Source organism: Takifugu rubripes, chromosome 6 (genome assembly GCF_901000725.2).
Source record: "Takifugu rubripes chromosome 6, fTakRub1.2, whole genome shotgun sequence".
Lineage (NCBI taxonomy): Eukaryota > Metazoa > Chordata > Actinopteri > Tetraodontiformes > Tetraodontidae > Takifugu > Takifugu rubripes.
Genome location: NC_042290.1, coordinates 11,253,412 through 11,313,679, shown reverse-complemented (window position 1 = coordinate 11,313,679; position 60,268 = coordinate 11,253,412). Strand labels below are relative to the sequence as shown.

At 49.1% G+C, this 60,268-nt stretch overlaps 3 protein-coding genes, 1 long non-coding RNA gene and 2 other non-coding genes across 8 annotated transcripts; 4 read left to right on the top strand and 2 right to left on the bottom strand.

Moving 5' to 3' along the window:
• Window positions 1-334: 334 nt before the first annotated feature.
• slc5a1 (solute carrier family 5 member 1) lies at window positions 335-5,863 on the bottom strand. Its single transcript, XM_003965567.3, has 15 exons — window positions 5,725-5,863; window positions 4,906-4,977; window positions 4,473-4,577; window positions 4,313-4,372; window positions 4,109-4,213; window positions 3,916-4,021; window positions 2,717-2,797; window positions 2,426-2,634; window positions 2,041-2,176; window positions 1,845-1,952; window positions 1,618-1,768; window positions 1,389-1,557; window positions 818-1,033; window positions 628-733; window positions 335-549 (listed from the first exon to the last, which is right to left on the bottom strand). Exons 1-15 carry the CDS (start codon window positions 5,851-5,853, stop codon window positions 335-337), a joined length of 1,968 nt encoding a protein of 655 aa, XP_003965616.1. The 5' UTR covers window positions 5,854-5,863.
• Window positions 5,864-8,412: 2,549 nt separating this feature from the next.
• Window positions 8,413-31,798, top strand: LOC115250157 (uncharacterized). 2 transcript variants are annotated; one of them, XR_003888724.1, is made up of 7 exons: window positions 8,413-8,468; window positions 8,726-8,795; window positions 9,194-9,300; window positions 14,118-14,248; window positions 20,427-20,481; window positions 30,993-31,195; window positions 31,354-31,798. It is a non-coding gene; the product is annotated as an uncharacterized lncRNA (long non-coding RNA). The 2 variants fall into 2 exon arrangements; XR_003888725.1 differs by lacking the exons at window positions 30,993-31,195; window positions 31,354-31,798 and adding an exon at window positions 26,086-26,421.
• On the bottom strand, window positions 13,265-33,245 carry gnaz (guanine nucleotide binding protein (G protein), alpha z polypeptide). 2 transcript variants are annotated; one of them, XM_003965568.3, is made up of 3 exons: window positions 32,855-33,245; window positions 21,649-22,872; window positions 13,265-15,207 (listed from the first exon to the last, which is right to left on the bottom strand). In XM_003965568.3, exons 2-3 carry the CDS (start codon window positions 22,369-22,371, stop codon window positions 14,863-14,865), a joined length of 1,068 nt encoding a protein of 355 aa, XP_003965617.1. In that variant the 5' UTR covers window positions 22,372-22,872; window positions 32,855-33,245; the 3' UTR covers window positions 13,265-14,862. The 2 variants fall into 2 exon arrangements, with proteins under 2 accessions (XP_003965617.1, XP_029693347.1); XM_029837487.1 differs by lacking the exon at window positions 32,855-33,245 and adding an exon at window positions 31,805-32,190.
• Window positions 33,246-37,843: 4,598 nt separating this feature from the next.
• On the top strand, window positions 37,844-50,764 carry sppl3 (signal peptide peptidase 3). The gene is made up of 11 exons (XM_029837483.1): window positions 37,844-38,649; window positions 44,645-44,722; window positions 45,325-45,416; window positions 45,492-45,611; window positions 45,760-45,838; window positions 46,641-46,753; window positions 46,833-46,939; window positions 47,449-47,612; window positions 48,104-48,294; window positions 48,381-48,490; window positions 48,564-50,764. Exons 1-11 carry the CDS (start codon window positions 38,624-38,626, stop codon window positions 48,633-48,635), a joined length of 1,152 nt encoding a protein of 383 aa, XP_029693343.1. The 5' UTR covers window positions 37,844-38,623; the 3' UTR covers window positions 48,636-50,764.
• Window positions 50,765-59,403: 8,639 nt separating this feature from the next.
• Window positions 59,404-59,482, top strand: mir130 (microRNA mir-130). Its single transcript, NR_105327.1, has one exon. It is a non-coding gene; the product is annotated as a microRNA mir-130 (primary transcript).
• Window positions 59,483-59,653: 171 nt separating this feature from the next.
• mir301 (microRNA mir-301) lies at window positions 59,654-59,721 on the top strand. Its single transcript, NR_105326.1, has one exon. It is a non-coding gene; the product is annotated as a microRNA mir-301 (primary transcript).
• Window positions 59,722-60,268: the final 547 nt, after the last annotated feature.

Below are 60,268 nucleotides of genomic sequence, written 5' to 3'. Positions count from 1 at the left end.
CCTCGCAAATAATTTACATAGCAACTCTGGCCCTGCAATTAGAGGAAAACCAGGATGAAACGTTCCCTCCATGGTCAAGACAAGAAGCGTTAAAGTGTATTTGATTATAGCATTCAGCATTATATCACTTCAATTGTTCCTGCTGGAGACGCTCAACTACAAAAACATATGTCAGGTCAAAAGACGACACACACAACTGTACAGCAGACAGAGCGTACGGAGATCTAGGCGGCATTTTCAAAGCTGGCAACAGCACCGGTTACACGTATTTTTCAGCGCCCATCAAATCAACCTCAACATAAGTTAGAGCATCCACGAGTTCCGCCGAGGGTCTTTACGCGAAAAAGCCGTGGCAGAAGAAAGCGACAGCCAGGAGGATGAGGGCGTTGACGTTGACCACGTTCCTCCACAGCGGCTTCTCCGAGGTGTCCGTGAGCTTCCGCTTCATCTCGGCTTCTTCTTCCGGGGTCAGTTTGACCGTTTGGTTCTGTTCCAGCCCGCAGAAGCACATCACCGCCTTCTTGCACAGACCCGGTTGTTCTTGGGGTTCTGTGAAGGAAGAGTTGAAAGTGATGAAGGTGCAGGTGTAGCCAATGTATCTATGTTTGCCAGGACTCTGCATGTTACCGTCTATGTCGAAAGAGTTGGAATCTTGGTTATCAATCCAACTGTCCTTTTCAAGGTCCTCCCTCTCCTCTGTACGATGCCTCAGGCTCCAAACCAGTCGATATAACTGGAAAATGAAAGCACACAAGGGATTTTTCGCCGTTACTCATGACGCCGAGCGTGGCAGCGTCAGTGATGTATCCTGACGTACGTTCTTGTCAGGGATGGGGGAGGTCATGAGGGAGATACTCAGGATGACGATGCAGGAGACAGTGAACAGGATGATGCTGAAGTAAAGGTAGTGGACGCCACAGATGATGGTTGGACAGTTACTGGGATTAGCGCAGCTGCCGGTTCCGTAAACAAACTCGGTGATCATCCTGGACAGACCGATGGCCAGCCCGATCATGAGGCCGTAAAATGCACCCTGAAGGAAAGGAAGGAAGAGCGGAAACAGACAAGAGGTCAACTGTTTGACAAGTAAGCGGTGGGCAGCTGCTCAGTCAGACGCCGTAAAGCTTTTATGGTGTGGCGCAAAGCACCGGAAACGATGGCGCAACGGCCATGTTGGGTACGACAGCACCACAAAAGCTTGCTTTGAGTTGCAGGAAACGCCGGTGGGGCAACGTGCTCACACGATCGAAGCTAACTTGCCACTTTTTGAGCATTCCTTTCGTAAAACAAGCGATGACAACAGGTCTTTGCTGGGAATTTGGCTTGAATAACAGCCGACCGTTTGAGCCCTTTTCCATTTTCGCGTCTCGTGGCGGGTGAAAACTCACTTGCTCGTTGACACGTTTGCAGAAGATAGCGAGGATGAAGACGGCCGCGATCGGCGGAGTGAGGTAACTGGTGATGGACTGGATGTAGTCGAAGAGCTGGCCGCTCTGGGCAGACTGCACGATGGGGATCCACGCTATGCTCACCCCGATGAGGACCAGGATAAAGACTCTGCAGGCAGACGGGAGTGAATATGCAGGCGGTCGGATCAATGCTACGAAAATGCTTTACCTGCCAGCGATCATCAGCTCCTTCTCACTGGCCCTTTTACGAACTTTTGTGTAGATGTCCATGGTGAACAGCGTACTGGCGCTGTTGAAGATGGAGGTGAGCGAGCTCATCAGAGAGGCCAGCATCACTGACAGCATCAGTCCTCGCAGCCCTGCGGAATCATGCAAGATTCAAGCAAAAGATGGTTCATCCTGTGAAACAATCATCATGGATCACAAGCTCCCCACCGTTGGGCATGAGGTCCACCACCAGTTTGGGATACGCAATGTTGCTGCAGCCCACAGCGGTCCCACAAAACCTTTCACAGTCTGCCGGGTCTACACAAGCCACCACATCTGGATCGAAACAGAGAAGATCAGCTCGATGGCATGACCAACAAAAATGGACTGATTCCAGCTGTGGATGCTAGACGTGCCAACCCACCAGTGTAGAGGATCCTGCTGATCATCCCTGGGAACACCATGAGGAACATGGGCAGAAGCTTCAGGTAGCCACATAAGATACAGCCGGCCTTAACGTGGGACAGGTTCTTGGCAGACAGGCAACGCTGGACAATCACCTGCAGCAAAGGGACACAGATGATCCAGGAAGGTCTAATCCAGGGATGGGAAACTCCGGTCCTCCAGGGTTGGAGTCATTCCGGGTTTTCTAGCCTACAGGTAGACAACACTTTCACCTGGGGTTTCAATTCTCTTGGTGAAAGCGGTTTCTGCCTGGTAGGACTCAAAACCTGGCTTGAGTCTGGTCCACCAGGACTGGAGTTCCCATCCCTTGGATTACTCGGAACAGATGTTTGCGTCTGACTGACCTGATCGGTGCACCAGTACCACACGGCCTGGATGGTGAGTCCAAAAACGAGGCCCGGCCACGGCAGATCCCCTGTGATCGCATCCCTGAACAGGTTAAAGGAATCGGGCCGAGGCTCGTAGCACTTCGGCTCGAATCCGATTGTGTTGTTCGGGATGGCGGCCATGTAGCGCTCCTGGAAGTTCTCGAAGCTGCCCATTTCAGCAAACGCTGGAGATCGGTGCTAAGTTAGACCACATGCAGCAACAAAAAACGAGTGAAGTTTAAAGATGGTGTGAAAACACGGTGTTACCAAAGCCCATGAGGATGAAGGATCCCACAATCATGATGATGGTCTGTAAGGTGTCCGTGTAGATCACAGCAGCCAGCCCACCTGACACCAAACACCATCAATACGTTTCACACTCTGCTCTGCAGGAGCTAACGCGTTGCAGTCAAGGCAATAACTCACACCAGTTTACACCAGTCAGGCATGACAGTATGGCCATGATCAAAGGAGGAACAGTAGTGAACCTGTAGGAGGGTCCGTGGTGGCCCAGGGTGATATCGTCACAGACCGGTCAGGGGCCGATACTGACCGGAGAACTGGACCACAGAACGGAAGAAAGGGGTCTCCTCTGATCAACCATGTTTACTTCTACTTTGGGCGCCTGGGTTTACCCGGAGAACACAGGGGACCAGGATGCATTATGGGACGAAGGCAGTGCGATGCTTTAGGTGATGTTCTCCTGGAAAACCTTGGATCCTGACCTCCATGTGGATGATGAGGGATGGTTACTTTTCCATCTACCACCTACGGTACTTCAGCTTTGTGGCAGACTGTGAACACCTTTTCATGGAAATCAAATTCCAGGATAGTTGAGGCCTTGGATGGTGAGGACCACAAAGCAACAATGGTTTACCAAACAGAGCGCCTTTTGGGACATGGTGCATATACAGGATTCACTGATGCTCTGTCTAGCTATTGACAGTCTATAAAGCAGGGGGGTCCAAATCCACTCCTTGGGGGCTATAGTCCAGCCAGGTTTTCCATCCTACCAGACAGAAAGCACTTTCTCCAGGGAAAGTGGGATCTCAGGTGAAAGCGGGACAGAAATCCCGGCTGGGGTCCGATCCCCGAGGGCTGGATTTGGCACTCCTGTTTTAAAGCAAGTACTGTCAGACTCCACGCGCAGCTCTTAAGGTCCAGATGAGTCCACGTCAGATGAGTCAGGGCTGTTTAGGCAGCCAGACACAGGACCAGCCAGGAAGTCATAATGCTATGGCTGATCAGTTCTAGGAAAACACTTTCCTGCTTATCGGAACACACGGCTGATTAAGCATAACAACACACCTCCCAGATAAACAAAGCAGGTGATGAGTGTGTTTAAATGGTGGCTGAGAAGACTTTACCCCCAGTAATGGTGCTGTTCATTCAGAATGGAAGATAAGACTTCTGCCTGTTTGAGACCGATCCATTGTTTTCCTGCTAACGGCCTCGAGTAGACGAACCTGTGACGGTGTACAGCGCAGTGATCAGCAGAAGAGCGATGACAGCCAGGTAGATGTTCAGCCCCAGAGCTTGGTTGATGAAAATGGCCCCAGAGAACATGTCCGCCTGTGAAGAGCGGAGAAGAAACACTGCCACAAACACTGTTGAGGAGGCTCCGCGAGCTGACCGACCTGAGGGGTTGCTGAGACTTACCGAGATCTTGGTAACCACGTACAAGAAGAGGGAGAGCACGGAGAGATAGATACGAATGCGCTGTCCTCCAAACCTCTTTGTCAGGTACTCGGGCATGGTGACCACCTAAGGGCAGGACATTTTGTGTGATTGATGGAATGGTGAGACAGTCACGCTTGCAGCGGGTCTTTGGGTGGGTCGGGGGGTGTCGTGGCGCATGTTTACCCCAGCTTTGATGTAGATGGGCACAAAGAGCCAGCCCAGAAACACCACAACGATCAGGGCCTGAAACACACCACAACAGGGGTTGAGGATTCCCAAACACTTTCCCTCCATCTTCTTAGGTTTTATCAGCCAATATTTGTAAGCAGTGGTGATCACTCACGTTCCATTCGAACCCTCCGATGGCCAGTCCCGCGGCCGCCGCCGTGCCTGCGACGCCCACGAAGTGGCCACTTCCAATGTTGCTGGCAAAGAGCGACGCTCCGATCTATAAAGGACACAAGTGGCTGATGAATTACGCCCCTGCACGCCGGTTGATTCTGCCCTGGCCCCCAGCAGCCATCACGGGCTCAACCACAAGTGCCGCTATCTGCACCATCACCATTCGATGGTGAGTTAAGGTGAACTAATCTACCCCCGGAGGCTGGCGCTGCATGAATTGCTTTTACGATGGCAGCAGTTATCAAACATGGGCGGATAATTAAAAAGGGAACGAGACTCTGAATGCTCACGCGCTCGAGGACAAGCTGCAGAAGGCGCCTTGGTTTGGACACCTAACAGTAAGCAGGGATGGAGACACAGACGAAGACACTTACGGGCCACCACACCATGCTCCTCCCAGCAAGGAAGAAGCCGCCCACGGTCCCTCGGTTGGTGCGCACCATAGCCTGGAACATTGAAGCACATGCACAGAAGCTGTTGGTAGCTGAGGGAGAACACGTGCAGGGTTTTAGCTTCACCAGGCTTCAGCTCAGCGGACTGAAAATGATCTTAAAATGAAACAAACTCTTTGTTTTGGGGTCATATTTTGATAGGATTTGTCAATAATTTTATTTGAATTCAGTATTTCCTGCATTCTCTTCTGTTTAATCACTTGGCAGTGCTGAAAAAGCAAAAAGACCTTTGACCCCTGACAGCAGCAATTAATGCACAATAACATGATCAGGAACTCTGTCCGACCAGGTAAAATGAAATGAATGTTACAAAAACATTGAAAAATTGTAGATTCTTAAACAAATGTTTGAGACTGTGTGTCTCTGTCAACCTCAGTCCTACACAATAAACGTATTTCCATATGTATGAACACACGTCCATGTCTGTGAATGTTTATAAAATATTAGACATATTTTATCTCCAACATTGACTGAAATAGGAGTAAAATAAATTAATGGTAAAAGCACCACAAAATATCTGCTGCTATGAAGTTGAGTCACGAAGCCTTTCAAAGCTAAACTTTTCTGCTAAATCCATAAAGATTTCAAACAATCCACCATTTGATTTCAATTCTCTGTATTTTATGTTCTCAAATGATAGTAAAACAAACTGTGATGCAACGTTGGAGAAGCTAAATATTCAACTCTTCACGGAAGGGAAAAAGGTTGGAAAAGTGATCAGAGGAAAAACAAACCACTCACCCATATTCCTACGCCGAGGACAACCAGAAAATAAACCACAATAACTGAGATGTCAGCAGGGTTGTTGACTTTGTGGGTGCTGGGGTCCATGCCCCTTACGGACGAAAATCCACGATATTCCCAAGTCATGGTGCTCAGAGCGACACGGACGAGGAGAGAATTCACACAAACACCTGTGAGGGTTGGGTGCTCTTATATATGTGTGTGTGTGTGTGCGTGTGTGTGTGTGTGTGTGCGTGTGTGTGTGTGTGTGTGTGTGTGTTGTTCAGATCTGATGTTATGGGGAATGCGCGTCAGGAAGAGTCCTCGAAAGAATGGAAAGGTTACTTATGAAGTGTTACCACTGCCGCTGGGGTGTTTATTAAATTCTTACCAGAACATTAACATGTTACATGGAATTATATTAAACCAGCCACCGTCCGTTAAAATAAGGTTATAGCAGCAGACAGTCACTTGTCTGAGTGTCGGGAAGCGTATCCAAATGAACCGACAAGCGTTGCTCCGAGGTGGTTGCTGTGTCCATTGTAATGTGTTAAAATGTGTAACCTTTTAGCAAATAATATTGTTAATTATCAACCCTCAAGGAAATACCACCAAGCAGAGCGAGTGGAGCCGCTGGAGCCTGCAGGTTTACTCAGAGCAGTTACATTCGCCCAACTCGTTAATCATCAGGAACAGATTCACCCCATTGGGACATTTGTGGAGTGAAGAGGTAAAGTGACACATTCGGGTTTGTGCAGCTATAAAACTGCTTTTAAAGGCCTCCATTTACTCTGAAACGAAAAAAAAAAGAAAAGTATTTTGGTAACTGTAAACAACATCAGCTCCACCCAAACTGATGACTAAATATTTTCCCTGTCGTTTTAATCTGTCAATCATTAGTCTGACAGACAGATAAATAGACAGATAAATAAATTCCCATTCGGTTTAAAACTCCCCATGAAGACCAGCCGGCCGGGGCGACAGTTCAAGAGTGTTTGAACTACAATCTCCAGGATGGACCCCAAGTAAACGTCCCTGGGGGCCTTTCAGCATCTCATCAAACATCATTACATTCGAACATTACGGTTGTTTAAGTGGTCAAAGACCAACTGCACGTGTTTTGATCACAATCCAAAACTTTGGACCAGCCAGTAAGAATCTAATCTGCCAAACACCTTCCGAGTTGTACAGTTGTACCTATTCTTTTTTTAAAATTTTAATCAGAAACTGTGGTGTGATTGAGGCATCTCTTCCTTGTGACCATCAAAGTGGTAAAAAATGCGTGGCTCATTCCATTTTAGACATTTTCTGGTTCTGATCATTAGAGAAAAGAATAAACTGATTCAAATCTTACCAAAGACTCAGTGTAGAGACGATTATCTACAGATATCTGCCGGTTGTGTTACAAATAGCTGCTTGACAGATCTGAATGAGGCTAATCGATAATAATACACGACAGAAAATCAATCACGGGAATGAGGCCACCGCCATGTGGGGAATGAGGCCCAGTCACGACCTCCCAACCTGGGAATATTTTTATGTATTGTGACGGCTCTGTCGTGCCTCACTGTTGTCCGGGCTGGCTCGAGGCGCAATTCCCTGGCTGACCTGCAGGGGGAGTGCCAGGCGTTTCCAGTCGACCCAGCATGTTCACCTGCTCACCTGTGACCTCTCTGCTGGGATTGGCTGCCTGACGGGTTCAGGTATAAAGACCTGCGTCTGAGGAGGAGCCTCTCGTCCTATCTGGAGTGCTGCAGTGGAGTTCGTCAGCTGAGCCCTGAGCTTGTCACGTTCCGTAGCCCAACGACCGCAGGGGTTTGGAGTTTTCCCTCTTTGTGATTACTTGGACTTTTCCTTTTTTTTAATTCCACTTGTTTGTTTAATAAATATTATTTTGGGTTGGAAATCCTCATCTTTGGTCTTCCCATTTTATGTCATGGCTACCTTGAGCCAAGTATTCGTGACAGTATTCTTAAAAATGTGCTGGCGCGTGGAAGCCAGAGGAAACCTCTGGTGAGGATTGTTACTATCATCTTACAAAGACGGATTTCCAGGCGTCAGTTAGTCCAGGAAGTTCCCAGTTAGAGCAGGAAGTTCCCAGTTAGTGCAGGAAGTTCTCATGCAGCCCAGCAGCATCTACCCGTCGCTCCCAACCACCACAGGTGAGAGTAAACATGTTAGAGCAGCTGCTGAGCCCCATCATAACATCCTTCACCTGTGATCTACATGTAGACGAGGACTTTAATAAGAGCAACCATGACAGACACTGAGGATATTGTTGTATTCACCACAGGGCATCAGATGAGGGTGAAAAGATAACTTCATTGTGATTAATTATAAAGTCTTGGGGCTAATTTTGTGGGTGAGGGTGTCAAGTATATCATGACCACAATGCCCGATCACATGAAAAATGAAGCGAGGGTTCCTCTGCAGCTGCAGTAAACACAAAAGTACTCTGTGCTTTGATCTTTGAAAATCTGTCTCTTAAGAAAATTTCACTGTCCAACCGGCAAAGCAATGTGGGGAAAAACACCAGACAACTGGAGCATAAAAAGGAAAAAAATGTTTCATGCATGAGCGAATAAAAACAATACAAATGCGCTTTACACTACAATTTTTACAAGTAATAATAAGTAATAAAACACGAAGACATAGCTGCTCTTTTAACGACAATATAAATATTAACCACAAGGTGGCGCAGTGACACAGCTGTATGAAAACGGCGCATCATTAAACGAGAAGAAGGAGAAAAACCTTTGACGGTAAACAATTGCAAAAATATTTGTGTTTATCTGTTTACGAGAAGTTATTGAAGCCATATAAGTACAATAATAATCACGAAAATAATGTATAATTAGCAAAGTTTGTCTAAAAGCGGCGAGTTCCTCCGAAATATTTGCTATCTTTGCAAGCATGCTATTCCTAATAGAGTTATATCAGATAATCTAATTATACTCAGTAAATCAAGATAAAAAGATATTTTTGTTCTTTTACGACAAAATTAAAAACTACTTTTTAGGACGATTAATGCTGATTTTTAAGAAGACAACTACGGGCAACAACATGGAAAACCGAGGCTCCATTCAAAAGTGAGTAACTTTTTAATTAAACTGTTCAAGCAAACAAAACTTCTCTTTAATGTGAACACAGAAGTTACAACATGTGGAGCTAAATGCTCCCGGGAAATGGTTTTCAAATGATTTTTTATTTATAGACAATAAAAGGACATTTTATTGAGTTTTTGCATGCCCACAGTTTATGACTATTTAATCATTTAAACCGTTTAAACCTCTGCTTCACACACACACACACGCACACACACACACACACACACACACACACTAAATGTCCCATTTTTACCTCATTATGAGCTGGTAGATGCACCTCATACTAGCAGAAACAGTCACATTTACTTTACTCAGATTGAGGAGACCTCAGGAAGAGTGAATATTCTTCTTCTTTCCTTCTAAATTCTTCATTTCCACAGAATCTTGGTACATTTGTCATAACTGAATGACATTTTAATGGAGAGCCCAGGATGTCGATGATTCCATGTCTACTAAGGTCATGATGTTGTTCCTCATCGCAGCAGCTGTAAGTATCATCCTTGTCCCGTCGCTGAACGCCCCCCCCCCACAAACTGTGTCCTCCTCTCAGAGAGGAACGGCCGCTAGCACCACTGCTAGTTATTACAGCTACAATCCTGAGCATAAAAAAACAATTAGTCCATGTAAATCCCTGTTTGTGGCACAGGAGCTCTGTCCTTCCACGTATGTTGTTCCTACACACCCATCAGCGGGAACAGCCGCCTTTACATGGCGGCTTAATTGGAATTTTTCTGGACCTCTAGAATCCAATTCCTTGCTTTAATCAATATGTCCGGAACCAGATTCCCATGTAGCAATTTGAGTGTGGCAATTTAATTAAATACACAATTGCTTTGGAAAATGCAGCACGTGAGGACACAAGATGAATTACGCAACCTAACGATGCAGAAGGCTTTTTTCCATGTCGGGATTTTTGGGGTTTTGGGACACCAGAAGTCCGTTCAGCAGTTTGTGTAGTGATTCAAAGGTTATTGGTTCAAGCCCCGGTCCTTGAGGCCACGCATTGAAATGACGAACAGAACGCACCAGTAGATGGCGCTAACGCAGTAAGACCATTTAGACTATTTATAACAACCACTGTTTTTTTTTGTTTTTTATATGTATTTTTTGGTTTTCGTCTCCCACATTTTCGAGAGAAACCAACAGCAACAGAAGGTTGATGAGTTTATATGTGGAAAAACTCTCACTGATACTACAAATGAATAAACCAGGAGCGAGAAGGATCAATAGGGCTCTGTTAAACCGTGCAAGTGATGAAACAGAGACGTTTCAGAACAGTGTAATAAAGTACGGCGGGACGGCACACTGCCCAGAGTTTGGGAGCCTGGAAGCCTGGAAGCCCATCAATTATAGGTGGATTTCATCTGTGAAATAATATCTTTGTGTTCTTTGTGAAGTCATGGAACGTAAGGAGGTGGGGAAATTAATCACGCCTTCGATTTGGTCATAAAACACAAGGTCAGCGGGGTAAAGTCGGGGATCAGCTTCAACGGCATTCCGAGATTTCAGTGAAGATCAGGTTCAGATAAAAAGGAAATCAATTCACCGCATCATTTATTCCATTTATCCTGGAGAACGTATCAGGGTTGGTCATTTTCTGGAAGGAGTCACCATTTTTGACCATGTTTGGATTCAAGTGATTGATGCCTTCACCTTTACTTTGGCCGGGATCATCTTGGGATTCAGGAAATCTGCTGCAGTGGGTGAATAAGGGCAGAAAGGGCAGAAACACTAGGCCAGGACCCTGAAAATGAAAAGGCCCTGAGGTAATGCTGCAGTACAGAGCTACTCAGAGCAGTTTTCTGGAGAATAATGTTGTGTAGAAACAAAAATAGAGATGATTTATGCATGTTTAACAGAACTGAGATTGTTTCAGTTGAAATTACAGAGTGAACATGCTGATATAAAGTTAAATGTTCCATTTATGCAACGGAACGCGAGCTTTTAAACACAAATGCATCATGGAGAGGTTTACATACACACTCTGTGACTCAAATTTGGCCATAGGCGTGAAAGTTGATTGGGTTACATGTGAATAAAGGAGTAATTATAGTTCCCTTCTCCCTCCACATTAAACTTCGAGTCTGCTGATCATCAACAGCTGTAAAATGACAATAATCGTCATCATTGTGGAAAAGAACAACGGTGAAAGAAAATGATTATTTTTATGGGCTGCAATAAATAGCTAATTATCCAGTGGGGCACTCGTGTAACACATGACGGGGAAATGCGGAGCGATACATTAACCCTGTTACCAAATCAGAATTCAGTGGATATCATTTGGAACCCAGACCCGGCTCCCAGTCTCAGCAGCTAAATTAGCCGCACAATTCTGGCCGCCGAGCTGCTTCTGCTCCCCTGTTAGCATCGCTCCGATTTGCTGCACGTTAGCATCGGTATCTCAGCATCTGCTTCAGGTCAGCACGGGGAAGCCTTCACCTTAGCAGAGGAATGCGGACTCATATCTTACCTAACGGCCCACAAGCTGAGTGGAAATGGGCCTGATCTGAGGTCAGGTGCCGGCGGCGGCCTTGGAGGAAGACCTGCGTCTTTGTTAAATCCAGCTGACAACATTAAAATGAAAGGAATGTGGCTTTGCCGTCATGTGTGGAGGTCCTAAGGGAGAACCGCCGATGACAGGAGCCGGTCACTGTCACATGTGAAGGTTCTGCCCGCCGCCTCCTGGCAACAAAACTGGAACAGGGCTGGCAGAAACGGGCCCCGGGTCGCTGCGGACACAAAGAACAGCTACTGGACCCTTATTTCATTGGTTCGTCCTCAATAGTTTGTGGCTGTTGTTCCCACGCTGGAACCTCCATCGCCCCCTGTTGGCTGAACGTGTAATTGCAACCCCAGTCCAGAGGTGCAGGTGAATGTTGACGTGGCTGCTAATCTGTGGGGCGTCATGTATATTTTTAACAGGTTTGATTTTAGTCAGCAGATTGTGATTGTGGTGTGGGACTAAATAAAACAAAGAGATAAAACCTGTAAAGCTCAGAGTAGATTTTTGCAAGGAACAAAGTGTCCCCAACAGACAGATGGTTTGCAGCCAGATGTGAGGGAGGGGTTGATGATATCGGTCAGGAAATGGAGATCAACGAGGGGGGGCTGTGGGGGGGAGGGGGGTTGCAAGAAGCTAAGTCCGCTCATGGGACCTTTTCGGACTTCGTTAAGGCTCGGTCATGTCACCGAGGTCACAGATGACTACAGGGTAGCTGATGGAGGGGAGGGAGGGGTAGTGTGGGAGGAAACCGGGTGATTCTGTGGTCAAGATGGTTGATTCAGGGGGTTCCACCAGGCTGCTGGTCGGACTGGTCAGAGGCTACAGGCACCAGTAGAGATGCTGTGCAGCTTTGGCCAGGTGAAGAGGATGGATCCCGCCCGTGCACGCCTGCTACTGGTCCAAAGCCAAAAGCACCTCAGACATAAAACCAAACACCCTGAATTTATAAATAACGATGTAGATTCTATTTAATGGTCCGGGGGAGATCTGTGGCTCGGTTCATCTGTCCTCCTAGTTTTTCCTCATTTATGCGTATTTTGGACTGATCGGCTCCTTCACATGACAGTCACAAGACCTGGTTTGAGCGGCGCTCCGGTCTTCAGACGAGCCAGTTTTAATACGTGTTCATCGTTGTCGAGCAGCTGTTGCCCAATACTCCGCGAGAGACGGACACCACATGACCCTCCGTCACGCTGCGACAGTCCTAAAAACCATCAGCAGTCCTTCAACGTGAAGACTCATCTATTATTAAATAACATCTGGAGATAAAGAAGCAACATAACCTAACAGGAAGTGCTGCCACAGCTACATCAAACCAGCAGCCAGCTCCTTGTTTATGGTTTTTATCCCTGATATTTATGGATTTAATACTTCTGCTGTTGGCTCCAGATGTTTGCAGTGAGTCGGGAAACGACGCTGCAACGTTCTGTGGGAGCGTCGCGTGTCTGTCGTCTGGCCGTCCGGTGAGCAGCACATTTCTCTGGGAGAAAATAAAGAAGAGGCGGATCTCTGCTGCAGGGGCGGGATTATGTCCTCAGCACATCTGGAGACGCGTCCTCGCAGCTGTTTGCAGATGTCCGATTCAAGTTTGCCAACATCTATAACACACACACACACACACATAGCTTCCACTAGCGGTGTGACACTGAATTTGCTCCTTTTTGAGGGGTGAGGGGCGCTGACAGACCCCGTCAAGACACTAATCAGAGGGATTTGTGTGCGGCACCGTGTGCCGTCACCCCGTCACACGGGCCAGGTTCGTTCACGGGTAATCGAATCGCATATTTCATGTCAGGATTATTTTCGCCCCGGTAGCTGCATTGTACGCCGAGCGCAAACGGTTTATGTCATCGTTCGGGAGACGGGTTCTGGACGGCGTGTTCTGCTGGTTTCGGCCGGCTGGCGGCGCGGAGGCCCCGCCCACCAAAAACACATTTACTACACCGTGAAAATTTGCATAAGTCATTTTATTCATAGTTATTGTCCTTTTTATACTCTTTAAATGGTTTTGTCTTTTGCTGAGGTGGACGTCCTGTAAAGTCAAGCTTGAAGCCCTTAACTGAGTTTGCACATCATCTCCTGCACCGATGACGAACGTCGGAGAGGAGGAGAGGAGCGGGTCTCCCCCCCCCTCCCTCCCTCCCTCGCTCCCTCTCCCTCACATCCGGCCTCCCCACTCAATCTTTATTTTCATTTAGTTTGAACAGAGTGTAGCTTACAGCATATTTACACACCACACTGACTGGCTGCTTCACAAGATCCACTTATAATGCACGGAAGATTCAACTTTGAACATCTTCATTCTCATGTTTTTTTCTACAGCCTCGTCCTCCGGTGACCCCAACACTGTCACATCACCATCTTCATCATCATCGTCATCATCATCATCATCATCATCATCACATAGCTCTTGATATAGCTCTTTCCAATATATTCCTCTCTGACTGTACAACCGTACACAGTGTTGGACTTTTATATATATATTTTTGGGAATATATTATTTAAACCTATAGGAAAAGGGGGGGAACACATTCCCAAAGAAAATATATTAGTATCCCAAAGTAAGAAAATCATGCATGTTTTTAATGTATCTGTCCATAAACCAAAAACAAACAAAACCAGAAAAAAAGGAACAAAATGGATGGGATCAGGTTTTATTTACAATCTGATCTTGGCACTGTTTTTTGTCGTCTCTTTAAAACTGGAATAATGGCAAAGAATACTTTTAACTTTGTGGAGTGGAACATTCTTCTGGTAATATACTTCAGGTTTGAGAGACATTTTCCTTTTTTCTCTTGAAGCACAAGAAAGAGAGAGGTGAAATGGGAAAAGAACAACGTCGGCGCGTCGGCGAGAGGCGGAACAGAAAGGGCTGTGAAGGGAAAACGGACGTCACTGCAGCTTCACGCTGGCAGTTTCCCCTCTCGGGCAGGTACGCTGTAACATCGTCTTTGCTAACTTTTGATTTTTTTTTAAAACACAAACACAGACTCCGCCCGGGCGGGCGGGCGGGCGGTCACCTCGGGCACGCTCATCGGCTACCTTGGTTTGGGTGAAAGTCCAACAGAAAACTTGGACTCTGTCAGAATTTGTCTCTTAAAGCAGCATTAAATTGACTCTTGCAAATAAAAGTAAATAGACAAATGTAACCAAAATGACAAGACATCAAAAAAAAGAGAGTGCTCCCGCTCGCTCAGGGCTGGCAGGCAGGTGGGAGTAGCTGTCTGAGACTTCCAGTGTTGGCCCCGTCAAACAAGCGCTCCACTGTTGATCTCGGGTGTGAGCAAACATGAGGATGTGTGTGTGTGTGTGAGTGTGTGTGTGTGGGTGTCTCTGCATACTCATATTCAGTGCAAACGCGTTGGGTACAAATCCCTCCTCGGCTCTGGTCCATCCGCCGCAACACTAAAATTGCAACCACCTCTCTTCCTCTGCGGTTCTTGGTTGCGCCTCTTCGAAGAGGCCGAGCCAACCGACGCGCCGTTTCCCCGTCCAGTCCAATGTCGGGCCGACCCCCACCCGTCCCGGCACACCGGGCCTCGGGTCCTAGCACAGCCCGATGTACTTGAGATTGTTCTGGATGATCACGTCCGTGACAGCGTCGAACACAAACTGGATGTTGCTGGTGTCAGTGGCACAGGTGAAGTGGGAATAGATCTCCTTGGTCTCCTTGTTGCGGTTGAGGTCCTCGAACTGCCGCTGCACGTAGACGGCGGCCTCCTCGTAGGTGTTCTGACCCTTGTAGTCGGGGAAGCACACCGTCAGAGGGATGCGCTTGATCTTCTCCGCCAACAGGTCCTTCTTGTTGAGGAAGAGGATGAGCGACGTGTTGGTGAACCAGTTGTTGTTGCAGATGGAGTCAAAGAGGCGCAAACTCTCCGCCATGCGGCTCTGCGGGGAAAGACAGGGAGGCGGTTAAAAACCGGAGCTCGGGTGGTTCGACCCTGCGGTAACCTCCACAACAACGCTGTCCTCGTCACATGACTGTCACAAACCAATATGTCGCTGGTATGCTATTTTCTTTGACAAAGAGATTTCGGAATGATTTGAAGATGAGAATGATGAAGGTAAGAGGCGCCAGTCGGAGATAACTGTTCTCTGTTACGCCGACAGAGATTTGGGACTGGGGCGGATAACGACCCACGTTTGAACTCTCGTATGCGTGTATTTGAGGGGAGATGCCTGACGTCATGGAGGACAGATGACGTGAGAAAGGGCGCCATACTGCCGCCTGCTGCCAGGGGGCGCTGAAGATGCTTTCACGTTATGCAGACTTTCCACATCTGGCCAGGAAGGACAGATCCTCATTGCTCATTACACATTTGCCCTTCTGTCCACCTGATTACGAGATAGTTTAATTCACTTTGATCCCTTACGTAACGCAGCCCCCCCCCCGCGTGCTTCGACGGCATCGTCAGGTCTTGCTCCATATGATAAGTGCACATGTGACATGGATGCAGTGGACAAACAAAGGGGGTTGATCTGGATGTGGCTGGTATGTGGCAACTGGCCAGCAGCTTGTGACTCTGATGTTGTCAGAGGAAAACTGTTGTTTAAAAGGTTACAGAGCGCGACGCTCCGAGCGAATCACAAGATCCACGCAGCCGAACCAAACAGACACAGAGAACACAAAGAATTGGGCGAAGCCTCATACGGGCAGAGCTCGACTGTTCCGCAGAGTCCACTAAACCTCTTGTTTTTTTGAATGGAAGGATTCTGCAGAGAGCTGCTCTTCTAATCTCATCTGGAGAATGAGTGAACGTTACGACCCACCTTCACTTCAACTTTATTCATATAATAATTCTAAATAAGGTGGGGCTTTACAGAAACCCAGAGCCAGGCCCCAAGCATGCCCCGGGGGGGGGGCAAATCGCAAACTCAAATATTATAAATGTTGGAGATTTTCAGATTCACCCCAAGCTAAGTGGAACCCCCCCCCCCCCCCCCCCCCCACTTTGGACACAGACGGTGGTTCTGTCCCCGCCACTGCAGAAGGATTGGATCTGCTTCATTGTGTCAGGCATAAAAGAACCGCCGTGGCGTTTCGAGCTACGTCCGGCAGGATACCGGTTTGCATGTGACCCGCCGAAGCGTCAGGAACAGACGCTACGAGGGCGGCGCGAGTTCCCGACTTCCTCTAATGGGACCAGTGACGCGCAGCACAGCTGGACGGTTCTTTTCACTTGTGAGAGGTGTAAAAGCGTCTCGAGAAATCACTCAGATGCCGTTTGATTTTAAGCCTGGCGTATTGTCTATAAAAGAGGAGCTTCGATTGTTTCAACTTAAATGAACCAAGTCTAATCACCGATTGATTCATTTTAATGAGAAGTTTAAACGGCTCATTGCCTCTACCTAAACAATTACTGTTTATCTTGTTTACACGCAGCAGGTTCTCAGCAGGCCTAATATCTACCCCCGTTATCGTGAATAAATCCAAACACTTTCCTGTCTGTGGGGACAAAAACTGGCTCCTTCACGACATGAAATCAATCAGGCCGATTGCACCACACTCCTCTTTCCAGGCTGCTGCCGGCGGCGCCTGGCAGGAGATGGTCGGCGGAGCCCCGGGGAGCCTCCCGTCTCTTCGCCCGGCCATTTCAGCACCCGTGCAGTCAGAGTTTGGTGATGACGGAGGGGGGAGCAAGTTTAAGAAGCATTAAGTCGTGGCGACTCCTTTCACACCTACAGATTTTTCAGTTCCCCCTCGGCACCGGCTGTCGGTGCGTACAGCCACGGATTAGAGACATTTTTAGACATTTTAAATGAACAAAGCTACGGCTGAGCTGGAGAGAGTGCTGTGTGTGTGCGTGTGTGTGTGCGTCTCTCTGATCCTGAAATCATTGTCTGAATCCGCTGACATCATCAGGGATGACACCATGTTTTTCGCAAGGCGTGTCCTCCCCCCCTCCGTCTAATTGCGTTGTCCGGGAAGCGCTCTTTTATGTCTTTTGTGCTGTGGTGTTTTTTTTTTTTTTACTTTGATACTCTATCAGGTCACGTGACAGGTCAGGTCACATGACGCCTTTCTGTCTCACAGTAAAAAATGCTTTTGATCTCTGTCTTGGCAGTTAACGCGCCGTGTCCACGTGAGGGACAACGTCCCACATTAATCATTTAAGACACTGGCCTCAGTGTTTGGGGACAGGTGGCGTGATGAAAAGTGGCGTTCGCGCGATAAACTTTGTCCTTAGAAAGCTGAACCCCGGTGGTTCGTTCGATAGGTAATTAATTCCTATAATATCTGCCACCGCAGAAACGTTATGCTGCAGCCTTCTTTGATGTCCGCCTGCCTCGCCGGGTTTTTTTCCCTCTCACGCGAGCAGAACCGCCGCGGTCGCTCAGCCCCAGCTGGTGCATGTAACCATGCGCTGCACATACACAATAATGCATCCATGAACATTCAGGCAGGCATGCAGACGCCTCTCCTCACCTATCTGTTCTCTCCAGCGCCGCTGTTTGTTCCCCCCTCCCTCCTCCCGCCGCGCATTTCCCCCTCTCATCCTGCCTTTCCTAGTCACAGCTCACTGTCAACAGCGTAGGATTAGGAGCATTTCACTGGCCTGTTGCTAAGCAACGGTAACCATGGCCACCGGTTCATTATGAAGACAGGGATGGGACATGGGAAATGCATCAGGGAATGGTTTGATGGGTAAATGTTGTACTGTAATTATTCTGGTGTATATTCTGTCCTGTGCGCGCTGCTGTACTGAGGCTGAACTTTCTGCATCCGACTGATGTTTGAAGCGTCCAAGTTTAATTTTACTAGGATGTAATAAGGCATTATTTTATTTCATTTCAGTAAAAAACGGACATCAAGACTATTTGAATTTAAAAAGCCCTTTTTTTAGAGCCCCTCGTGCCCATCAATCTTACATCGACATGTATGTTGAAATATACCCGAAATATGTTTAATAGCCACCACAAATAATCACCAACCGTTGGCGCCATTAAGTAGAATCTGCAGGTTCTCTAAGGCGAACGTCAGCCAAATATGTGAGCACAATCAGCCAAATATGTGAGCACATGCAGAACAATGACTGAAGGAGAAGAAGAGCAAGCGCCGTCCACCACAGCCATGAATGGTTTCGCTGATACTGACCTTGGGGTGATGGTTGGGGCAGCATGTGATGAAGTTCTCAGCTCTGAAAACACATACTGCAAATTGTTCCCATCGCTATTATTTTTTTGTTACTAAATTTAAAAAGCTTCCGGCTGCAACCCACTGCCGGTTCTCTGTGTGTCATCAGGATCGGGGAACGGGGTCAGCTATGGATGTAAGTTGAGAGTTGGGATACCAGACATGATGCGAGCCTCTGCGGTTCGACTGGACCGTGGCTGCGTCCCTGGAAGCGTCTACGCACTGCGAGCAGTTACCTGCCGTCAGATTTTACGATTGAACCATCGAGAAGGCAGAGCGAGGTGTGCAGGAATATGTGGGAATGCTGTTGCGTCACACAGCGCCGGCGAGCTCGAATGATTCCCCGATTAGGAAAAGCCTGTGCTTAGAATGAGACGCATGGGTGCAGACATGGAAGGCAAAGAATGGGAAGGACAGATGCCAACTGGAGTGAATGGGTGTTGGTACACACAACTTTAGTGTGCCTCCCATCGACGTTAGTTTGCAGCTGCCAACAGAATTCTGATTGTATCGGATGTATAAGGACAAATCCCTCTTCCAGTTACAGCACCAAGAAACTCCTTCAGGTTAACTTCTTTGGTACACAAACCAGGGTCCTCATAGTCTCACATTTTAAGTGACACTAATGTCTTGGTGGACGTTCGCAGGGCTTTTTTGTCCATTTCAGAGTGGAAGAGTTATTATATATTATTATTTTATACGTCTTCCTGATGCAATTAAACACAAACACCAGCTTAATCAAATCCCGATAGCTGGTCCTCCGTAACGACTATCTGGGGCATTGTTTCACTGCCTGCTGTTCTTCCGGCGTTGAATTGTGTCAGCACACGTACGTGCGGGCGTGCGTTGAATCCTGTGGCCAATCATGATCCCGCACTGCTCGGGCATCTTGTAGAGCCTTCATCCTCGCAAATAGGGTCGTATTCCTGCTCAGCTGAGCCAGAAAACCAGATGCACAGTGCAGGGATGCAAACACTTTACCTCTGCTGTAAGTGCACGGCGCCTGTGGAGACCACACCGTGTGTTAGGTAACAGCTGTTCAGCAGTGCGGTGTCAGCTGACCCGCAGTCAGTGTCAAGGGGGCTGCAGAGACGTACCTGCACAGTAATATTTATATTTAGTTTGTTTGCTGTAAATGTGCAGTTTCTGCTGCCTCGGGGATTTTCAGGGGGACGGTTTTTGCGACGTGCACGGGACCGCTGGCTGCGTGCGTCGGATGTCTGTCCCGCGGTGATTAACACGCGCTCTGCTGCGGTCTGGTGTTGTTCTCACAGCAGCAGGACCGACGGTGAGTCTGAGCGGTTGTCACGGCTGTCAGGTGCCCGTTTGCGGTCGTAATTACAAATATTTGACGCGACATTGAGCAAGGTGAGCCGAACACCGCGATGGGGACGCACCCTCCCCCTCGGGGCCACGGTGGCTCAATGGTAGGGGCGGTTGACCCACAGCGAGAAGGCTGGCCTAAATAACTGCAAGGGTCATAATGGGAGGTCGAAGAGGTTCCCCGCCCGAGTCCACAGCAACAATATCTGTCCGTCAACCCGCAACCGTCAACACAAACGGCACAGCCACAGTTCGAAGTCTAAAAAAAGCGCGGGCTGTACCACATGGACTAATTCAGCTACTTTCTAAATCGGTTAATGCGGTTAATGGAGCTCAAAGGCCATATTTCCATGAAAGTCTTTCATTTAAATCAGATACGGCCGTCTGGGCGCCGGGATCAGATGTAGCATTAATATTAGTACTTGTAAATGGCCGAGGTGAGCCCACTCAGGGCAGCAAAGACACAAGGAAGAGCGTCTGAAAACGTTTTCAGGCTTTCACCAACAAACCGTGGAAATGACAATTTCACCAGGAAATGATATTCTGCAGCACGCCGAGTGTTCTGATGCCTCCCCCTGTCTGCTGCCTCCCCTGTATTGTTTTTGTGGGCTCTTTTCCTCGAAGAATGACTTGTTTTATTCCCTTTCAGCACCTGTGAACTCCCGTCGCTGTGCCGCGCCTCCACGATCTGCTAATTCTCACAGGTACAGCCTGTCACTTTTTTTCCCTGTGAACTCAATTAACACCATACTGTATTTTCTTTCCTCAGACTTTATTTTTACCCTTTCAAACTAATTGATTTCATGTTCCAACCTGGCACACTGTGCGCCCTGTTTAATCCGGGTCACCAGTATCATGCCTGAGAAGAAACAAAAAATAGCCGACCCCTCATGGCTGCTCGGGGCTAAATAAGTAGACCATTATCTATTGTAGACCTTCCATTATCCCCGGAAAAAAAAGTTAGAAAAGCAAAAACTCCCCCAAATATGTCAAAACACTGAGATAAAAAAGACGGATATGTTATGGAAAGTGAATAGTTGAAATTCCACAACCATAACGAGGAGAAGCAGCCGCCACCAGCATCATTCAGCCATTTTAAATAGCTCCCAACATTAAGGCTGAGCGAACACGTTTCTGCCATTTCTGCTAAATCCATCATCCAGCCGCGGGTGAGCATAGATCATGTGGATGAATTACAGTAATGGGGTAAAATTAGGTTCAGTATAAAGAGAAGAATGTAGAAATAGATCAACACATGGGTCCAGTTATATGGAACTGCTCATCAGACAATGCAGTTGTCACAAAATAACAGGAATAACTTTAGTCGATAGCTGAATGAAACGTGTGCATGAAGCAAATCCCTCAGTAATCCCTGAGTTTGACAGAGGAAATGAGACGGCAGATCGGGCTTCTCTTCTGTTCCTTTCTCAGAACCATTGAATTCATTTATCTGGTTGGTTCCACTGACTCCTCCCTGTTTCTAACAGCTGAAATACAAACTATGATGTGACAGCTTACAAGGGCATCTTTGGCTCCAGAATTGATACCGAGAAACAAATGATTAATCATCTTATCATTTCAGTACGTCTGTGTCTCTCATTTAGATGTTTTCTGTTTGCAGTCCTGTGTGGCCAATTACAGGTTTGCAGGTTTTCTCTGGTGGTGTTTTCGATTCCGTCGGCAAGGTTTGATAATTCTGTCTGCGTTGCCTTTGTGTGCCGCGCGCTGTCCTCTGGAGAGTTCTCCTGAAACGCACACCTTTGCCTTCCTAATTCTGTGGTCCACAGCCTGTATAAATCAGCCTAATTCCTGGTTTGCAGAAGGTTCACTGGTGTTTCCTGCAACCTGTGTTCTGCTCTGCATTTTCTTACCGTCTGGTTGTCCTCGTAGAGTTTGAGGTCGTAGCCACTTAGCTCGACGCAGAATATGATTGCCGTAACGCCCTCGAAGCAGTGGATCCACTTCTTCCTCTCCGAGCGCTGTCCGCCCACGTCCACCATCTTGAAGGTCAGCTCCTTGAAGGTGAATTTGTTCTCCACGATGCCGGTGGTCATGTCACGGGAGCGCAGGATGTCCTCCACGGTAGGGATGTACTCCAGGGCAGAGATGCGGTCCAGGTCGTTCAGGTAGTAGGCCGTGTTGTCCTCTAAGTGGTACTCGTTGGACCTTTGAAAGCACTCCTGGACCCCTGAGTCACCCCAAAGGCGTTTCATGACCCCCAACAGCTCTGGCGTGATCTCCCCTTTGCTCTCAGCCGGACCGGTGAGGGCGAAGAGCTGCACGGCATCGTAGGCGCAATCGGGATTGTGAAAGTCAATCTTGAGCGTCGTAAGGGCCCGGATAATTCGGGTGAGCGAGTCGATGGCGTTGTACAGGATGAGGGGCTTGTACTCCTTGCAGGCCTCCAGGTTGAAGCCTCCGCTGTGGATGATCTTCATTTGTTTGACAATAGTGCTCTTGCCCGAGTTGCTGGTTCCCAGCAGCAGGAGCTTAATCTCACGTCGCTGCCGCTGGCTTTCGGAGCGCAGGTGGCGGTCGATCCGCCTCGAGCGCCGGGCCGCTTCCTTCTCCTCCGAGCTCTGACGACAGCCCATGGTCCTCCACCACGTGGTGAGCACAGAGGAACTCGTGCTGCTGCTGGATGGGAGCGCGATTCCTGATGAAGAGGGTGGGTGGGTCGGCCCTGGAACTCTGGCAGGGCTTCGCTCTGGGTCGGAACTTCACCACGGACCGATTTAAAAACCACGCAGAGCTCAAAAATGCTTCATTCTTGATCGGAGGCTGCCTCTGAGTCCAGGGTGGGCAGAATCCAAAGCTGTGGTTGTGCCGGAACAGCGCCTGGCACCGGGTTTGGACTGCCTAGAGAAACCACGAGAGCCGGGGTTCATAGCAGGGGGCCCCTCAGCGTAAGGTCTCAGTGACGTCTGCGGAGGTGAAGTGTGTCAGGCGAGAGTGCGTTTGGGCTGAAATGAAGCGTCTACGCTCTCATCCCACATGGCTCGTGTGTGGCCTCTGCAGTCACTTCAGTAATGGGCCTCTTCTCTCGTTTTTTCCCGATTTCCCAACGATCGAAAAGGTTCCAGGTGTCCAGAAACCTGGGAAGAAAAAAGACAAGAGCACGACTGAGACAAATCCAGACACGATCAGGGACAGCTGTCAATCAAACACACGGCCTGGGCTCCGGGGTTAACCCGTGAGGCAGATGTGGCGTTGGACGCAAGACAAGGACAATTTCGCTCCCAAGACACCGTGTCCTCCTTCATTTGTCTCACGCGTCCGATCGACGGATCGACGTGTGCGTGCGAGCGGGAGAGGCTGGGGTCTGCGCGTCTGCTTCTTTTCTAGATATTTATCTGATTCGGCTTCAGATTTTAACGACAACTGACACTCGGGTTCAGTTGACAGCTTTTCAAGCTTTCCAGTCCTGCCCGGGAAAGCTGGAGCGTTTGTTTTGTTCACCTCTGCTGCCAGTTTCTCGCTAAGATCAGCCTATTAAATCCCGGATTGTTTGATTGTGACATCTGTGTTTTATGGCAATACAGGAAATCTCCTGGACAGCTTGAAACATCATCTTTCTGAGTAGAGCTAAGTTAAAAAAAAACATTCAGTACCGGTACTTGCAAATAAAAATGACGTGCTGTGGAAACATTCTGTCTCTTTGCCTTGAAAAACAAGGAAACAAACAAACAAAAATCTAATTTGTGTCCAGCAAATCGAGTTAAAGCCGTTCCAGGGAGAGCTTGAATATGCAACTGTACACAAGCTTTGCCAGATGGGTGTGACCCTGCCCCCCCCCATCATAAATACACAATCAAGGTCAAACATTTGCATAAAACCTGGTGGAGAAACAGACTTTAGTGTTAACGGTGAATCGTTTTTTTTAATTAGCATGTTAAAACCCAGCAGGTTCGTATGCTTCCTCACACTTCCATACTGATGGGCAGGAGACCAGTGTTCCTGTCCTCAATATTCCACACCACCCTCGGACAGATCTGGCGCTGTGTGACGTCCTCCTGCTGCTTCAGTGAAATATTGGCTGGGAATAGGAGAGAATGCTTTCACCTTAATAACCCTAATTCTGAATTTTAATGTGATTGGGGACGTGCGTTCAATATAATATGCTGTTATGATGAATTTAAAGTGAAAGCTCGTTCGCAGCAGCTCGAGCCTGTGGGATCGTGTGATAAATGCATGTACGTCGAAGGGCGCCGCGTACACTTGCTGAGCAACAAATGTGAACGCGTACAATGGCCTAGTTTTTCTCTGGCGCAACTATAGTGCGCGAAAGCCGTCAGCGAGAGCGAGGGAGCCAGCGTTTCCTCGGAGCTGAGTGACTGAGGTCCACTCTTCAGATGACTGAGAGGACAAACAGAGCAGAACAAAGCCATAACAAAGCATCACAACACAAACAGACTGGAAAGTATTGTTTCCTGGCTCCAGGCACCTGACTACCCCCTCAAAATGGCACAGCCAGCCAAACCAGTTAGCGCACATCACTGATTTTAAGGGCCTGTGAAACACATTAAAGCCTTTCTCGGCTCCCCTCCCGCTTCAGAAATATGCAGCACTTGCATTTCCACACTTTTCCGGAGCTCCACCACTTTAGATAATTGAGAAGGACGCCGGCAGCGTGAAACCTGTACATCATTCTCAGATTAAAATTCCTTTATTAATATTGCCCACTGCATAGGAAACAACATCCTGGGCTGTTGCTCACCTATAAACTCCCAAATGGAGCAGAACGCGGCAGGATGTAGCGCTTGTAACTTTGAGTAGCGTGAACAGAAATGAACACCAATGTCTTTAAAGGGAAATGAGCCGTTTCCCCACGTAAAGCTGAGCTAGCTCTGAATAGCAGCAGCAGAGCGTTGCCGCTTCCGTCCACGTAAACGTCTCCAGAGGACGGCGTGATGGCAGAGCCGTTAGGCCGACATCTCGGCTGAGGTAACACGATAGCCGGGATTAAACCAAGTCCTTCTTTCCTCCAACACATCATCCGTCTCCCGGGTGCCTGACTGCTGTTATTAATTGAGCGTGCAGCAAATAATTACAATCCTGCTCTTTATTAGAGGGTGCACGTAGCCACGGTGACTCTCCATTTCATAACTGTCTCTACCTGCAGGGTTGTTGAGTCCACAGGAACGTTATTAAAATCTGGGGCTGGTCACATTAGATTTAGGTGTTTTTAATCCATCAGAGGCTGAACGTTATTGCTTGCACACACGATGAATTCAGACGCGATGCCTTGCACAATACGTGCACAGCCTGGGTGCACGCTCACACACACGCACAGTAGTGTTGACCTACTTGGACTGAAGTTTTTAGAAAGTCCTTCACGGATGGAACGTAGGAGACGTTTTAGCACGATTCCTGCGGATAAGCTCAGTTTTGAGGGCCTGGGATCGACCCATCTGAAGACGAGCGATTTCAATCAAGACTAAATGTGTTTGAGGAGCGTGGCAGATGTAGGCGAGCCGGGCTGTGAGGTGTCAGAGCTGAGGAAGAACAAACGCAAAAGCGCTAATTTAATGAATGTAAAGTCTGAGCGAGCAGCACAGCTGCCCTTTTAGTGATCCTGTCATGGTTTATGAATGAGCCACGCAGGTTTTGTGGGGCGCTGCACTCAACAGGCTTGAATTCCAAGTAGGACTGAGATGAGAATAACAGACAGCAGGAACTTTACTGACGGTACTTCAAACCAAATAGACCCAAAAAGAGCTACTGCTAAAAAGTTAGCTTGGTATTAAACACGTTAATGGATATGTGTCGTTTGTTGATAGTTAGCTTACAGGAGCTGCACTGGGCTAAAGGGTTAAGATGAGTGTCAACGTCTCGTGATGTAAAGTTGCATAAAAACCGCTCGGCGTTGTGATTTTGGTGCATAAAGAAGAATCACTGCAGTGTGTGTGCACGCTGACATCAGCTCACATGCCTGATGATCAGCTGCGCAGCATGAAGGCTTTCTGCAGAGCAGATGTTTGAGTGGCTGGTTTCCAGTGGCTGCGTGACCCGAAGAGGTTACTGGGAGACCTAAATCTGTCTGGACAGCGTCTGTGTACAGTGACCAAGTCTTGCTCTCAATCTAATCATCTAGCAGAATGATTTTTACACTAATATCTAAAACCCTGGAGTTTAACATAGATTATCCCCCTAAGTCCATGCTTCTGTGTCAAGAGTTAGCAGACGTGGAACCATGATCAAACCGTACAATTACGAGCTCTTTGGCTGCTGTCAAGGCGGGTTCACTTGGTGTTTGTTGTGTTTGTTTGCAATCTGGATTTGTTGATTTTTTTTTTTTTTTTTTGCAGAATTGCTCAACAGCTCTTCTGAAACGCACACAACGATCGAAGAGGGCCTCCGGCTGAACCCTCGGCCGTCAGCGGAGGAAATCGGTCAACAACGCGGCGGTTTGACTTGTGTTGTCAGCATCTCGTCACAGGGCTGAAGGCTGACCCGGTCGAGTCCAGGAGCCAGAAAAAGAGCAGCTCCGGGCTCCAAAGATGAAATGTATAACAGAAAATCTGGTGAATGGATGTTGGGGCAGGATAATGATCTTTTAGACAGACGCCATTGTTGGCATTCTTTCCACCATGATTTGAAATGAATCCGGGAAGCCGATCTCCATCATGGAGACGTGAGATAAAGAGCTGCAAATAGGCGATCCTGGCCTTCATTTGAACATTTCTCTGCATTCAGCTGCTGGTGGAGCCAGTGTTGATGGTTGAAACACAACATCGGAACATCGTCCGTGACCACCGCGGCATAAACACACCGCGCTGCCTTCAGTGTCTCACCAGCAGCTAAAGACATCATGATAATGTGGGCGGAGCTCCTGTTGTTAATATTTATAGATATTATCACTGCTTGGTTGCTCATTCACCAAGCGATGGCTGCAAAGTTCTTTAATATTTCAGCAGAAGAGGACAGCTTCTACCTGCTGTTTTACATTAGAAGCTTGAAAACAATCTGACCCATAAAGTAATTAATCTGATAGGTGACGCAGAGCGAGCGCGACGCATCACTAGTTGGTAGATATTAGATCCAGTCTTCCAAACATGAAGACACGAGACTGCGAGGTTGGCCCGACTGGACTAAATCCAGCTCCATCCTCTCAATCCCTGTCTGATGGGGAACGCGTGACTTCCAGAACCAGCAGGAGCTCAGGTTCCACCCGTGGAGCGTGGCGGTAAGCAGTCGCTGCTGCAGTGATCCGTCCAGTTAAAGTCCAGTTTAATAGCAGGATGGGGAGAAAACCCATACATGGAGAAGATTCTGGTGGGTTGTTTGGACAGATTACAGGCGTGAGGGAGGCGATCCAACACCAACGTCACGTGTTAAACACAACGGAGGTGGCGCTGTTGCACGACGGCGTGCTGCTGCCAGAGCGGCGACCTCACTGCTGTTCAATGATGGGACAGAAGACGAGAGATTCTGCTGCTGTTTTAGTCTTATCTGGAGGAACCTCTGATTATTTAGACCTCCTTCCTCCCAGTAGTCACCTCCAGTTACCTAAAGTTCTCTTTTTGGGGGGAATTCTAAGAATTCTAACTGCTCAACAAAGCACCAGATAAGACTGATAATGATCTTAATTACCAACCGGCCTGATGTACCACATCGTATTTGCTCCTTTATTAGATGCTTACTGCACAGAAAAGCCTGTAATCAGGGTGTTCTTCTGTTGCCTGTGGGGTTTTCCTGCTTCTGAGGGCGTGAGCCCGTCACTTGAGTTTTAAAGGACCGTCTGGTCCCTGAAAACCCTCGCGGATCCGCGAGTCGGCGCTTTGTGATCCCAATCACATTAGATACAAAACATTTTCCCGTTAGATGCAAGAGTTCCACTTTGATCCGGAAATTTCCTGCGCATTCCTATACTGGGGCAAAAGGTCAGCTCTGGGCGGCTCCTCTGCCCCAGCGTGCCGGTTTGGCTGCATTTATCTCCACGTCTTATCTCCTTACCATCTACCATAAGAGTGTGCTGCATTAGTACAAGATGAAAAGCGCTTCTTGTAAACCTGCGAAACTGTTAGTGTGACAGTTTAATGTAATGGCTGTGTGATGCGGCGCCCTGGATTTCTGAGAAAGATGCCTGTATGCTGCAGACATGTGAGGACACTCCCCATTCATTACGGAAAACAATGCTGGGCAGTGTTCTGCTCCCACACAACAGTGGGCCGTTGAGAGGGTAAAGGAGGGTGGGTGAGGTTTCTGTATGCTTGATGCTTCTCGTGATAATGCTCTGTTTAATGTTCCTACTTCAATCTAGCGGGTCACACTGAGTCACAAGGCTAGCCGGCGATGACAATGGCATGTTTGTGCACCGGCTGAGCGAGGGGAGGCCGTCTGGCCAGGGGCTGGGGTGGCACTAGGTGGTCGCTGGTGTGTCTGCAGAGCTGAGAAGCGAGGGAGGAAGTTCTGGAGTGAGGGATGAAGACAGGCGACCGTCCTCCTCTTATTAAGCGGAGATCTACTGCTCAAATCAACCTGTGTAGTGTCTGTGTTCTGGGAGTGCAGCTGGCAGTCACACAAGTGCCCGCAGGCCGCCGCAGCCCCCGAACTGCAGGAGCATCCAGTAAACCTCGCGTCAACAAACTCACTCAACCCATCAGCTTTTGTTTCCTGTCAACATCTGGCGTCACCAAATCAGCTTCACACATTGGCTCTGGAACACTTTCCGTTCCCTGGATATTCCAGTAAAGAGTTTCCCCCCTCATACATTGCTTTCAAGCCACGGCCCGCGTGGTCATACCTATGTTTTGCTAGCATGCTAGCTGCCTGTGCCCCTCGTGTGTGTGAAAGGGCATCAGAGATATATTAAAGTCAGCCCTTCAAATAAGGTGAGGCGATCACGCCGCGAGCTGAACGCCTGATTAACCTGCACACACACGAGTTTACGAGTTATCAATAAAACTTTATGACGCTGGCATAAAGAGTCGCCGCCGAACGCCGCTTTCGGGTATTTTAACGGTGATCTCGGGAGCGCCGTCTGATTCCTGTGCTGTAATCTTTCCTCGCACCTGTATTCCTAAAAGTCTGTGTTATCAAAACAAGGCGAGGACGCACTATGTGGGCACACAGTCCGAGGGCAGCCTGGCATGCCTGCTGTAAACACGTCCTCGTTTCATTCCTCCCAGTGCTAACACCCCTGGACCAGCGGGCGGTGTGCTGCCACACACACCCTCATCTCCAGCCCCGCCTCCCCCTTGTCCACCACCTTGTTGTCATATGACCAGTGTTATGTGTGTGTGTGTGTGTGTGTGTGTGTGTGTGTGTGTGTGTGTGTGCGATGGAACACAAAGTTGCTCTGTTTATCCTCCTGCTCCGCGCTCTCAGACGTGAGACCCTCTCACTGACCCCCTTTAGAGAAACAGACCGGCCCCTGTACGCGGCCACCAGAGGAAGAGCCGCTCCGGCCTGAATTTAGCTGTTAGCGTTATTTGTGACGTGCTCTCTGCACTTAAGCCCTTTGTAGAATTTCTGTTGGGTTGAGACGGCGGTTTCAGGCCTGTGCCGTGGCGCGTCAGTAAGCGCCGCAGTGTGGAGTTGTGTCATTACCGTTGACCTTTCACCGTGGGAACAAATGACACACAAAACACAGAGATATGCTTCACACTTACCCAGGCGCACCACGTCTGAAACACTCTAATTGCTACATTTATGTAGGAAATTTTAAACCCCGAGTGGTGCGTCCAGTACGAATATCATCCTTTTTTACCTAATTACCATGTTGGCTAAGAAAGAAATCTATCCCAATGACCTCAGATGCAGGCCAGTCAAATTCTTTCCCTTGTTGCGTTCATGCTTAACCAGGCATAAAATAAATTCTGTTGGTTTATGCACCTCGATAAAAAAAGTGGTTCCAGCATGCAAAGCTCCAACGTCTGTAAGCGCGATAACAGGATTCAGCTTTTTAATCAGCCAAACATTGTTTTTCTTTGAGGATTTTAATTGAATGTTAACCGGGACTCAAACGTTGTCAGTCATTTCTGTCAATAACGGGTTGGAACGTTAGCAACAGTAGCACCACTCAGCTCATCTGATCACCCTAATCCAAAAAAGATGCTCCTCACTTCTGTTTAGCTGGAGCCATATTGGGGTACTTTTGCCCCACATGCAGGTTTGGTGGGCGTCCTGCGCATTTCCTGCTTTTCGCTTATCTCCCTTCAGCTCGGCAGCTGCCCGGGTTTGAAGCAAAATGCGTCTAAATCGCAAATTAAATTACACAGAAATTTAATCTGCCCAGCAGGGCAGAGCCATTGTCATTGCACACTCCAGCTTAGGCCATTTAATTAATCATTTCAAAGTCAATATGCACAGTCAAAGGTCCCCATGCTGTTTAGCTGCTAATACCACAACATCAGCAACTTTAGGGGCCGTTGCCGTGCACCACCAAGCGCTGCCTCCTAACTGGCCCCTCAGCTGAGGGGACCACACTGGCCACAGATGTAATCGCACCTTCTCTCTGCTTCTGACTTACACGGGCAGCGTTCCCACTCCCGCCGGATCATCCTTTAATAACATTTGAATGAACAATTATGGGTTGTTCAGAAGGCAGGAAACAGTTTTATTGCAGCAGATGTCTGTCAGATGATGCTGTAACTAAATTGAAGGAAGCGATCCTTCGTTAACCCCTTAGCTGCGTTTGTTTGCACGGCGGCTGCGCTCTCACAGCGTTCTATGAGACGTTCCCGCTTTGCATGAAGCAGCCGAGCAGAGTTCCAGTCAACACGTTCCTGAACGTCACTCAGCTCCCGATACCGGCGTATCGGGCTCTTTGACGTTTACGTCGCGAGAAAAAGACCAAATTTTGAGTTCCATTACCCACAATGCATCAGCTCATCTCCAGAAAACTGACAGTGCACGTTGTCAGGGGCGGTTTAAACCAGCCGACCGCGTTCGCCAACACCTACCTGCGCTGGGTTGGTTCAGGTTTTAGTCCTCCTTCTATCTAAACTCTGTCCTAAGCTAGTTCAGTAATTAAGAGAGCGGGAGCCAACCGGGAGGCCGGACTGATGGGGCTCACAATGCACGTCTTCTGTTTGACCCCCTCATCATGTCCAAACGGACGTATACGGTTCGTGTGGTCACTCTGGTAATTCCTCCCCACGGCAATTAAATGACACGTTAGATTAATCACGGTGTGGCGCGCGCTGTCGTGGGAACCAGGCTGGGCCCCCTCGGTGCTTAACTGTAATAGAGCTGACTTTTAATTTTGCAGGCGCTGGCGTGTTCCTCTACGAGGTTGCCGGACCAGACGCCGTCCTCCTACCTCGCCGCTGCCTGTCACTTTAAAACCAGGCCTGTCCCCTGCTGTCTCCTGCCATCATGTCAGTGGCTGGAGCGAGCGACGTGGGAGGTGGAACCAGGTTAAACCGGCATAGGTTTGGTCCCGTTACCGCTGCCATGTGGAGGCGCATGAAGGTCAGTTAAGCGGCGCCGGCGTCCGTTTCCCCAGAAAGGGAACGACACGTCAGCGGCGGGAGGAGGCTGCATTTTTAAATAGTGCCGTGCGTGTTTGCTGGTTCATGTTGGGGGGTTTTTGTGTTTTGCTTCTTCCCTTTGGGTCCGGCTCCAAACAGGAAGAATCAGACATGGCTGCAGCTCTCGGAGCTGATCGGAGCTTCTGTCCCTCTGAATGTGACCTTGGTTCCTCTACTGATCTGAGCCAAGTGCAGCCCGGACCGCAGGAGCTGATGCCGGGGAGAGATATCAGCAGCCCGACGATGTCATCGCAGACGCCCTGAATTGTGGGCGCATCCTGGAGACGGCGGCGCCCCGCGAGGTGTTGCTTTATCAGCCTACACGCTGGCATCGCGGAAAATTTCGCAACATTCCGGAGACAAAGAAAACAACGCAGACGCTAATGGGGAACTCTGGTTCAGAAGATTTCCCTGCGAGAACAGCAAATTCAGCCGCCACCACCCATCAGTGCCGAGTCCCATCTGTCGGCACGGTGACAGGGATCAATACTCCATCCGCCCCCCCCCCTTCACAAACCCCCTTTATGCAACATTACACAGCATTCCGTACGAGCATCCGTGTAGCGTTTGCGATGGGGAGACGGAGGAATTCATCCACCATCTTTGTCCGGGCACTCAGATGTCTGCGGGCGCCGCTCTGCGCTGTCACACACGTCCACGTCTCTCCTGTCACACGCTCGGGAACGGCCGTCTCGTCAACAACCCCCCCGCATCTTTCAGCCACACTTCCGAATCTCCCCCTCTTTCTCTGGTGTAGCACTCCGCTGCTGCACCGACCTCCGCCCCTCTGCCCCATCTGCCTCAAACAGCCCCCCCCCCCAGCTCCTCGACCCCTCCCTGCACTGCTTTTCTCTCTCAACATGTAACACAAACACGTATACAGCGTGTACACGTCCACATGCTCCCGACCGGAGCCCTTTAATGCAGGAAGCTGAGAATATTACACATCATGCCCCCCCGACGTACCCCCCCCCCCCCCCCCCCCCCCCTCCCCCAACACACACACGGTCTAAAGATGCACAGATGTACACTTACACCTTGTAAGTGACAGAACGAATAAACGCTGAGGTCCACGTCCCTCAGGTGTAGATGGGCTCCGGCCGGGCCGCCGCTCTCCTCCACACCTCCCACTAAATTCACATCCGCCGCCGTGTAAAGTTGTCTGTGCCGAACACCTGATTCTGTCTGATGGCACTTCTGCGCTCATTTACCATCTCTCCATTTCAAAAGCTTGTGGCCTGGATGAAGCGCGCCCTCACACTCACACACGCACGCACGCACGCACACACACTTCACTTGTCCTACATACAGTAATTACATGAACTAAGTGCTGCCTTCAAATAAAAGCATTCTGTAAGAATGGAGGATGCTCTGGGGAGCTGATGAGTCAAAGTGTAAGCGGAGGATAGCGGCGTCTGTTGGCACACAGCTAGCAGGGTGGAGGAGGGGACGGGACCGGCTGCCTGCTTTGCCATCTCTGAACATCACCTTCCCCATTTTTTATCAGGAAAAATGCCCGTTGTGTGCGTGCGTGTGCGTGTGTGTGTGTCCAGCACAGGCCAACGAGTACAAAAAGAGAAGCTGCAGAAGGGTAGCTTACCGTGTTTACAAAGCAGCATCCATTTACGGAGGATACTGCACACAAGCCTTTACTGGAAGAGGGAGACGCTTCGCAATCCACCCTTAGTCCCGCTGCTTCATCCTCATATCTTCCTCATGCACAGTCTCACACACACGCATACACACTCATGTTTCTGTCTCATTCTCTCACTCGCTCTCTCTCCCCCTCTGTCAGTGTCCCTCTTTCTATCTCTTATTGGCGTCTGTCTTCTGTATCCTCTCTTGTTTGCTCCGAGGCAGTTGAGACACTGCAGCGATGGGGGTGGAGGGCGTGTATATATGTGTGTGTGTGCGCGCGTGTGTGTGTGTGTGTGAGTGTGTCAGAGACGGAGAGGCAGGGAGAGGGAGTGCTGGACAGAAAACGGAGGGAGGAGTCGGCGGGAAGAGAGCGAGGGGGGGGGGGGAATGGTCAGGATTAAATCATGAGAGTAACAGTGAGAGAGGGAAACAGGCCTGGATGGGGTCGCTACAGCGCCACGTTTATCTTTTTTTAATGCCACCGGGATGAAATATACATCAAGCATTAAGCAGTCTGAGCTCTACTGGCTCCAGCAGAAGGCAGATCTGGTTCCTGAGTTTGCATTAAAGCTTCCGAGAGAGCGACAGCGCGATTGGTGGGATTTCATTGATGACTGGAAAACACATCCAGGATAGGGAGAGCAGGGAGAGGGAGGAGGGGACCGGAGAGGAGGGGAGGGGAGGGGAGTTATGACGACAAAGGAATGGGATGGTGTAATGTGCTGTTTCCGTGCCAACTGTTTCTGTGACCGTGCGAGCGCTTCCTCCATCGCTATTGGTTACGAGCAGAAATTGATGGCGGCTCAGGCGAATGAGGCGCCGCGCCACGGGGTGCGAACGGGTGGGTCTCTTCCACGTCCCTTCCACGTCGGGTTGATCTCAGGGAATGTCAAATGCCAGAAAGCCCTGTTTTGCTGCTCACGCATGCACGGAGACGCCGCCATGGCGGGGGCGCGTGGCCTGTGGACCACGGCCTCTTCTCCGGGGATAAAGCCCCCATATCCCTGTTTAATGTGACTGCCTGGCCGCTGACCCTGGTGTCGTGAAGGGTGACATAATTAATCAGCTGTAGACCAACGAGAGCCCACATCTGGTGGGGATGGACGGCCGTGACCCTTGACCTTCCATCCAACTGTCTACAGGTGGTGTCCATTGTCCCATTACCATCACTTTATCCTCACCGTCCATCAGTATGGACGTCTCGCTAGTGCTCTCTAACATTTCCATGAAACACAGCCACATTTTAACGCTGCACCGCGTCCACGTGGACACGGACAGTCCACATGGACAGTCCACGCTGTTGGACACACGTCAAGTGGGGCAAATAAATTGAGGGACTTTTACCAGGAGGTTGTAGTGTTGTGAGTCATGCAAGCTCATCGGAGGGGTGTCCCCACGTCCCCACAGGACGTCAGACCGCTGTGGAAGGGACTTTTCTGCAGAGACGGAGCGTCTCTCTGGCCTAAATACTGGCAAACATCATTCCTGTGTGAGCACCACATGGGCACGTTAACGAGGCCTGGCGTCTCCGTTTTAGAGAGATACAACAAATGTAAATCAGGTGCCTCCAGGAATCCAAACTGGGACTCCACTGTAATATTTAAACATATGTGCGCCACACAAAGGCTCATTCAGCCGGCGTGTCCCTCACAATAGTCACGCTTGTTCCCTCATCGGCCACGTCTGACCTCAGCACCCGGGAGATAAACCTCCAGGTGCTGCGCGTCTCACCTACCTGCATTTGAATAGTTTACAGACAGAACAGTGGATTTCTCTGGTGAGATGAGATGAGATGTGTGGGAGCAGCTGAGCTAGCTCACATAAGCAGGACTGCAGCAGCAGGAAAGGGGAGAAGAAGAAAGGAGCAGCGATTCGCTGGCTGCAACTTAGTTTGAGACTAGATATTTAGACTAGAATACTCAATATTCCTCCATTAAAGCACAGCAGGGTTTGTCCCCCAGGAAGGAGCCAGACTTTACACTGGGGGGCTGCAGCACCGCCCGGGTCCCTGGAGAAGGTTGGAGAGGAAAGAGCTCCGACCGGCCAGAGGAAGGAAAAACGAAATCGCTCTGAACTATTTGATTTACAGGAAAACGCTCATTTAATTGTCCCGGTGTCCTGGCTGGATTTGTAGATGGCTCATCTGGTTTTAATTCCAGCGAGTCTCCGGGCCTTCTCTGACAGAACCTTATGACCCCCCTGTCTCCTTCAGCATTTTTCCATCCTTTTCACTCTATGTAACCCTCTCCATCCCCTTTTGTCTTTCCCAGATTGTCTCTGTGCCTCTCCCAGCTTCCTGTCTCCCTAATCCTTAATCCTGTGGAAATCGGTCAGGCAGAATGAGCCAGCTTTGATCAGGCTCTCATATCAGGCGTGCTAACAATGTCAGGACACCAGGATCCCACAGAACCCTGGAGCCCAGGGGGGGAGCTTCAAACGGGTGTCACCCCCTGACTTTGCTCAGGAGGTAGAACTGCGGAGTCCGTCTCAGCCAACAATTGGCGTCCCTGTTTAACAACGTTTATCTGATTTATTTCCTGTTTAGATTTGTTCTTTCCAGGTGTGCAGAAAGCGGAAGTCCTTGTTCTGCTTTTCTCCACCATTTACTGGAAAAAACATCCCATATCTGCTCCCGTTGTTTCATTGTTCGTGGACTGGGGACGTGGGAGGTCTGATGGTCACGAAGTCATCATTCAGGACAATTCGATTTCCTTTTTCCTGGCTTCACCAAAATGCATGCCTCTGTTTTTATGTAATCCTTCTAAGAAACACATGGATGAGAATGCCTTGTGCAGAAATCAAAGCATTCTGATGGCTCTTTTTGCACGCATTCTGCGAACGCAGTTAAAAGATGATATAGGATCCAGATTAGAGCAATTAGAACTCGGCAAACCAGGCCTACCACATGACTGGGGGGTGGGAACCCTGCAGACCTGCAAAGATCCTCACAGTGGACTCAGTCTTCCCATTTAATCAGCGCAGAAGTGGAATCAGGCACATTAAATCAGCAGTAATAAAGAATTTTACAGTTCCTGTACAGTTTCTGTAACGTCCAGCGTCCCAGCAGCCGTAGCCTTTTTTTCTTGGACACATCCTTTGTGATCTTCAAGTGTTAGTGTTCAGAAATTCATTCATATAAACTAAAAACCCAAATAGATACTGTCGTCGAAAACATAAAATATTTGAAAGTGAAAGTGTTCATTTTTACGTCGGAGCTGTTTCACGCTCGCTCTTTGTGTAAAGGCTGACATCTAGTGGCAGCATGCGTGTACTACAACGCATATGACTCTTACCATAGTGTTCAAATCAATAACTACATGATAACTAAACAATTTAAAGCACCAATCAATCTTTATTTATATAGTGTCTGTTACAATCAAAAGGAGAGGAGAGGAGACCACGACCCAGTGGCGTGACAGAGGCCTGTCAGGTGATCATGTTTCTGGACCCCGGCAGCCTCGGCCTCTAGCAGCATAACTAAGATGTGACCTAATGATTAGACGACCCCCTAAGTATGATAATTTGTCTGTCTATGATAGTAACTGGAACTACAGAATTAGTGACAATAAGAGGAAGGTTTTAAGTCTGATCTTAAAAGTAGCGATGGAGTCAGCCTCCCGTACCTGGACAGGGAGCTGGTTCCATAGCAGGGGGGCCTGGTGGCTAAATGCTCGGCCCCCCATTCTACTCCTGGAAACTCTGGGGACCACAAGTAGACCAGCATTCTGAGAGCGGAGCGGTCTATTGGGCTGATAAGGTGTCACTAGCTCCTCCAGGTAGGATGGAGCTAGGCCTCTGACGACCTTGTAGGTCAAAAGAAGGGTTTTAAAAGTTATTCTAAATTTAATGGCTATATTATCTGTAACTTGAATTTTGAATGAGAGGATAAAAGCTGCGCCCCGGATTTAAGAACCTTCTTTAAATCCACTTGCTGCCAATAATCTAATCTTATTTTCCTCTGATCTTCAGTGTGGGGGTGTGTTGGATGGTGCTGATCCGAGGATTCCAATGCGCCTGTCCTGTTGAATTCGACTCATCTTCCAGCTGTAATAAATATTCAGTGCAGACTTCACTTGTGACCAACAGCCGCCGTGACGTCATGGATCCATTCTTATGAATTTCTTCCAGTTTGTGGAATTCTGCTCAGATGTATCGCCAGACAGGCTCGGTCACCGAGAGCAGCTTGGGAATAATCTGGCAGAACAGCAGCTCTGCAGACTTTGGTAATCCGCATATTCTGCGTCTGGAGGGAATCCCGCTGAGCCCTTTCTAAACCCTAATGCCATCTTTATATGGGGGCAAAAAACAGCCTGGTCTGGCAGAAGCAAAGTTTTCCTCGTGCTGTTTCTTTTCTATTGGATGTTAAATATTACGGCAATTTCCCCGGATTTCAAAAGGATTTTCGACAGTTAAATTGATGGATCAAAGCCATTGTAAGGTCCTCCTTATCATATCTTATTTTTTCATCATGGGGACATTAGCTTTTAAGCCTTAAACCGCATAAATAGATTACGTTTAAACGTTTTGACCGTTGACATGTAACTGCAGTACACCCCCCGCCCAGCAGGTGGCAGTGAGTGAGGGGAAATCAAGGCTGCAAAGTGATGATGTGATGGGACGGAACGGGTCATATTTGTGCTGCGTGAGATCCCAAATCTGAGCAGAAGTACAAGATGATGACAAAAACAACGTCATGGTAGCTAATCAGAGCCACTGAGCAGCCCTGACCCCCCTCCTGCACCTCTGAAAATGACCTTTACCTGGAGCTCAGAGCTCAGTCAGACCTGTTTAGGACACAGGGTTCATCCAAAGGCTCCTGATAAGCGTTTCTGTGGAGGAGAAACGGATTGTGTTTATGGTAAACAGCAGGAGAGGAGCTGATCCCACACAGCTTACTGGCGGTAGTGGCGCTCGTCCACCGGAGGGGGCGCCACAAACACCCAGGCTTTCATTTTCGTTTGATCTTCTTGACATACATTTGGGTTTGACTAATGACACAGATTCATTTAGTCTATAATCGGAGAGAAAAGCCGTGTCGTCGAAGCAGCCGGTCCATTTTGATCACTATTATTTATTTATTTTTTTAAATTATCGATAACATCTGAATGTGTGCAAAGGCCGCGCGACCGCCGCTTCCTCGTCACGTTAAATAAATAACTGCGCGATTGCGACAATAACGGGGAATTAATTCTTCCTTGCGGTCATCAACCGTGCATGTGAGGCTGCGCGGCAGCCATCTGAAGGGGCTCTCGTGCACGTCCCAGTGCTCAAGCTCCACGGCAGGCTGGTGCTGCGCGCTCCCGCGGACTCGCCATTGAAAACAAAGCTCAACGTTTTCCATAACAGACTTGGGGAATATCGCCTCTTCTCCCGGAGCCGCCGAATATGGATCCCCGGAGGGTGTAGCAGCGTCGGACAGCGAGCCCTCTCTGCTGGGGGTGGCAGCGGGACGTGAGCGAAAGCGACGAAATTAACACCATTGTGGGGTTTTTTTTTTTCTCGGGGTGCTTTGTCTCTGTCCGCCGAACCACCATTCCCCGTTCAACCGCAGCAGATTCAGCTAGTGGCTGCTAGCTGTCGCCGGGATGTATCGCCATGTCGTCACCTAGAAGTCGCTGCTAGGACGTCGGATTGTGAAGGATAAGCGGCAAAGCTCGGCGAGGTCCTCACGGCTTGGCACCGGGACCCGAATCTGTTGGCCCCAGTCACGGAACCCAGTGTTTTGGTCGACATGGCGGAGCAGGGCTACTCGTCTTGGTGAGTGCGTACAGGCGTCGCGCTGCCGATTATCCTGATGCTAGCCGCGGCTACTGCCGAGCCTGGCTGCTATGGGGCGCCGGACGGCCCGTTTTTTCGCCGCTGGCATCTCCCGTTTCTGCTCGGCTCGTCACGTTCGGGCACCGATGCGCATTTGTGGCCGATTGATGTCAACCTTTCTTTCGATCCACGTCTATTTTTGTCCCCCCCCCCCTGCAGCTGCGATCATGCTAACTGCTAACTCGAGCTGGTCGGTTAGCGAGCAGAAGCTAACCAGCTTCACCCACTCATGCTGTGCTAAAGCCTTTCACCCCTGCCTGGTTCGGTTTGGTTTACACGTTCGGGTCAACCCGGCGGTATTTCTGACCGATGCTGCCGTTTGTACGAGCGTTTGCGGCCGCGGGGACGTAAAGAGCCCAGCCTAACGGTTCGCTGAGCTCGGTGGTTTAACGCTAGCCTGGCAGCGGGTGACATTTTGGCGTATATTGTCCGGACTTGCTGTCCGATTACCGTGACTTTTGCACCGTGTGAGGGTGGGGAGCGACCGTGATGGAGGTTCGCTGGGTCAACGCGTTAGCTGGCCGGACGGGCTGCGGCGTCGTCGACCCCTCTGCACAACAACAAAGGTCCGAGCTAGCATGCTAGCCGTCTGGCGTCACCGTCGTGTCCCCAAATCCCATTTTTAACAGCGATTGGCACCGTGACAGTCCGTCGCGAACGCTAAAACCTCTATAAGGTCGACGGAGGGATGTTTGTGTGCTCGCTAAACCGGGGGGAGGTTCGACGGCTGCAGCTCGGTGCGTTGAATGGAGGTTTGGCTTGAGTGGAGGCCTTTTGGTGGGATGCAGGTTCAACGATGCTCCTTTTATCGCAGGAGCTCTGCAGCTGACTTAGGAGGCTTCTAGCTGTGGATATCCTGATGCAGCGTCCTGTCAACCTGTCTCCTGCCTTCACTCCCTGTATTTTCTGACACTTCTGCTTTTTAAATGCCTCATATTGACGCTTCCCATCTGCATGCTGAGAGACCCAAACTTGCAGCCGGAGGTTCTGTATTGGAAAAAACTGTTTTCCGGGAGTGGGATCATCGATCCCTCTCCCTCCCCCTCCCTGAAGTTTGTGTGATGTGTTCACTGTCGGAGAGCCCAGGGCTACAAAATTAACTTGTTTTATGGCTGTTGCTCCTGTTTTCTAATGGCGCGGGTTGATTAATGATTTATACCTCTGATAATGTTTTAAGGAAGCCATTAAAAATCTCTGCCTTTTTTTTAAAAATAAGTGTTTGAAAAGTGTGTTGTCAGCAAGTGTGTAATTATGTCAGTAAAAAAAGCCCCAGAAACAGGCGGGAGCTCCACGGCTGTGGCTAAATTGTGGGTTCAGGCGTCTCTGAGCTCGTCCCAAAGATAGACTCTCCGATTTTATGGCTTTGTGGACATTTGCATGCGACCAGCAGCCGTTAAAGAGGCCGTTGGGCTCCTCCGCACCTGCTTTGGCTCGATTGGGATGGATGAATCCGGTGGAATGGGGAATCTTTGCAGGTCTGCCCCACAGTCTCTGTGCCACCCGAAGGTTGCCCTCTCCGGAATAACGGGGGGGGGGGGGGGGGTTGAAGAGAGGTGGAAGGGTTTCTGAGTGAGCAGATGCCCCGGAGAAAACGCCCGCAGCCCCGGGGGGGGTTACGTCAATCCCTCGGGGATCAGGTGAGCATTGTTCCAGTCAGGAGGCTGCAGAAAAGATCCCCGGAATAACCAGGTTTCCGTCCTGAAGTTATTCCTCATTTTAAATTCTTTTGTTTGAAAGTTGTAGGACTTGTTAAATGTTAAACACAGGCTGTTGAACTTATTAATTCAGGCTCAGCACAAACTGTTTCTTTCAACCGGAACAAAGAAACACAGTTTTGCTCATTCCAGAGGCTTACACACACACACACACACACATGGACTAGTCAAGCTTGCTTGGACAGTTTATGTCCTTTGTGAGGACAGTTGGACTCTTACAGCATTGAATCACACAAGGCAAACACTTCATCACTAAAGGAGGTGTGTGTGAGTGTGTGTGTGAGGATTTAGGCTGAATGCTGGATCCACGTCCTGCTGTACGTCTGGACCCTTCAGAGGACCAACAGCAGCACGGGTCAACGCGCGGCGCCGCCTCAGTTCGAGCCGGCTCACTGTGGCGTCTCTTTCGCGAAGGCTTTCTTCCTCTTTCTCTTCCTCACGAGCGCATCTGCCAGCGCTCGAAGCGAGAGGGCCAAAGTGCACGCCAAGATGAGCAGACGCGCTCGTGCCGATCTCGGCTAGCGTGTATTTGCATGCGTGTGCTAATGAGGAGGAAGAGAAAGTGTTGTGTTGTGGCTCCTTTCTGCTCACAGTGGGGGCATTCACACATGTTTGGGGGCATTTACACACATGTTTGGGTGCATTTACACATGTTTGGGTGCATTTACACATGTTTGGGTGCATTTACACACATGTTTGGGTGCATTTACACATGTTTGGGTGCATTTACACACATGTTTAGGTGCATTTACACATGTTTGGGGGCATTCACACATGTTTGGGTGCATTTACACATGTTTGGGTGCATTTACACATGTTTGGGTGCATTTACACACATGTTTGGGGGCATTTACACATGTTTGGGGGCATTTACACACATGTTTAGGTGCATTTACACATGTTTGGGGGCATTTACACATGTTTGGGGGCATTTACACATGTTTGGGTGCATTTACACACATGTTTGGGTGCATTTACACATGTTTGGGGGCATTTACACACATGTTTAGGTGCATTTACACATGTTTGGGGGCATTTACACACATGTTTAGGTGCATTCACACATGTTTGGGGGCATTTACACATGTTTGGGGGCATTTACACACATGTTTAGGTGCATTTACACATGTTTGGGGGCATTTACACACGTTTGGGGGCATTTACAGCAGCAGCTGTCGAGCGAGGCTGATGTCGGCACTGCAACAATGCAACATCAGCATCCGTGGAGTAAAAGCGGACACATTGTGGTTGAGATCTTCCGTCCAAACGCGCCATTGTTTCTGCGCCCGCCGCGCCTGTTTACCAGCAGGCCCTGAATTAGCCTCACGTGAACCCCTGTGGCCAGGTCAGCACAAGGTCCCCACCAGTTAGCGGCTTTAAGCTCCTTCCTGTGTTTCCTTGCTTCAAATGGGCGCAAGTGGGGGGTGGGGGGGGGGGGGGAACCAGCCCGCCGTTGCTGCCGGAACCCGGCGGATTAGCGCCGCACCTGTTGCTCCTCTCCAGAACAGAAGCTCCTGCTCAGATTAGCATTCAGCCGAGGAGCCGCGCGCTAATGCTGACGACGCACCCGGCGGGCCCATCTGCTGTGAGAGCCTTATCAATCCCAGGGTTTTTAGTTCTGCCTCAGCCGTCTCCGCCCCGCTCTGCAGGTTCTAACCTCTGGCGGGCGGGTTCCGCCCACGTCTGCGCGCTGATGGCGCCCGTCGGTAAATATTGTCCGTTGAATAAAGGAAGGTTCCAGAGCAGTGACGGTTGACTGGGTCCAACTGGGTTGGGTTACAGCGCTAACGCTGGGTTTGCGTGTGCTGGCGGAGCCCGGTGGGGGCTGGGGCAGCGTCACGCCTCGGCGGTCCCTGCCGGGGCCGAGCACGTTTGCGCTCCGCGCACGTGGTTTTGTACCAAGGAGCTGCAGGTTAATATCAACATACAAGCACGGGGAGGATCCGGTCCCGTTTGAGGATTTAAAAGACGCGTCTCATCCGCAGAAGTTCATTTTTAGGCCAGCTGACCCGAGGCCTTAGTGGTCAAGTCATGCATTCAACTGGTTTTAATGGGGGACGGTTTTGGAATTGTTGTTGAAAACCCCAGTCTGTCAGGGAACAAGGATGTCTTATGGCGCCTTGGGCCTCCGTCCAGGCCTCAACAGTCCGGGCTTGTATTTTGTTTTTAAATGTTCCATTCATCTATCTCACCCATGTTCTGCAGGCTTCTGTGCACGGAATTCAGACGCAGCAGCTCAATGCTAGAATATGAATTAGGCCCGTGATGGATGGAACTGTGCAGTGGCTGTGTCGGCGGGGGGGGTAGTGACATCATTCCCAGCCTGTGTGGGGAGGAACCGGCCCACGTTCTCCCAAGTTTACACCGTGTATCTGAGAAGGATTCGCCTGTCCTGATGCGACGCGTTGAGCAGATGTCGGCGCTGAAGCCCGCGGGCCTCTATTGTGCCAGCGCACGTGCAGCAGCGTCCCAGTGTCCTGTTTCCACAGTGAACGACTCATTACCCCCCCGCCCCCCACCCCCAGACACCTTTGAGTCATTTCATGTGTGTTTTAACAGTTTTATCCTGAACAATCCGCCTGAAAACTCGCCTTCTGGTTTTCAAAATAAAAGCACCTATTAAAACAGCCCAACGTGATGTAAATATAACGTCTGAAAACCCAAACAAGGCTCTATTTGGCAGCATCTGAGCCTAAAATATTCAATTTACCGTTCACTGAAGGGCGGCGGCGGTAAATGTAGCTCAGAGTGCAGCGAGACGGGGCCGAGTCAGATTCACCGTTATTGTGTTCACGCAACTGAAACAATATCAGTCACTCACTCGTCTGAATAGAGGAGCTCATGACTAATAGATGTGTTGGGCCTCGTTAGGACACTTGAAATTTGATCTGCGACAGAGCCGGGACAGCTTTCCTGCCCCTGCTCCTGCTCCTGCTCCTGCCCCTGCTCCTGCTCCTGCTCCTGCTCCTGCTCCTGCTCCTGCCCCTGCTCCTGCCCCTGCTCCTGCTCCTGCTCCCACCCCTGCTCCTGCTCCTGCCCCTGCTCCCGCCCCTGCTCCTGCTCCTGCCCCTGCTCCTGCTCCTGCTCCTGCCCCTGCCCCTGCCCCTGCTCCTGCTCCTGCTCCCACCCCTGCTCCTGCTCCTGCCCCTGCTCCTGCTCCTGCTCCTGCTCCTGCCCCTGCTCCTGCTCCTGCTCCCGCCCCTGCTCCTGCTCCTGCTCCTGCCCCTGCCCCTGTCCCTGCCCCTGCTCCTGCCCCTGCTCCTGCTCCCACCCCTGCTCCTGCTCCTGCCCCTGCCCCTGCCCCTGCTCTTGCCCCTGCCCCTGCTCCTGCTCCTGCCCCAGGCTGGTCCTGAAACGCAGCATCGGCCTGCAGATGAGAAGCTTCGTCACCTTTTTCCCACCTTTCCAGAGGACTGAAGAGGACGTCACAGCTTCCTCCAGACCCTGCTGGGTCATGTGACCCTAAATTATGTCATTGGGCTCAAAGGTCAACCCCAACTCATGGTGACCGTTATCCAGCGCAGGGTGAGGGCGTGAGGAGAATAAAGCCTTCACGTCTTCCTGCGTTAACTCCGACATCTTGGAGTAGTGAAAGGAGAAGGACCGGTTGGCGGTCGTGACTGAAATTCCCCTGGAATCCCGCTGGCTTCCGCAGCCGGGCGATATAAAAATAATCCAGAAAGAGCTGCGGAAACTAGCTCTATTCTGATTTCAACCCGATGGTTTGTGTGAATCTGAATTGATTACAGAGTAGAATCTGGATCGTAAACCTCCGCCATTCCGGGAGGAGCGGCTGCGGCACTGAATCCAGAGGCGGACGTCTTTCAGGCCTTCCTGGGAAGATCCGCCCCCTCCGAGGAGGTCGTGGGAGCCGACGTCTGTCCGTTAGCAAAATGACTGGGTTATGGGGGGATTTTAGGGATGTCGGATAATCTCACATTACTACTGCCGATGTACAGCAAAGCCTCTCCGGAATCTGCAGGAAGTTTTTAAATGTTGAAAGGCGGCGCGGTCGGAAATAACGCGGCCGTGTTCAGAGGTTGAAATGGGTGCACGCGTGTGAGCTGGCCTAAAGAGGAGGTGGCGGGGGAGCATGTGACATTTGTGAGGCTAACGCGCGTGGGTCGCCACGGAAACGGGAGCTCGGCTCTCTCCGCTAACGGAAGTTGTGCTGGACCGTCCCTGCTGTGGCTGACGTCTCCTCCCTCCCTTCTCTGCAGGGCTTACTCCCTAGTTGACTCCAGCCAGGTGTCCACCTTCCTCATCTCCATCCTTCTCATCGTCTATGGCAGCTTCAGGTGAGTTCAGTATCACACACACACACACACACACACACACACACACACACACACACACAAACACTCCTTCACAGCGGAGCCGAGGGTCCAGAGTGTGTCTGTGAGCAGCAGGATCAGCTGATTAGGTTTGAAACCATCGGGCTTAGCGCCTCGATGCTAACAGCGCTGAGCTAACGCGCCCAGTTCTTCCTGTCTAATCACTTCAGTAATTGGGCTTCATTTCATTTCTTATTTGCTTCATTTGAAAGCAGCAAGTTCGGTGTTTCTCTGATTGCTGGAAGCTAAATTTGAGTTGACGTTGAAGGCCAGCTGTTTAGTGTGTCGACAGTGTTCATTTTGTGGCACTTTTGGCCCAAGTTGTGAGAAACTGGTGCACAAATGTTTGCCATGTGCAGCAGGAGCATCACATGGAGCCAGAGTGGAGAGCAATTACAACATTTCCTCTGTTTTCTTGATCATCAAACGTGGCTTGATGTGACACTTTTAAACGCTGAGCTTTCAGGCCTAAACCCTGCGGCCGCCTTCACGCTCGCTACAGAGCCTTTAACGAGGCGCTGATGGCGTCGTGGTTGCACTCAGCCGTGCCCTCTCCCGTCCTGCAGGTCATTAAACATGGACTGTGAGAACCAGGAGAAGGATAAAGACGGGAACCCCACGGCAACGGGGGCGTTCAACAACGGCAACACGAACAACAGTGAGTGTTTCAGGTGCTGTCGCACGTGCACGTGCACGTGATGCGATTCCCCGCTGATCTCTGACCCTTCTGCAGGTATTCAGACCATAGACTCCACGCAGGCCCTCTTCCTGCCCATCGGAGCCTCCGTCTCCCTGCTAGTCATGTTCTTTTTCTTCGACTCGGTACAGGTGGTCTTCACCATCTGCACCGCAGGTGAGCGCAGCAGCATCACAGGACACAGGCCTCTGATCAATAAGACGGCACTCGTGCTCGCTCGTTATTGTGAAAAGCAATTAGCCCACTCATTAAGCAGACGGGCGGCATTCCAGGTCTCACTGCTGGGCTTTGTTCTCCTCCTCAGTTCTCGCAACAATTGCGTTCGCGTTCCTCCTGCTGCCAATGTGCCAGTACCTGACCAGGCCCTGCTCCCCCCAGAACAAGTAAGGCAACACACTTTAATGGCTTTTTCTGTTTGAAAAGGTGATCCGGCTGCTCGGTACCGCGCTGCCGGCTGCACTAGAGACCCTTTAATAAGCGTGTGATTTGGTCATCTGCGGGAAATTACCTCTCTTTTAATTAGCAACCGCCTGAAAAGGGGCTCTTGCGTCAGAGAGGAAGTGGCAAGTGGTGCATTGAATGTATATTTATGCGGCTCGTGACGGTGTAAAAGCTTTTAGTCACGCTTTTTCGTACCCACGTGCAGCCTGAGTCAGTACCGGAGCCGGCCTGACCTGCGTGGCTTCAACGCCCACAGCAGCCATGTGACGCTACCAAACAAAAGAGCCACTCTGCTGCCAATTAAGGGAGAAGTGAGAGAGCAAGACCAGAAATCGATAGTGTGGATTCTGGATCCTGCAGCGTGTAACGTCCAAACGCCGCCCAAACCCAATTACAAGTTAATTTATTCATTAAATAAAACTTTCCAAGTGGGATTCTTGTCACCGTGGGTCAGATTAAGTTCCACCTGGCGCCACGTTGCCACGGTTTTTCTTCAGCCAGCACCCACAGAGCCGATCTAACTGTTCTGGGACCAGCGGGACCCTCTGAAAGCAGCTCTGCTCTGAATAAATAGCCTGATTTTCTACCGTTACAATCACTTCTCATTTCTTCTAAAAGCCCAACACCGTTTGCTCCGAACCTAAAGGGGTGATCCCAGCCGGTGGCCCGTGCACGTCTGTATGGGCCTGATGTTTGTTGTGGTGTCGGGTTGTGAACGGAGCACTGACGCCTGTCTGCCTGCAGGATTTCCTTCGGCTGCTGCGGACGCTTCACCCTGGCCGAGCTCCTCTCCTTCTCTCTTTCCGTCCTGCTGGTGCTGATCTGGGTTCTGACCGGGCACTGGCTCCTCATGGACGGTACGTCGGGAAAGCACGAACCCGCCCGGTTTATCGGCTCCTGTCGCGCTCCTAACCAGCGTCTCCCTCTCCTCCACAGCGTTGGCCATGGGCCTGTGCGTGGCCATGATCGCCTTCGTGCGGCTGCCCAGTCTGAAGGTGTCGTGCCTGCTGCTGTCGGGGTTGCTCATCTACGACGTGTTCTGGGTGAGATGAGGACCGGCACGCGGGTCGTGCACGTTCCAGCCGTCAGGCTCCATATAAAATAATCACCGTCCGCTTTGTCACCACTTAATTCCAGCAGAGGAATAAAACTGTTAACCTGACAAAAGCCAGATTAGATTTCCAGAATAAAGTGAGCATTATTGTTTCCTCTGAGATATTAGAGCCATTTGTGCCTGGTCCGGTTTATTAGCCATATCTTGTCTGGATCAGTAACTCAGAGCTCAGAGCAACAAAGCCCGAGCCACTTAAGGGCTTGAGAGTGGAGGAGACGCCGCCTCTCCTGAGTGATGACTTTAATATGAGTGCGGTCCACTCTCACTGGAGGAGGAAGAGGCCCGCTTCCATTCGGCTGTACTGCAGGGTGTATTTCCCTAAATTAAACTGATAGAGCAGAGTGTATAACGCAGCGCCGGGGGGGTTCTGATCAAATCAAAGCCGCAGCATTCGTATGGGAACTAAACGTGCTCTCGCGTCGTCTTCTCCTCCCTCAGGTGTTCTTCTCGGCCTATATTTTCAACAGCAACGTGATGGTCAAAGTTGCCACCCAACCCGCCGAGAACCCCATCGATGTTCTGTCCAGGAAGCTGCACCTGGGGCCAGGGATGGGCCGTGACGTCCCTCGCCTCTCCTTACCAGGCAAATTGGTCTTTCCCAGGTACGACCATCGTGAAGGCAGAAGTGCCCCTTCGGGCTCTTCGATCACCTTCGGCTCCAGTTTCTCCATCGGCTCAGCCGTGCGACTTTATCACGATGTTTGAGACATTTCTTGTTCGGCGGAGGGTGAAATGAAGTCAGTATTTCTAGACTGACAGGCTGTAGGAATGCAAACAGCTCCAGAATTCCACTTCTTCCCTCAACATTCCTCTAAGGATAGAAGCCAATCGGAGCTACCTCCAGCTTCTTTTGTCTCAGTGAATGGAACAGCGTCCACTCTCTGGAAGGTGGAGCTCTTCACTAGAGCAGAGTCTTGTTATAGACTTGCGGCATAATTATCCTGAACTTCGGAGGCGGTTTAGTCTGGCCAGTGTGAAATGCCGTGTTTGTCGCCCCCTGGTGGCCGATCTACGCTGGTTCATTACACAGGCGTTAGTAGGTGCAGTATAAATCAACTCTTTCACTACACTCTTCTTCTCTTCGTCTGCACAGCTCTACAGGAAGTCACTTCTCAATGCTGGGAATCGGAGATATCGTGATGCCGGGGCTGCTCTTATGCTTCGTCCTGCGTTATGACAACTACAAGAAACAAGCGAACGGGGAAGTCCCGGGACCCGGGAACATGCCGGGGCGCATGCAGCGCGTCTCGTATTTCCACTGCACTCTAATCGGCTACTTTGTCGGTGAGTGGTGCTGGAGATGGGGGGTTGTGAGCGTCGGGATCGCTGTTTGTGCCAGTGGTTTTGAGTTGTGATGGGATTGTGCGCAGGGCTGCTGACCGCCACCGTGGCCTCCAGGATCCACCGCGCCGCCCAGCCGGCTCTGCTCTACCTGGTGCCCTTCACCCTTCTGCCTCTGCTCACCATGGCCTACCTGAAGGTGCTCTCACTGTCCCCCCAAACAGCTCGAGAGGGGGTAAAGAGCCTTGTTTTGACATGTCTGCTGTTTCCAGGGCGACCTGCGGCGTATGTGGTCCGAACCTTTCCACACCAAGTCCAGCAGCTCTCGCTTTCTGGAGGTATGATGCACCCCTGGGACAGCAGGACCAGCGTGGGGAGGACTGCGGATCTTTGACCTTTCCGTAGAGGGAAGGAGAGAGGGCGCGCTCACAGTGAGGCCGTGTCGTCATCACTCGTTCATGCTTTTCCGCCTGTGAAACCCCTCCGAAAGGATGCCGGCGTGTGGATCCCAACGCCCCCAACGCGCCTCATCTCCACTTCCTCTTCATTATCCCACGTCCTGCCTCTGCTGCCCCCCCACCTCCCCTCTCCCCTTTTTTCCTTTTCCACTCTCCTGTTGTTGAACTCATTTCCTCTCCTTCCGTCAGGTCTCACTTGTCTTTTCCTTCTTTTTTTTCTTGCATCATTTTCTTTTCTGCCTCAGATGAACTGGAGGGCCAGCCCCCCCCCCCATCCCCGTGGACTTGGGGCTGCGAGACGCGGCTGTGGTTTATATATATTTTTTTAGCATCGTCGTGGTCGTTATAATTATTAATATTATTGCTACGGAACAGTTCACACAAATGGGAAGTGGCAGACAGTTACAGTGGCACACGAGGAGCAGCACATCAGAGGACCCCCCCCCCCCCCGGTCATCACAACCACAGTGGTTCCATTCTGATGTCCTCTGGTGGCCCCCCCGCCCTGCTCATCCCCTCCCTCACAGACAACTTATGTATTTTATTTAGAAAGGTTTTATTCTTGGCATATACAGAAAAGCATTATAAATCATGGAGCTGCCCCCGCCCCCTGTCGGCGTCGGAGGGGGCCGCTTCCATTTGTATATATGTGTATTTGCAGTATCTTGAGATTGTGTTTGTGTCGGGGAGCATGTAAAAAAAAAAAAAAAAGAAGAAAAAAACAGGCGAAACTGAAGCCAGCCAAGCTCCAAGTTTTGGTCCCTTTCGACCACCTTTTGGCAGTTAGTTTTCTAAACATTATTTCAAGTCTTTTTTTTTTTTTTTCTTTTTTTTTTTGACCCATGGCTGGTGGATGTAAAGGTTTGTTGTGCGTGCGTGTGTGTGTATGAGAGCGAGAGAAAGGCTGCTTTACTTGGTTTTAATTTGAATTTACAAGCACAGTGAGCAGTGACAATAGTCAGGTTTCCTCTGAACTCAAATTCCCAGAATCCCCAGCGGGAATCTGGCCCAGAACATAAAGGTCTGTTTTTGTTGGAAATCGGCGAACGTGGGATCAGTTTGAGGACCCCCGCTTGAATTGTTTCCACCGTGGAAATGCGCGACTATTGCGACAGCCGGAGGCGAGGCTGAGGTGGAACATGGAGATGTTCTGTGACGCGAGTTTATTAGTTACTGAAAAAGGCTGCGTGTGTGGGGAGGAAGTCCTTCGTGTCCTTCGGATGGCGAAAACGGGCATCGGAAAACAAAAGCGGCCCCCAGTCGTCGCCACCCGGTCCCTGCCGGTCCTCCGTTTACGTCGTCCTGTTTCCGTGGTGCTTGTCGGTTTATATTTAACGTGTTCTGGAACTGGGGGAGACGCAGGCGTGCGGGGATGATGCAGTTTACTGGCCTTTTTGTTCTCTTTGGGGTTGTTTTTTTTTAACTGCCGTCTGGCCATGCATGTTCAGTGTACAGTGAATCGTTGCTCGGAGGGCTCCGGCGACCGGCACGGAGGCGCCGGAGCCAAAGAGCTCGCCGGAGGTGTCGGCGATAACGACTGCTGGTCAGGAAGGACTGCCTGTGGTCAGCCCTGGCCTCCTCTGGTCTAAACATGGAACCACAAACCCCTTTTCACCTGGCAATGGACACGGTGAGAAGATCTATAGATTTATATACTTAAATGTGTGTATATGTACATGCATAAATGATTGAAGATGATCATGGTGATAACAGATTTTTTTATATATAGAATAAAGATTTCTTTTTATCCCCCTTTTGGTTTTTTTTTTTTTTTTTTTTTTTAATTGTTTCTTAGGTTGTTGGTTTTTTTTAATTCCACCTCTCCTGCCCTCCAGCAGACCCGGGATCTGCCGGATTCATATTATGGCTGAATGGATTCTGTATAGAAACTGGTGAATAAATAACTTAAGAACTGTGTAGTGAAACATGAATCCTGAAGCGCTTCGTCTAAAACTTTTAAACTCTGTCCCCCTGTTTCAGGATTCTGCTGTAAATAAACATGACTCTAACTGTAACTCTGGACTCTTTTCTTGAACTTTGACTTCACTACTTGATGTATTTTAGCAGATTTAATAGTCTATAATTTGCTAGGAATCTTTTAGAGATGCATACAATGCTTAAACATTTCATTTGAACTAGAAAATGAGATCAAATCGTTTTTATTTAGTAGCTTGTATTTTTCTAGCACAATATAATTCGCCTTTACGTCGGTTTAGGTAATTATTTACCGTCAAAACAAATATTTTACATTCCAATCTCTACTTATTACACAGAAAGCTCGAGTACCTGGTTTTGGCCAGCAGAGGGCGACACAGCACAAATTAGCGGAACAGGTTCTTCCGCCCGGGATTATAAACTGTTCGTTTATGATGTTAGAAGACGGCTTTATTCCTGGCAGCTCTCTTCAGATGAAAACCAGCACACAGATGAGTTTCAAACGCTTATATTTTCAGGAGGATCTGTGATTAAAGCGTAATTGATTGATTGGGCAAAGAGGCCCGCAACACGAGATAATTGGTTCATGCACGGCGCCAGAGAGGTGGGGTCACGTGTTGTGGAGGGGAAAATGGCCGCCTCAGTGACAGACCTGTAGTATGAATGCTATTGAGAGGTGGAGGCCTTTAGCTTCACTTTAGCCAATCACTGCCAACAGTGAGATAAAATGACAAGGGCGGGGGCATCAGCTGCATTTGGGTGAGCAGAATCAAGGATAAAGAGCAGGAAATGGAAAATGTGGCAGATGGCGCCGAGAACCTGACGTTGGGCCTTTTTAGATCCAGTGATGTTCTGGCCTCATCAATAATTTCTGCAACATCTGTGAAACTGACACCTCGTTCACTGGATCAGTGCATGAGATGGATGGTTGGGGGGGGTTGGGAACAGCCTGGATGGCAGGGTGGGGGTCAGCAGGGTCAAGGCAGGCAGGGTCCACCCTTTTCCATCTATTGGTCAGGCCGGGAACGAGCCGGCAGCTTTGAAGGCATGAAGTGGTCAGAATTCCAGCACGGCCATGGGGATTGTAGCAAGCCAGGAAGACATTTTGACAATGTGGTCCTAAAAATGGAGAGGATGTTCTGTGCTCGGAGGTTTAAAGGTAGGCTCCTCTTCTTTTGATGCTGAAATTACACACAGGCAGGTGAAAGGGCAACTGCAGTCAGCCTGAACCTGCAGGAGCACAGACTTACAATTTAAACAGTTTTGATGTAAACTAAAAACTGTAAATGGAATAAGTAAAAGAAGCTTTAGATGTGTGACTTATCATCTTTTTAAGCTTGATTCATCAATTTTTTTCCCAAACTTTTGTCCACTGAACAAGTGTGCTTTCATCAATAAGATTATCAAATTAAATAATTGACTTAAGAGAAAAACAACCTGTAAAAACAGAAATGTTTCTTTTTAGGGTTAAACTATCTTATTGTATTAAGAAGGATCTCCTGTACCTCTGCAATTCTGTGTTTTCAGATTCAAAGTTTTTTTCTCTCTATTGATCCTTAATTTACAGACAGGCAGGTAAGAGGGCAGCCTCAACAAGACCAGAGGGGTCCAAGCTTTCAAACCATATAAATAGAAATTAAGATTAAGATTAAGATTAAGATGGACTTTATTCATCCCCGTGGGGAAATTGAATTATAGTAGCAGCGAATGCAGAGTAAAGAGACAGAAAAAAATAAATACAGATAGATTAGAATGTTATAAGCATATATACAGCATATATTATAAGCATATATATAATATATACATAATATAATATATACATATTATAAGCATATATACATAAATATAGAATAAATTAGAAATAAAATTACAACATAAACATTACACAATTATTGTTGAGTTGGTTTGAGTGAATTGTACAGTTTAATGGCGGACGGCAGGAATGACTTCCTGTACCGTTCCTTAGAGCAGCGAGGCTGCAGGAGTCTGTTGCTGAAGCTGCTCCTCAGTTTGTCCACTGTGTTATGGAGGGGGTGGGAGGGACTGTCCATGATTGTCCGCAGTTTCAACACCATCCTGTCCCTCACCACCTCGTCCAAGTTATCAAGTCTACAGCCAACAACAGACCCTGCCTTTTTGATGAGTTTGTTGAGTCTGTTGGCATCCTTTGCTTTAATGCCTGCACCCCAGCACACTGCAGCAAAGAAGATGGTACTAGCCATAACAGACTGGTAGAACATGTGGAGCATCCTGCTGCAAACACTGAAGGACCTGAGTCTCCTGAGGAAATAGAGTCTGCTCATGGCCTTCTTGTAGACAGCATCGGTGTTTGTGGACCACTCCAGTTTATTGTCCAGCTGAACACCCAGGAACCTGTAAGATGGGACTATTTCCACGTCCTTCCCACTGATGCAGACTGGGGAGGGAGGGGAAATGCACAAAACTAACATAACACATAACCTTTAACACTACAATACTAAAAGGGTATCATCACACTAGCATCATATGCATGGGTGGGTTTAAGTGATTAATTAGTTGGAATTAAGTGATTAATCAGTTGGATTTAAGTGTTTAATCAGTTTATTCACAGTTAGTCATGAAACCACTAGAGTTGACTTCTAACGTGGAATTCCTCTTTTTGAAGATAACACATTTATTCAGGGTCAGTTTTATTTGTTTATTGTCTCAAAAAAAGTGTAATAATAATTCATATATTTATTTTCAATGTTTGATAAGTTAAAAAGAGTATTTTCTCTTATTGATCATTTAATTACAGACAGGCAGGTGAGAGGGCAGCTTTGACAAGCCAGAAGCTAAAACAGTCAAGTTTAAACCTTCTGCTTTTAGGTTTAAAGTATAATTTCTAATATTAAATGTTGAAAACTGTACATCGCATAATAAGGTTTAAAGAAAGTATAATAATCTAAACAATTTAAAATTCAAAATACAGATCTATTGCTTTTTAGGATCTTTAATGCCTCAAAAGCAATCCGGTTTTTAGTGATTGGTTTGATTAAAATCATAATATTTCAAGGTTATTTTCGAAAGATTGACCTAAATATTGTCTTTAAGGTTCCTCATCTCTTGATCCTGAAATGACCAATATTCAGGTGATTGATCTGCCTGAAGAGAAAAGAGGAATTTGAACCTTTTATCCTTTATATTTTGCCATTCTGAATCAAATGAAAAATCTAGCCTGTAAATAACATAATAATGTTGATGCTTTAAAAACATTAAATCCTTTAAAAAAACATCCATGATCATGTGAAAATCAATTATTGATCAACCTCCACAACAAAGAAGAAAAGTTAAAGTCAACTTCAGGTTGAAACACTAAAAGACTTCAGTGAAATGAAGCAAAAGGCCCCTTTTCCTTCAATTAAAGCTGCATAAATGAGACGTAACATGGCTGTTTTGAGGGTGGATCCTGTTACATTAAACAGATTTAATTGACATCAGTGTGACTCCACACACAGGAAAAACTGCCCATAAAAGTCCAAGTCAGTAGCACATGAAATCAGCCTCTGCAGGTAATTTAAAAAGTGCTGGTATTTATTGGCGGGGGCCCCTGCTCACGTTAATGGCAGAGAGGTTCTTTCCCCTTCCTCCTCTTCCTCTGCTTCGTCTTCCTCCTCTTCTTCTTCTCTCTCCCAGCCAGGCATTCCAGGCTTGTTTAAATAAGGCCTGCCTGCCTGGGCGCGGGTTGATTCCCCTCTGGCCCTTTGCCCTTTGACCTAAAGTGCATTCCGAATGTAAAGTGAGGAATTCCTCTGAAGTTCAGTTAATGGGGCCGACTTTTTTTTTTTTTTTTGTCCTTTAGAGTCTGCACTCGTCTGGTTGAAGCAGAAAAACAAGCAGGTCGTTCACTCCCAGTTATGGACGAGGTTCATTCTTTGAGGATCGATATCTGTTGGGTTTGAAGCTTCGTCGAGGTTTATGATAATCTTGCGGGATTATGGGTAATTGATTTGGATTGGGGCGAAGGAGCGGCGTGTGTTGGCCACTCCTGTAGCTGACGATGGTGCGACCGGGACTCTCCGTCAACACAACAGGGAGAAGGTTCCAGTTGGAGGGCGAATGCTGCCCTAATCTGTGCAGATTAATTGAACCCATGGAAACCCTTTCAGGGAAGATTCAGGAAGCTGAGCTATGAACACGCCCAGATGTTTTTTCCACTGTGTCACACAAAAAAAACACACACGCCGGTCTGAAATTGTGGTAGTCGAGCTTGAGAAAGTCCGTTAAAGTTGATCTTCTCACGCCTGCAAGCACCGACTAAACCTTTGAAGGTGTGTTTTTCTGAGGCTTTTTCACGTCTGTTTGCTGGGTCCCTCTCCCCTAACCCTCCCCCCCACCCCCACCCCCCACCCTGGGCGCGAGCGGGGACCTGAGCTGAGCTCCTGCCTGGGGATGATGGAGCCATGAAGGTGGAGGCTCCCCTGGGCTGCTGGGCTTTAGGAGCCCTGTGTGCTGTAGGAGACGCTGTAAAAAAAAGCCTGTGCCACCCACACAGCTGGAATGTCATGCATGCAGTCCATAGAGTCTGTTTCAAGTGGGAGGCAGAGGGGGGAGGAGGTGGGGGAGGAGGGGAGCTCTTTAGAAGAGCCAGGGTGCAGGGGGCTTGGTACTCGAGGTGGGGTCTGCCCGACTGAACAAGATGAAGCACAAAACTCACTTCCCCTCCTCCTCTTCCTCCCCCTCCCCCTCCTCCAAAAACACACTTCTCCATTAACCTTTTTCTCCTGGTTTTGGTGGGAAATTATCAATGACGATCAATCACGGCTGTTTGGTCTTTGGCCGATGAGAGGAGGGGGCGGGGGAGGGTGTGGGCGTGTGTGTGTGTGTGTGGGGGGGGGGTGGACGTGGAGCGAGCTGTGAGATGGAGGGGTGGGGGTTGGGAGAGGTTAAAGGGCAGAGGAAGAAAGGAGGTAAGTTTTCGGAGGATGGGAGGTTGGAAGAAACAGAAGGGAACAATAACTCCCATGTTTTAAAGGCCTTCCTCACCCCCCCACCCCACCCCACCCCCCCACATGACACCTCAGAGGGGGCAGCAGTTTAAAGTCAGTCCTGCTTTCTGCCACTTTCGCTTCAAGATCATTTGAACGGTTAAATCTGTTTTTCCAGGAACTGAAAAAACGCTTCATTTCCTTTCAGCTTTTTTTGTTTCCCAGTTTTCAATCAGCTGGTTTAAATGTCTTATTTTCCCCAATCAAACCTGCTTTTATGGCAGATTAATTTGTTTTAAAGAAAAATGGAAAAACAGTTCGGATTTACTCAATCAAGGAATTCCCTTAATTGTTCAAAACATGTTTCATCATTATTCTTTTTAAAAACTACAGAATGTGTAAATTAAACACACCAGTAACCGGATGCATTTAAATAATTGTATTAGTTTTTTTGATGAATTAATGCTTTTATTTTAGGCCTTTTTAACCATCTGCAGAAAAACACATTTAATTCCAGTGCAGTTGTGTAAAAGTATGATCTGTAAAATGCTACATTTTTATTTTAATTTGTGAAAATTCAGTTTTAAACCTGAGCCACAAATGTTCATTTTAAATCACAGCTTTAATGTGTTTTATGGAAAATTGTGAACAATTTAATGACAGCAGTGACTTCTTTATTGGCTTCTATTTATTGTTGTGGAATTTCAGCCTTTTAAAATAACAGCAATAATTATTGTTTGAACTGAGCACAGTCGGATTCAACAAAATACGTCATTTGTTCAAATTCTTTAGCCAAAAGAATTAAAGAGATGTGTCGATCTGATGTTGCAGACAAATGTTTTAACTGTGTTTGATATTTTAATGACAGATTCTCCACCAGTGTATGCTTTTTAAATTTATTCTGTTTAACTAAAAAAAAACAATTCCTCGTGTTTCACATCACGTTTGAAAGAGCAGAATTGATCAAACAGCCGCTGTTAAAGAAAGAAGCAGCCAAAGTCCCCTAATCGATTATTGGCGTTTGATTCATTTTTTGAAAAAAAATTGCGTTTAATTTGTGAAGCCACAAAGTCAACAGTTTGATTATTATTTACCTTCTATGAAAGATTTTACATTTTGAAATCAATTCCAGGTGCAGCTCTAATTTATTAGAATGAAGCTCAAATTTATAATCACAACCACGAAAAGAAAAATGATCTTAAATCACGTTTTACTTTCTTCCACTAACGTCATCTTTGTGATTTTTGCTCCTCTGCGTGTTTAACTAGTTTAAGAAACAACGTTAATCATTTTTGAAGCTCCAAAATCAGGAAATGGTGTTTTTAGAAAGCGGTCGTTGGTTTCTGGAGTCCAGGGTCGGTTCGCTGTGACAGACACGTCTAAGCCTGAGAGGGATCCCTGATCCAGACCTTCTCCGGATCCATCACGCCCCGCCTTCACATCAAACATTTTTTCTGCCGACTGGCTGAACAATCAGATCCCTTCTGAGTGGGCCGGAGTCGGTGGGTGTAAGGGGAGTGAAAAGTGGGCCCGCTCCCACTGGATAATACCATTATTTCAGCTCCTCTGGCCAGGAATGCCAAATTTCACAGCCCGCTTCTCTTCTCTGTGCGTCAATCAAAGCTTCGCGAGGGGACCGAGGCGCCCGCAGAGTCCGCCTCCATCCCCGCATGATCCGAGCCCACCATGAACCCGCACAAGATCCTACAGGTCCGTTCTACTTTTACCACCAGAAGCCCTTTTTGAAGCTACATTTTTATCATACTTGCGCATTAAGGGGGGCGGTGCACCGGACCGAGGTGCCAAACGTGTCCCCACGTGTCCATATTTCTACTAAAAAATCTGTCGCGTAAAAATCGATCCAATGTGATCGACCCTGCCCGCGCGAGGAAGGATCCCGCGTGAGGCGCGGTCCCCGCGGAGGCCATTTTGGGGCTGATTACAAGCCCGGTTACAAAGTTTATCTTCCACCGAAATGTAAATCAAACAATTAGTGATCAAGTATCCAGATAGAGCAGAGGAGAAGGGGTGGGGGAGGTGAGGGGAGGGAGCGGGGTGGGGGGGGGGGGGGGGGGGATTTGTGAATGGGAGACGTTTCATCAGGTATTCGTCGTACGCGGTGACGCGTCTGTGCGCGCAGCCAATCCGGAGGTCTCTGGAAACGTCGGCCACGCCGAGACCAAACCAATGGCGCGCCATATAGCAAAGACTAGCGCAAGAAGAGGCCAATCAGCGGGAGGCATGCAAACGAGGAATTTGCTCTGGCAGCCTCTGAATGTCAAGTAGTCAAAGATGGAGTCCGGATCCGTGAGGCCGCGTACATGGAAGACTCGCCGTCCCCCCCCCCTCTCTCGCTCTTCCAGCTCCGCGCGGTTGACGCCGATGCGCTTCCAGCCCGTCGGGAACCGCGGAGAGATTCCACGAAGCCGCGGAGCGCGAGGTGGGGTTGGTGGAGAGGGTGGCTTTTCTTTGTTTTATGGACAACTTTTTTTCCCACCTTCTCTCTCTCGCTCCCTCTCCCTCTCTCTCTCTCTCGCCTATAACGGATTGTCCCTCCCTTGGCCAGATACTATTCATGCTTCTGGAGAAGGTGGGTGGTGGGTCCGCTGTAAGTTGAAGCTTATTTTCTGCGCGTAAAACTTGGAAGTTGCAATGGTCGCCAAGATTGTTTATTTGCCGCCGAGTTGAGTCCGTCCCCGTGCGCTGCGCATCTGGAATCTCGCCTCAAAACTTGCCCAGGACGCGGCTTTGACGCCTGCTGGGCAGATGGACGCGTCCTCTGCTGTTACCGTCGCGTAAAGACGCTCCCGGGGGACATTTTCACGGCGCTGACGCATGTGTGTGTGCGCGTGTGTGTGTTCGTGCAACCTATAGGCTGTTGTGCAATCTAACAAGTCGTCAGTGTTGTGCTGCGGGGCTTGTGAGCTGGCAGGAATGGCTCGCAGAGCAGATCCGGCGCTCCTCGCGTCAGGGAGGCGTACAGGCCGCTCACAGATGTATGGCGGCGAGACCCTAAAGCTGTGGAGAACAGGTAAAATCCACCCTCGCCCGGGGAAGGTGGGCAGCAGCGGAGCGACGTGCTGTTGCAGAGAGCCGCTGCGCCGTCCTGTCGTGCTTTAAGGTATAGATCCTGTAGGGTCTGTTGTGTAACAGCGCGTTGATTGTGCAAACTTGCAGCCTTGTGGATTTTTTTTTTCTTTTCTTTTTTTTCGTTTGCACTGGCGGGAGGCAAAGCAACTTTTTTCAAAGTTTTTCGAGCTTTATTTCGTTATTTTTTAAATTGTTTCCTGTTTGACTTGACTCACAGATGACGCCTTTTGAAGTCTGAGAGCATGAAAGATCCTTTAGGTATGACGAGCCTGTAGTTCCCTGAATTCTTTGGGGAGTGTGTTCCCCCCTCACCCCCCCTGTCTCCAACCTCCCAGTTCTCCCCCCAAATTAGAATGCATGTCATTCACTGGAGAGAATAGCACGAGCCCACATGCTGGGAAATTCCCATTCTCCCAGGGTGACCAGTGCTGCTTGATTTAGGAAGTTCATTTAGCTCCACTGTTGTAAACTTACATTGTTAAGCTATAATATCCTCGTTTTTACCCCCCACGGGGCTGCAACTGCTGCTAAAATAATCACTTTAATTGGTCAAACCGCCACAGCAGAAGCCGGAACAGTGAGCTCAGGCCAGTTTGCAAACTTTAAAACGCACCCCGAGTCAGAAACCGAATCCGCGCGTCGACGTCACGCGTGTTTGCTTTACGTGCGTGCAGCGGAGGCCATGTTGTTGTCCTCTGCCCTTTTTCTGTTGCACCACTGGACACTGAGATGAGCAGTGCAATATTAAAAGGGCATTGGCTGATGAGCCCTGTCACTCAGCCTGCACGTCGAAGAAAGCCACTTTCAGCGTAGCGGGACTTTGATGTTTTTTTGCTCGACTGCGGCCAAACGCCGCCTCTTGTTTCAGGGGACCTGGCGTTTTGTAGTGGAGAATGGCCGTCCCCACGTCCACGTGCTGACACATGCTGAGGTCAGCTGCTTTGACAATGTTGCACTACTGTACCATCCATTCTAGCAGTGCAATAGTATTGTCATAGCATTTGGCCTCGGCTCAGGCTAAACGCGGGGGCCCGGGCCCCGGCTCATCACTGCTGCCTAAACTTTTCACCAGACGTGCGTCCTCGGACGAGGCAATATTCAGAAAGGCGCTCCGTGGTATCGATCCCCCTCCGTGCCTTTTGATGGTGTATTGATTGGGACTTTACCCACCGTTTTTTTTTTTTTTTTAAATTAACACCAGAGCTCGTGTGCACGCGCACGCCTCATTACGTAAAGTGAGCCGCAGAAACGCTGAGCAGAGCGAACCGGTCCGGAGGAGCACCTCAACCATTTTTTTTGTGCCGATGTCCAGGTTTTTTTTCCCGGTGTATTTTCAGTGTTTTTCTTTACCTGTGTGTTGTTTTGTTGTCACACCAAACACTGTTTCACTGTGCTGGTGGTAAAATAAGCAGATGGAGAGGGGAGGGAAAGCAGCAGGCGGGGGTTGATGTGTGTTTTTGAGCATCCTCAGTGGCAGCGGCAGGTCGAGGGGGGAGGGGAGGTTTGGGAGGAATGCAGGGGGCAAGGCCCTCTTCTCCCCCCACCCAG

Coding starts and splice junctions, on each gene's coding strand:
- slc5a1 (XM_003965567.3), bottom strand. CDS start 5,853: ATGACTTGGGAATATCGTGGATTTTCGTCCGTAAGGGGCATGGACCCC. Junction 1,953..2,040: donor CAGCAGGATCCTCTACACTG/GTGGGTTGGCAC, acceptor GTTTCGATCCAG/ATGTGGTGGCTTGTGTAGAC. Junction 1,558..1,617: donor GAGCTGATGATCGCTGGCAG/GTAAAGCATTTT, acceptor GTCTGCCTGCAG/AGTCTTTATCCTGGTCCTCA.
- gnaz (XM_003965568.3), bottom strand. CDS start 22,371: ATGGGCTGTCGTCAGAGCTCGGAGGAGAAGGAAGCGGCCCGGCGCTCG. Junction 15,208..21,648: donor TCTACGAGGACAACCAGACG/GTAAGAAAATGC, acceptor CTTTCCCCGCAG/AGCCGCATGGCGGAGAGTTT.
- sppl3 (XM_029837483.1), top strand. CDS start 38,624: ATGGCGGAGCAGGGCTACTCGTCTTG. Junction 45,417..45,491: donor CAACGGCAACACGAACAACA/GTGAGTGTTTCA, acceptor ACCCTTCTGCAG/GTATTCAGACCATAGACTCC. Junction 46,940..47,448: donor TCATCTACGACGTGTTCTGG/GTGAGATGAGGA, acceptor CTCCTCCCTCAG/GTGTTCTTCTCGGCCTATAT.